Genomic DNA, 61,291 nt, shown 5'->3' with positions numbered 1-61,291 from the left:
CTTCCCCGTTGTACGGACAGTGGACCGGACCGGAAGTAGATCCCCACTAATAGAGGAGATGATTTCAAATCATAGCTTTTTATGTATAGGCGATGTATGATAGGCATGTAATTATTTGTAATTAATTATTTCCATGTACGTACATGCCCTGTACAATTCTATATATTCAATGAAATTCACCTCACATAATAGTTGAGGAATTCAGCTACATTTCCCTCTATCTTTGACGCACATATACATAGCACGATCATTTCGATTTTTTCCCTTTTAATTTCTATTAAAAGACTTGTTTTGAGAGGTACATGATGACCATCAGATGAACCTGCAGGTGTGGTCTGTACTGATGCTGTAAACCGGCCCTCCTGGTGCTCCTTAAGGAACCGGTAAGTAGGAGTTACTATATTTAAATATTCTAGGTTAAATGTCCAAACATCATTAAATGCCCTTTTTTTTTTAAGCTCTGGTTACAAATGAGGCATATAAGTCCTGTATAAGAAGTATGACTCTAAATAAATAAGTACGAGTAGTCTTATAAGTGAAAATCGAATCATATGGAACCTTTGATTTTCCTATGCGAAGGCACGTACTACTGCACTATACCTCTCCATTCTTATCATTGGATGTCTTATAAAAATTAAAAGAATAATAATCACTTCAATAAAGACAAAACACATAATTTGTTCCCTGAAAGGTACAAATTTGATAAGACATCCCTAAAAGATTTTGGTTATATGAATTAGCAACGCCATTTGAAACGTTTGGACAAGTTAGTCCCTTCGTCCAAGTTTTGATATAGTCCTTGTCGCAAAATGATGATGTGGCTCATTATATGCTGATTCGGCACGTTAAGTCCTACATTGGACCCAAAAGTATGTCGTTTTGGTTCTTTTTTCTTAAAAAAGATAAATAATATAATTTCTTTTAGCAAGTGTACTGGAGAAAAATGGGGAAGAGGACAGAATGCTCCCCCCGGCCAGCCATCTTCGCCACAGGGGAGGTTGTCGGAGGCTTCTGGTGAATCTGATGAAGGCTTTGGCGATCTTCCCCAAGAATCCCTACTACTACACCATAAATTCAATCAAGCTCACAATTAACAGAGCCTCACCTCGCTCGGAAGACAAGAACAACTCTCCCATTCGGTGGTGCCACTGCCATCTTCAGTTCTGCTTCCATTTGTTGATGGTGATTGATAGGAAGTTCAAATAGGCACCTCTTGGACTCGTCTAGGGGTGAAGATTCTTCACGCAGTCCTGATCTCGAGCTAGATATTGAACTCCTCCGTATTCTTAAGGCCCTTGCAGTTCATGTTCCTGCACTCTTGGCTCGTACACATCACGAGATCCCATGTAGCCAAAGCAGCAAAGAACACAATAGACGTTCAACCCCATGGATTCATAAATCATTGATTTCTCCTACTTGAACAAAACATAGAAGGATCAAGGAAAGCTTTTTCGATTTGTTCTCGACAAATAACCCAAAACCCCTATACAAATTTATAAACCCCTCAAGCACTAATTAATGTCAATAGGATCATTAATCGGCAATTAAGAACAACAATTTCCAAGACCGGAATTACAAGAATCAATAGAGAAAGAGAGAGGGAGCTAGGGGGATCGGAGCCGCCATTTCTGGCAATTAGAAGAGATAGAGGGGGGGGTGGGTGTGGGGAGGCCAGATCTGAGCCCCCCTTTCTGACGACCTCCTTCCCTGGACGAAGTCACCGAAGGCCCTTGAAACGTCCCTTGCCTTGGGGGAGGTCGCCAACAATGGGGCTCCAATCTCCCTTCCTCTCTCTATCAGCTGGGGCAAATATGCCCCTCTAGAAAGACAAGCACCAGCTTTTATTTTTTTTTTAGAAAAAAAAGAGAGTTCGAAGAAATTAAGGACGAAATGATATCGTTTTTGAATTTCTTATGCCAGCGTGGGACTTCATGTGTCAAATCAGCAGATAACGGGATGCCTCAGCATTTTCCGTCAAGGACTAGATGAAAACTTTATCAGAAAGACTAATTTATCCAAACATTTCGGAAGGCGAGACTAATTTGTCTAATATAAATCATTCAGGGACTAATTTCTGTGGAGATGTATCTTTCATGGACCAAATTGTCAGTTTTATCCTTCAATATATGAAGTAGCCAGCCCCCGAATATTTAATATATATATGTAATAAAACCTTGAAATCTCCTCTCTAGATCTGATGATATATACATGAGTTCCCATTTCTCCTTGAGTTCTTGTTTTCTGTCTGTGAGTTCTCTTCCTTCAACCCTGTCATATATATAATATTTTTTTTTCTGTCATATAAACACTCTAGTGACATTGCTCACAAATAAATTTCCAGGGGAACATACTGAAGTTTCTGAAATGGCAGCTATCACTTTCAACCTGCAGCAGGAAGTCGATCAGGTCAATTAACGTGGCACTTCTCTCTTCTATCATTTACATAGGCTTATCCCGTTCATGTCGAGGCATTGATCACTTTCACAAATTGTTAATATTGTTCTTCACACCTTGCGATGTAAGGCTCGAAAAACTTCCGGGCTTCCGATCCTGTTTGATGTGTTTATGTCAAAAATGTATGGCAGGTACGCTTCGAAGAGATTAACTCATTGGGTGCACGAGTGGTGACTCTGAACAGACCAACAAAACTCAACCCCGTCAACTATGAAATGGTATTTTCTTTCTTGCAACATTAACTTATTACTTTCGAAAAGTAATAAGTTAAGCACAGATAGAAAAGTGACTTGAGTGTCATTTATTTTTTCGAACAGGTTTCAAAAATACTGACGACTGTGGAAAGATACGAGTACGATCCAGAGGTCAGCTGTATTATTTTGAAGGTTAAAATTACAAGAAATTATATTTCTTCCTCTTTCTTTGCAAGAGTTTGAACACATCAACGACTAATGTACGACATAATTCTTATGCAATTATGCATAATACATAACAATTTCTATGCGATTACGCATAATACATGACATATTCAACATATTCAGATCTAAAAAAAAAATTTCGTCAAGTTTGTTTGTGGAGTATTGTTGTGAGATTAATTAAATTTGCAGGCAAACGGAAAAGCATTTTCTGCCGGTGGAGATGTTATCAGTGTCATTTGCTCTTCCTTAGCAGGCAATCTCTCTCTCTCTCTCTCTGTCTACTTTTTCTTTTGGAAGACAATATTCTTAATAAAATGTCGGAGATGGTCTGACAATGGTGGGATTATTTTATATTCATGTTGATGATGGAAAATTTGCTTCTTTTTTCTTATGGAAATGGAATATTAAAAAAATATAGGGCATTGGAGCTATCCTATGCAATTTTACAGGAAGATGCTGATGGCGAGCTACCTCGTTGCTACTTTCAAGAAACCTGTGGTGAGTTTTTATTTCCAGTAATTTGAATATATTTTGTGGGACTCTATCTTAGTACAACAACATGATTTCATTAATTAATACAAGAAAATTCATTATACGTGTTGTCAGATCTCATGTCATGTATAGATAATTAATGAAGATATGATTCGAGTGGAAGATTAGAGGGACCATGGTTAAAGTTATAGGAATAACAGGATTATATGATATCAACAACCGAAAAAAAAAATTTCATATATGTATATGTGATATTGTATACATTAATTGTGAAACCTTCTTATTTTGGAGGTATCATTGATCCATGGACTTGTGATGGGTGGAGGAGCTGGACTATCAATGCAGACTATGTTTCGAGTCGTGACGGAAAAGACTGTAATTTTGACTCTCTTAATATCCCGAACTTTCTCATTATCTTTCAATGATTACGTACTATAATAAGAATTACAGTTTACTATGCAAAAGACCATATGTATATGTTCATGCATCTCTTGTACACTTAGAGATCACATGATATATCCAGGTATTTGCGATGCCGGAAGCATCAATAGGACTATTCCCAGATGTTGGGGCTTCTTATTACCTTTCCCGTCTGCCTGGCTTCTTCGGTATAATCTGATCTTAAATCTAGCTTTCCGTTTTAGTTGGAACTCCTCTTTTCTGGACAGACGAAGTGTTTAATTTCTTTTAAATGAGAAATAGTTTAAATTCGTTGACCAAAAAAAAAAATCCAAAGTGATGATGATGATGATGAGGATGATGATTTCAATATTTGTGTGACATACAGGAGAATATTTAGCATTGACTGGAGCAAGGGTTGATGGCCCTGAAATGGTCGCATGTGGTCTGGCTTCTCATTTCGTCCCCTCCAAGGTAGGGGAGACAATTCGTATCGTGTCGTATTTATACGTGTCGTGTCTAAACGAATTCGTGTAATCGAAGTCATAACCCGTACACGACATGATTAATAAACGGGTCAGGTATGTACACGACACGGTTATATCCGTGTCAACCCGTACACGACACGTTTAAACCCGTTTATTGAAATGTGTCCTAATAGGTACACGTATACACGACACGATTATAACCGGTATCTGGACACGTTAACACGCCATGTTTATCTGATCAACCCGTTTATCCGAACACGTTTACACAATCTGTTTATCCGGACACGTTTACCCGTACTCGTTTACACTATCAAAATAAGTAAACTGGAGTTAGTAGTTAAGAACAACGTAATGTTTATAGCCTCCAACAACAATCAGGAAACCAACAAATATAGGAAACACAATATTAGAGGTGCCAGCAGAAATTCCAACACAATATTGATCTTCAATCTTCAACAGAAAGCATAATAGGTGCCTAAGCATACAGAGATAGACAGAACAACTGAACAAGCATCAAAGTCGGAGGAAGGGGAGTGCTTTGCGATCTGCAGAGAAGGGGATACCCAATGTCGAGGTCGCACGGTCAAGTCAGGGTGGAGGTCGACCTAACGTCGTCTTCGTCTGAGGTCGAACTTGTCGAAGAGAGGGCTCGAGGTCGAGGGCTCAACGGTAGAGGGCTCGAGGGTCGTGGGATGGCAGTCGCGATCGCGGGGTTGTGGTCGCGGGGCCAAGGTCGCTGGGTCGAGTCGAGGTCGAGGTCGTGCGGTCGAGGTTTCGTCTGGGTACTGTCGACCGGAACGGCGGAAGGATTCAGGTGGAGGCTTGCTCTGAGAGGACGGTCGAGGTCGTCTTCGACTCTAGTGGATGCTAGATCTGGATCGAGTGGAAGCAGGAAGCCGAAAGATGAAGACTGAAGACTGAAGATGAATCTGGAAATTTTGAATCCGGTGATGGTGAAAACTGAAGATGAATCTGATCTTCTGAAGCAGGATTAGGAAGACCGAATTGAAGACTCCTAGTTCTGAACGCCGCGGCTGGCTGAAGCAGTGTCTGCAAGTCTGCAACTGGAAGTTTTGAAGAGAAAGAGCGAAAGAGGAAATTTCGAAATTAGGTTAGGGTTACTGTAAGGACATTTTGGTAAATTCAGTTAGATAAACGGGTTAACAGGTTACACGATTAAATAACACGATTGAACACGTCTAAATAAACAGGTTTAATCGTGTATAATCGAGTTATGCGGGTTCAACCCGTTTAGACACGATTATTAACAGTGTCTAAACGGATTCAACCCGTTTAGACCGATTATTAAAAAACCCCAACCCATATCCGTTTAACTCCGTGTCGTATCCGTGTCGTGTAATCGTGTCGTGTCAAATATTGCCGGCCCTACTCCAAGGTATTAAGTTTCCATTAATGTCTTTTAATCCGATCTCAATGTTTTTATTTGGACATAGTAATTTTATATATATTTTTTTTCATAATTCACCTTTTCTTATATTATCAATATTGTCAATTTTTATTCTCAAATCTCAAATTATTTATTCTTCTCATTTAAATGTGAATTTTCTTCTCACGCAAAGCATTCTTTTTTTTCCTTTTTTTCTTTTTTCTTTTTTGTTTTGGCTGAATGCAGAGCATTCATTTGCTGGAAAAGGCAATATGCGAGCAGGTTTTATCTTCCTCTACTGCATCAAATATTTTAGCGATCATACAGAGGTTTTCACAAACACCAAAGCTAAAACAAGATAGCGTGTTTAAAAGGTAAGAATCTTTGTAAATGTGAAAATTTTCTATTATTTTATCCACCAAAATATTTTCTATTATTATACGTTATAGACTTTATACGTGTAACTTTTAATTTTTCACCGCCGAGAAAAATCAATTAGTTGCTTAATCAGTTGGCTAATTTGTTTGGAAATTTGTAGATTGGAGACAATCATCAACAAATGTTTCTCAAGAAACACGGTAGAAGAGATTCTATCATCATTGGTAACATTCCGGCATATAAGTTCCTTTTTCTTCATCCTTTTTCTTTTAGACTTATGAGTCTCGTTTCGTAAAGATTTTGAAATTTTGGGAAATTAACTCATTTATGCGAATTATATTAATTTTTTTCCCAGGAAAATGAGGTTACAATTGGAGCAGAAAAGTGGATAAAGGACGCTTATAGGTCCATGAAATCTGCTTCCCCGACTAGCCTCAAAGTAACATTAAAATCGGTGAGAGTAATATTGCATATATCGTCAGTAAAATCCTAATAAAAACAAAATAAATAAAGTTGAAATAAACTTCTATATATATCTAATCAGATAAGGGAAGGCAGGAGGCAAAACCTTGAACAATGTCTGTTCAGGGAATTCTTCATTTTCGGTCACATGGTTCGTGGGACAATAAATAGGGATTTCTATGAGGTATGAGTTTAGTAGAAACTGTTTATTATTTCATCATTTTCTGATCGTTAGTATGGCAAACTCGTATGTGGACCTTCTGAAAGGCTGAGAACAATTATGATAGTAACATATGACATGACCTCTCTATTTCCAGGGCTCGAGAGCACTATTATTTGATAAAGACAAGAAACCGAAGGTATGTTGTTGATCGTATATCGACATATTACGTTTCACTTCAAATTACTACGAATAGCTAGAAGTACGAGCACCAACAAGTTTTTTTATGTGCTTCCTGAAATGCCATTATTTTCTTGGACAAAGAAATTCTTCTTAACAACTAAAAAGAAATTCAATTATTATTTGCAGTGGAATCCCCCGAGTCTGGAGCTGGTTACTGAGGAGATCGTGAACAAGTTCTTTGAGGATATTGATGACCCAGATTTAGGTCCTCTGCTGCTCCCACGTAGGTCTCATGATCTGATCACAGCCAAGCTCTAAGAAGATGCAACAGCCTTGATTGTATTGCAGCTATAACTAGTAGTCCAGTAATCTTAATTACTGTGCAAGCTCGAAGACACAATTCGGGTCTTTTCTGCATTTGCCGTAGCAGCTCAAGTAATTTCAAATCTTCAAGGAGTGCAACGCGATGATAGTATCAATTTCTCCGCAACATTTCAAGGATCTACCAATGTACTGTCTTCTTTCCTTGTCTGTGTATCGAGTCCCACCAGCAAATCCTATACCACATTCAACATTGCGACGGTGTGAGTCACTAGAATAGAATCACCATATGAGCGACTTTTGAAATGGTTTCTAATATATATTGACAAGTCTGTATCGAACATTCAGAACCCCTGGTTATTCTTCCCAACACAACCAAAATCGACCAATTTCGCATGAGAACTTCAACTCAAACACGAGCAATCAGTCAAAGCATTGTTTCAATTTCGCGGCAGTGGTTGTCGCGAAAGTGGATTTTGCGTTATTACGCAATAGAATCGCGGCTGTCGCAGACAGAATTTTTCGAGACGATGAAAAGAAAACTCCAATGCATGTAGAACTTGTTATACATGGCCAATTTGGGTAAATGCAGGTCTCTTTAAGTAAAATTCCCAAAATAATACATACACTAATTAAATTACAAACGATCTAAATCATAATATTCCCTTCTTCCTCGTCCTCAGTGGCGAGACTCCCTCTCCTTTATTTTCCTGTATGATAACCAGCTTGTTTAATAATAGTAAGTAAACTAATTTAATCAGTTACAGTACTAATTTTACTAGCGGAAGGTTCACCAACCAAATTTCCTCTCCCTCAAACTCTATTGTTATCTGAGTTTTGAAAGGGTAAGAGGACTCCTTGTATGAGCTTTCAACCAAAAACTCGTTAGATAGATAGAGGCAGACTATTACAAGTCCTTTTCCTTGACTCATAAATTAATTTTTATGTATAGTACATGGAATCTCTGTACAGGAGAAAGCTTTTTCTTCTCTAATTTGAAGTGTGCAAATAGATTAATTATAAGAGCATATCACTTTGAATTTTTTTTTTATTATTCCTGTCGTCTCTTCGTCTATTGTTTAATTTTTTTTTATAAAGTATGTGATTTAATCATTTTGCATTTTCGTTGCCCTGCCCCACGACTGAAATTTAATGTACGTACTTAACATAACAGCGAGCATGAATTGACTAATTACGATATTGTATTGAAGATTAAGCTGAAAACTACTAGACTTTGCAAGCTGCCATATAAATTATGTTTAACTACCTTTCTTTTGTCCTAGCCATTATTATTAAAAGACTCAGTGAGGGAAGTCTTTCAATAGATTTTCTCAATCACGGTCGTGTATGCACTTGATTTGCCGCAGGCAGACGAAAAATTTTGTTATTGCCCAAACAAAATCGGTGGTTAGCATTCAATTCATATGAAAGTTTGTTCGAGAAATGACAGAAAGGTCGTCAGATTCTGATTTAAGCAAATATAGGTCTTGTTGGGCCTGTTAATAAAATGCCTCGGATTGAATAAATCTGCATCATCATGTATAAAAAAAAAAATTCTGTAAGGTAAAACGCTGTATTTGAGTCAATGAGTTCAGTGAATTTTACAAATACGGCCTTTGTATGGTCATATCATATATGTTTCTCATTAGCCCTATAGTCCCTCATATATGGTTAAAGACATGCAACAAATCTTTGTCCTCGCAAAATGTAATTTGCTAAAATTTCCAATCAACAATATGTTTCCCAAAGTTCACTGTTTGATAATTTGTGCGAGAAAATGGAATTTTATGGATTAATGTCCCTATATGATACATCCAAAAATTTCTTTAAGTTATATAAATCAATGACACTTTTTTACTGTTCATTTTATTCCTCGTCATGGGTATAATACATACTAAACATGATAATATTTAAAATTATTCTTAGCATATTCTTAGTCCACTTAACATAACACAGACAACAAATTAATGATTCAACGTGCGGATGGCCATGTCAGTTGGAGACATTCGAAGTGGTCCCATTACCATGTATTGTATCAACAACATATTCAAGGACGAACGAGAATTACAATATAAGAAAACAAAATTAAGGAACTATATTTTGGAATTCTCAAAAGGGATAGAGTGCAGTGGTGCCTCGTCCTCGCTGATAACCAAAAAATTTCAAGTTCAATACTCAGTAAGACTATCCGTGTCTTTTTTTTATCAATTAAGATTTATATTTTATTGTACTAAACCCATTAGCCTTCCTTGTAACCTAAAAAAAAATAGTCGACAATAGTTAATTATATTTGTCCATTTTTCAGTAATGAACAACTGAACCTAATAAAGGCAAATCCCATCACAGTTTAGAAGAATCTACTGAACAATCGCATTTCCTGGTTACACCGAATTAACTATAATAAAAGAAAATTAGGTCGTTTAGTTGGAAATTATTTCTCCATCGTCGAACAAGATTAATTATAATAAACAGCATCGCTTCCAAGGTTTTTTTTTTAATATTCCTATATGCGTTTTTCCGTGAAATACGAAGTATATAATATATCCAGCCTACTCATTGTGAGTAATCTCAGTTCTAATGTTGGCTTGGTTTTGATTACGAGATTTATTTAGTGAGTTTTTTCCTCTTGTCCTGTAGGGAAACCCCACAGATTAACAGGGTAGTTTGCTAATTGTACTACATCTCATTATTTATTTCTCTCTCCCCATCTTTTTTTTTTCTGGAGTCTCTCTCTCCCTATCTCTTGTTTAATATTCCTATAAAGTATATATAATCTTATAAATTTGGCTTTTTTTCTTGCTGTACCCCCAAATAAAACAAAGTCCTTTTTATTAGGGGTACACAACAAACAAACATGAACTAACGATTTACTTTACTGTAATGAGGATTGAAATTGAAGACTTGTAAATAGGTATCCACTTACCTAATGATTAAGTGCTTTATTGACTTAAGTCTATTAAGTTAAGTGATTTTCTTTTGCATTTATCAAACGACTTAAATCACATTAAGTGCTGAAAAATTAATTAATTTCAGCACTTAATTTAGATCATCAAACAAGCCCTTAGTGCGAGGGTAGCCTTTATTTATAGATTTCTTCAATCCTGATCATATTTGCGGTGACAGCAGTCACTTGATGTGCCGCAAGCGGACGAAGATTATGTTTCTCCTGGAGGATCTCCACTATTTCTTGATCTTGTAATTTGATTAAGCACTTGTATCATTCTTTAAGTAATGATAAAATTCATTCAAGCAAACAAAAAAGTAATGATAAAATTCTTAGTACTATAAAGGGAAAAAAAAAAAAAGGGCCCTTATGGTGTTCGGTGAAGATCGCGCAAGTAGAAATTAGATCTTATGAGCTCTTCAACTATTCTTGAGTGAGTTGCTTATTCTAGACATTAGTAAATGTCTCAATAGTTAAAAAAGAAAGGGGACTTTATCTACAATGTAGAAGCTCGGATTCTACCGTCAACATGCTGAGAGGACGTGTGATTTTCACAAAGAAAAAAAATTGAATCAATTCACCGAAAAGAAAATTGAATCAATAAAATATGTGGCCAACCCCTTCAAAGGAAATGTTCTACATAATATATATATTTATATATATATGCGCCAACTGGGTTCCCCATATCTTCTTGTTTCCTCTCTGTGAGCTCTTTTCCTTCAATTTCCCCATATCATTATACTGCTTCTTTCTTTTCCTTTTCTTAGAAATTTGTACAGAAATGAAATTCGATGATACAAAATTAAGGCTTACAAAAAATTCTTCTGGGGAATATGCTGAAGTTTCTCCAATGGAAGCTATTACTTTCTCCCCACCGCACGAAGTCTACCAGTCAATCAACGTTGCGTTTCTCTCCGCTCATCATGTCATAATATTTACTTTGAGTACGTGTTGGGGGTTAACTAGGCTGCTTCTTAGGGTTTTAGGGTTTTAGGGCACAAACAACTGAGGAAGGAGGGATAAATCATGCTGAAGTCAAAACATATAAAATGTTTTTCATTCATTCATTACATATAAAATTACAAAACGGGGGATTAAGAACAACTAAGGTCAGATAGTCATCACCATGATCACTAGAGAGGGGAGGAGGGCTGCTACTCAAACTAAGAATTGAAGTCAAAATCATCACCATCATCACTAGAGGCGGGGGTGCTCTCGTCAGACATTCGACCATAGTCGATGGGAGAATCTTCATCAATAGAGGTGGTGATGCTCTCGTCAGACAATCAGGCTGAGGAATGGGAGATATACAATAGTCTTCATCACTAGAGTAGGAATTTGTTGACGAGGAGGAAGTAGAAGAATCATCAGACCCTTCTTCATCTTCTTCTTTCTCATCCTCTTCTTGTTTCTCTTCCTCTTTCTCTTCATCTTCTTCTTTCTCTTCCTCCTCTTCTCTCTCTTTCTCATTCTCTTCCTCTTCTCTCTCATCTTCTCTTTTTCTCTTCCTCTTCTTCTTTCTCTTCCTCTTCTCTGTCATCTTCCTCCAGTACATCAAGATTCCTCTCTTCATCTTTCAGGACAGTATGAATCATGGGGAGAAAGTACACCATTTATACAAAAAATGCAATCATTACTTGATTTTGGGAGAAGGAAGGTGGTGCATGAAAACAAGCATGCATGCATTCATTGGCGGGTGACTCTTTGTTTCCCGGTGAGGTCTGAAATAGTTTGCCAATTCAAGATGACTCATGGCTTTCGTTTACCTCTGTCCATGCCATAAATAGGTTTGAACAAGTATGAACATGGAACAATATGGAGACTTTTTGATGCTCATAGGCAAGCCACTTGTACGAACTTGGAATGTGCTCTCGTTGGGGCCCGTATGCGCTCGACCAAATCGCGCGGCTTGGGAGTATCCACCTTCTCGGGGGATACGTGACGGACACGAGTGAGAATGAGTCGCCACTACTTGTTTATGACCCGAAGGTCGAGGACCAGTAAGTCGCCCGGGTCTAGGGGTAAGGATACACCTAGTTTTGCTAAGGCATTGGTCAGTGCAGAACCAGAAAGTCTGAGTTCGGGGGTTCACATTATGTGCGGACCTATATCCCGCACGCCATTTCGGTACTCTAACTTGCTAGGTTTGCTGTTTTATTTACCCCGTGAATTAGGTTGCACTCAGCTTACACGTTTTGACACCGACAATTCGGTGAATTAAACGATGTGGGTTGAAAAGCCGAGAGAAAAGTAGGCCTGTGTGTTGGGGAATTGGTTCACTATCCTCGCGTTACAGTTTATCAAACCATGGTGGTTGAGTTCCTGTGTAAACTGAAACCGCGAGATCCTGAGTTTACTCTCATCTAGGCAAGCATTGGCCCAACTCGATTAGTTCGGCTCTCGGACCGTGCACTCACCAATTGGGATTCTTACAGAATGAATGTACAAAGTAAATTACTCACAACGCTATCAAAATAATACAACAAATTACAAATGCTTGAATCCCAGTCGGTTTGCGTTCGGTTATTATTCCACTCAAACTCGCCGTGAGTTTAAGGAAAAAAATCGAAAACTGAAATTCAATTACGGTCTCAGTGAATGAGGCGTTGGACCCTGTGATCGATGATCGGGGCATTGGACCCGAGTGCAATGCGTCCTATGAGTCGGGCTCGACCCGCATGGACAAGCATGAGCAAAAAAGTAACAAACAATGTGAAGATTACAGACAAGGTGTTTGTTATTGCCAAGTTTACGTGAGTTAACAAATTATTAACCGGGGTAGTTTGGCATGCAAATGTCCTACGCTAAATAGACAAAAGTGTGTAAAGTATTTTGCATTCAGCTTTGTTTCAAGGACTTGACAGACATGATGTCTGTAGTCAAGTGTTTTATGTGTGGATTGCTTTTAAAGTGGTTTTGTATTGCGACACTGTAATGCTTACAGATTATTACAAACAAGTCTTTTTGCCTAAAAAAAGCCTAGAACCTAATGCCCTAACCCACTATTGCCTGTGTATGTTTAAGTAAAATGCATGTTTATCATGTAATTGTGTTTTGATCTAGAATACCCGACTAAATACCCGAAATTAAGCTAAAATGATAAAAACTCATCAGTTAGATAAGAAAAGGCTGTGCAGATGAACCTGCGCTTGAACAGGTAACTCGTTCTTATCCTGATTTCGTCGTGTGTCTTTCAAACTAACCCTAGGGGTGTTGCTAAATTGCAAAATGATAATTTTGCCCTTGACTTGAAAAATGTTTTCAAAAAAGGGAAACAATGCGATGCGGGCCACCTTGGCCTGTAGCTGGTGTCGACCAATTCCCTGGATCTTCCAGGATTGTGCAAGAACCCCAAAAAAACCAAATAACCGATCGATCAAATTGGAAGTGATCTAAAAAAATCTTCTGTATTCTAACCTAAGTTACCTGAAATCAGGTAGAAACTCAAGTCCAGATATACAAGTCCTTTTCTAGCCGTCTGTGCTACATCGGACCACGCGTTTCGGGTTTTGAAATAGACAAATTTTGAAAAGGGCACTAATGTCACTTGACAACTTGTCGACGCGAGTTATCAGTTAATGGCCAATTCATGCAAGATTATTAATGCCAAGTGGATTTAATCGTGTGAATGTCCCGATTAACCTGTTGGTGGGATTACGGCTTAGAAATTATTGCTGAATGCAGTAAATATGAGAGTTACAGACAATCAGATAGATCATAAATTGATCCACTGAATGGAGTCTGAATATCCAAAAAGCATAATTTCATGAAAACGATTCATGACATGGCAACCTGACAGGTCCAGAAAGATCGAGGATAATTTGGTCAAAATGACCAAAATACCCTCGGAACCCAAATGGCCTCGGAAGAGTCATTGGTACATGAATCCATGCATTTTGTTTGGAAAATAACATTTTAAAAGGAATTCTAATGGGGGATTTGCGATGATATTGAAAATGCAATTACACAAAATCCGAGAAATAAACTTAGCTTGGGCTAAGGAAACTACATGTGACCCAAAATGGCTCAAGAGGCTCTCGGCCTCTTTCCCTAGAGGAAGGCCGAGCGGTCTCGTGATCCAAGTCGGGTTTCATGGAGTTTCCTTGTCCTGTTTTCGGTCGTTTCTCGCATGTTCCAACACCAAACACGATAAATAGCACGTATTTGACAAAGTCAGCATCGCTATGATTACAATAACACATTTAAACAAGCAAACATGCACAAACACGTTATTTATGGAATCAATAAAACGATACCTACTTCATGGATGCAGGAAAACATATATATATATATATATATATATAAAACTCGGGAACCAACTTGAATCGGGACAAGAAGACCACCCCTAGCCCGAAAGACCAAAATAGCATTCAGTCACCTCACTTGGAGGTAAACCCGAGAGCTCTTTTGATTTTTCCGAATCGGAATGATCTTCTTGACTGTGATTCAAACATTTCTTGACATGCTAGCACATCATACAATGATAAACATGCTAACATGAAAATGCATAAAAACGTAAGCTTGCTAATAAATCTAACTTAATACACATTATTCATCCATAAACATGCAAAAAATGTAAAAGCCCTAGCTCCTTTAAGTCGGGAATGTTATACCTAGTCTCGGGATATAAGGAAAGAGTCAGAGAAGGGTTGGAGAGTCGGCTGACTCGGCTAGACTCTCGAACAGGTGCCCGGGTGAGCAAGCAGAGGCGTTCAGCGTGTTGGAGTGCGCGGTTGGGAGGCGGACATGCACTGGCATGCACGCTGGCGTGCGTGCTGGGAGGGAGGAGCGCGTGGGCGTGCGTGCGGGATGCGGGCAAGCGCGCGGGACGCAGGCAGGCGTGCGCTGAAGCGTCAGACGAAGCGTGGGCGTCTGAGCGCACGTGCACTCCACTAGGCACCAGAGAGCACGAAATGGACCTGAAATGATGAGCTAACAACTTCAAATCAAAAATCTAAGTTCAGAACTGAACTCCAAGGATCCAAAATATGTGGGCTATGGATTTTGGTCGAGTTTGGAATTAAGTCGGATTAGTGATCACCAGGAACTCGAGTGGTTTCCTACTTAAGTTTGACCGGTTTTGGGCTTGTTGCTAGGGAGTTACGGTTGCTATGCTTGCTGCTGGTTGCTAGGGAGTTTGAGAGCATTTCCTAGAGGGAGAAAGCTAGAGAGATGGCAAGAAGCAAAAGTGATTAGCTTAATGACCTTTATGCAATATATAGGGAAATGTTAAGTGCAATTAAGGAAAACAAAGTGCAATTAGCCTCTTGATTAGCAAAATTCGGTTGGATTAGGGGAGGATGAGGATGAATCTCCTCCATGCAATCTTGATGAAGAAGAGCCAAAAGCATTAATGGAGATGGAGTGTGATCTTGAAACACTTTGATATTTTTGGGCTAGAGAAGGAAGAGAGCAGGAGAGGGGCGGTTGGGCAAGTTGCGGCTGCCCAAGGCTGACCATGGGCCCCACGGGTCTTGAGTGAGAGTCAGGAGGAAGTTCGGGTCTCGATTGATATCGCGTTCAAGACTCGTGACTCAAATGAGCGTCGAATTGTCAATGTGCACGTGAAAACAATTCAAACGAGCCCAAAATTGCCCATTTTGCATAGAAGAATGCTCGTGTGGTTTTAGGACTCGAAAGCTGGTTTTGCTCATTTCAGGTTATCAAAGCAAAGTTAGCCGTTTCTAAATGCATATCTTGCATCCGCGTTCTGCACTGGTCATTTCGACATGCATTGTCAGTTGGACTGAATAGTTGACCCTTAAACCGGTATTGCAAATGTGAAGCCGGAGACGTCCTAGGAGTCCGTAGCCGAATTTCTCAGATTGCTTTCTGAGTTACTTGGGCGAGCCAGAGATCACTGCAATCTCTGTTCGTTGAGAACAGACCCTAAAGGATGAAAAAAATACATCTGAGACCATAAAAGCATTGTTATTGAGGTCTAGATGAATCGTGCAGTTCAGTCTGAGGATTTCACACTGAGTCTTGGGATAAGTAGCACTGGGTTGGCCAATCATCCGGCGTCAAGTTTCTGTCAAAAGGACCTCTAGTAATGAATTTCCGTTAAAAAAGACCTTTTCTGCTCCTCGGAGGTCACTCGGGAAACTGAAAGGGATTCTGCGGTCCGATTTGGTCAATTGCGCCTATCTACTGTAGTTTTCGAGGCAATGCGTGGCTAACTTCGTTTGCCGATATTTTGTCAGACCAGTCTCCAGTTATGCTTTTCCGTTGAAAGGTATGTTTCTTCTGTCACTCGGTAGTCATTCGAGGAGTCTGTGTGACTTCCAAGAAGCAATCTGAAGTGATGCTCATAATTTGTAGCATTGTGGGATATGACAGGTGTCTGACATCGAGCATTAGCTTTTGTCTGATGAATCGGCGTTTTTGGACTTCCATTGAAAGTTGTCTGTATTCAGAAAATTACTCTGTATAGAACAAATGATCTGCGAAATGTGATTGAAGACACTTTTCATCTATTTGGCACCACGAGGGATTTTTGAAGCCCAATATTGACTATTTTCTGATGGTCGAGTGAACCATCAAAAAATAGTGTTGTCGTTGTTGTATTCTAGAAATGCCGGTTTAGGCAATGTTTAGGCACTTTGTCTGCTCTGTATGTCGCTGATGACCAAGAGATTTCTTTTGTCATGTGCTTAAGTCCTCTACTTGTTTCTGTTGACTTGAGATTGAATAGTGATTTGCTGCTCTGTCAAGCCTTCTTATGTACCAACACTCAAGTCGTGGCCTGAATTGCTGTTGATGCCGTTGTTTGAACTGGTGAACCAAAACGGGGTGCTGACACCACCAATATTTCATTTCATTACAAATGGATAGAAACTCCACATAGCATATACAGATGGAACAAAATGGAGTTGCATATACAAATGGACAGAAACTCCACATAGCAACTCATCGAACATAGTAACTCAATGGTTTACTCAATGCTACAGACATAGCAACTTAATGGATAAAGCCACTGCATATTTGAGACCGATTTGGTAGTTTACTCGACACTATATCTAAGCTATATATCGGCAACAATGATCCTCACAACCAACAAAGCCACTACAATGGCCGAAATCAACAACAACTGACTCAGCTTCCTCAATTCATTGTCAGCTTCTTCAATTCATTCTCACACAACGCAATCCTACTCCTTAGCAACATCACCATCTTCTGATCTTGCGACATCGTTGAACTACTCTCCAGTTGGTCTTCCCACCGGAAGTACCTACAAGTTTGTGCTTGATCCTTCCATAAAGGACACCTACAAAATGGTGGATCGGGATTTGCAGTGGTATTGGAGATCATCCGATGAGCTCTTCATTTGCAATAACAAAGGAATGGCCAAGCTCTGGAAGTGGTGAAACTGCAATTGGACTGGCAACTCATTCTGGGTTTGCGATCTTCTCCAACCTACTTCTTTTGCAACAGTTAGACTCCTTTATCCAACCTCGAATTTCTTCGTTCTTCTGCAATGGAGTGGCAACAATAACATAAGAATTCAAAATTAGGATTTCTGGTGACTTAGGGTTTCCAATTTGGGGAGATAGATGGCTGAAATGAAGCATTTTGGGGGGAGTGAAAGAGAGAAAATTCAAAATGGGAGGAAAAAGGGACGGAAGGACTATTTTGATGTTCGTTTCATTTGCCGTCAAAAGCTAACGGCGATTGACGAAGGGATTGATTTGATGTTTCTTGAGGACCAAAATGATGTTAATAGGACTAAATTGATGTTACTTAAGACTAACATGATGTTACTAGAACCAAATTGATGTTACTAAGGACTAACTTGATGTTACATGGACTAAATTGATGTTCTTGGGGACCAAAGTGATGTTGATTTTAAGCTCAAGACCCAAGTGATGCAACTTACATAAGTCAGGGACTAAATTGATAGTCTACTCATCTGGCAATAGTTATTGGCAAAGCAATGCATGAAATTTTTTTTTTTTCATTGCAAGTGAGGCCATGGCCTAATAACTGCCAAGCCAAGGGAAAATGAAGACGCACGGACACACAAGTGATCCCTGGACACACGAGTTGGACACACAGAATTGAAAATAGAATCTCTCTTCAAGTTTGAGCAAAAATCATTGCATGAATGAACTCCCTCCTCACGCAGATATTAATTTTCAGAATTGTGTATTACTAAATCATCAACAAAGCAATCATTATTTTGGTACTGATATATGTCTAGTTTCAATAATGATTCTTTTCTGATTCGTGCTTCACGTTTGTGGTCCTCAGCAGCTAAATTTGACGAAAATCGCAGGCTTTCGCTATCCCTGTACTTTTTTTTTTTAATGTGATCTTTTTTTTCCTTTTTCTTTTTATAATTTTCCTTTCTGATCATTAACTGCTGCTTCATCTATATCTATTGTATTGTTCAATTGTTTCACTAAGTCCGTTATCATCGTATTCTTCATTATTATTAGTTTAATTTTGACTACGTCCATCAAATTGCCCTCTTCTTCACAATTTACTAACTATGCTTATTGTAATTTATGTATTTGTTTTTTATTCAATTATTTTTTATTCACTATCGTTGTTTGATCCCTTGTTATTTATTTATTTTTTATGAATGGTCCCTTCGTACTTATATATGTTTTCTTTGTGATCACTTAACTTTTTTTCATTCTTCTCTAAGAAAATATATATCAGAAATATTGAATCATCCTGAAAAATTGTGCCTAATAATTCTCCTGATACTTACATACATTAAATTATATTGAATATTGTGTAAATTATCACTCATTTTCAGTAGAATTTTTCAATTCATTATCAAAAGGATATAGCAATACTGTATATAGCCTGTATGTTTCTGTTAATTGCACACATCCACAACCATTCTTCTTCTTCTTCTTCTTCTTCTTCTTCTTCTTCTTCTTCAGGGATGAATCTAGAAATTCAGCCCAACGCAGTGATATTCAAGGAGAGGTAAGGGAATAGTACAATCATAAAGTTAAAGTGGACGAAATAGGGTAAAATAATGAGAAAAATAATAAATTCGATAAAATATAATAGAAATTCCACTGTAAATGAACTATATTGTTTGAAATGTTTATGGATTTAATTGAAATAAACAAAATAATTTTATTTGAAATATGATAGAGTCCGGCCTCTAATCCTCTCCTTGTGCAGGTCCGTTCTGACACATTTATATGGATTTACAAAGTAACTGTTTGTAACCATTTTCTGTAGAAGTTGGGCCATAAATGCTGAGCGGGCCTTTCAATGAGCTTCTATCCTTTTGGGTTTGATCCAACATTCTTTTCCAAGGCCCCTATTGGGAGGTCTATCAAAATGCATTTTATTATGGAGTAATTCTTTGACAAAAGTATATGAGATCTAAAATTAAATTCATAACAATCAATTGAATTGAATTCTAGCAAAAATTTTGTTGATTTTGGCCCGATTTAAGATCCAATGCAAATCTTGCATTTTTTCGTCTCTGATTCTTGTATCTTTTGGAGTCCAAACAACGTAATTCAACTTCCCCAGTGAATTGAATTTTGGCATTAAAGAGGCTTCCATACGGAGTGTGAGTATTTACATCCAACATCGAGAATTCTCATAAGAAATAATAAAAGTGCTGAAAGGGGATTAATAAATTGACCATTTTCGTATGAATTCTGATATCTGGAAGCCTAACGGATTTCTAATAATCTAATTTAAGCAAGCTCAGCCTATTAAGAGGTTGACTCTCCAATCATGAATTTTTTCCATTCACAAGATTTGAACATATATCTTTCTTGAGGGAACAAATATTGAATAGCTTGAATCAACCCATGTTAGTTTTAAATTGACTTTGTAATAGACAAGCCAGTGCATAAGATGGTGACGACTGTGTGTCTAGCAAAAGATAAAATATGCAAAAAAGGTAGACAAAGTCAAGACCCTTAAACAAGGCATGAGCATGTCCCATATTACAACATCGGACAGGACAAGAAAAATGGGAAAACTGATCATTTCCTTAAGAACCAAGAAGGGGTTACCGGGTACTTTGCCGATAATTAAACGAATATATCCGAATCGAAGGGGAAGAAAGGTGATATGAGTTCAACCGGATTACATGTGACCGTGGAGAAAGCAGTATAGAGGCGTCATAAATTAATCTGAGAGAACCAAAACCGAAACTTGGGTTAACCCAAGGTTTTAAATTGCTGCTTGAACAAGAAGTAGAGATGTTCCCGTATTGCACCGTCCGCATATATTGGAGTGGACAGACAAGGCCGAAGGGGAACATATTTACTGCGGAAGCTCCACCGCCGACTGATGCCTAGTCTGAAGTAGTGGTAGGTAGGACTGCGGCTATAAAATATGATCGAGGATACAACATTTCAAGAGCACGAACCGGTGGAATAGTCGATCGATGAAATAACCATTGATGACACCGGGAGCTATTGGGCTTCTGATCTCCAAACAAAGCCCTCTCTGCTTCGGCCCATGAATCAAAACACTTTCTCCATGGGCCAACCCATAAGTTGCAAGAAGGAAAATTTTAATTGCGGTTTGCCCCCTCGTAGTTTATCAAAAGCCTCATGATCTTCCTTAGAAGTTCGAGTTCTCTTCTAACGGATTCCCTTGCTAACTTGTAAAGCACCTTCATCAATAAATGCCATCCAAGTTTCGATGGCATTTGGATCTCGTATGAACAACCCAGATGACCTCGAAAAATGCGCAATTTGAGAATTTGACTGCAATTTCAATCAATTCATATTTGTGCGACGGTGAATTATTGAGACTTGAGATATATACTCGATTGGTGAGAAATCCAATCGAGATTTGCTCAGTCTCCTATCCCATTATATTTGAAGTGAGAATTAAATTGTGTGACACGAGCTTTTGTGAATTCCTCGACTCGATCGCTCCCTCAAATCTTGAGATGAAATCACAAAATGTTGGATAAGTTTTAATGTAACTGTACATAATTTTTTGGAGTAATGTTAGGTATATCTTTTACTTATGACTTATCCAATGAAAAGTCAAAAGGGATACTTATCCTAATATATATATATATATATATATACTATTACAAAAAGAGAAGTCAAGTTTTCGTTTAACTTTCACTTTTCATAAAATGTCCTTTCTAGAATTCTATTAAAAAATTATAGTCGTTGAATTAAAGGTCGATATAATAAATTGATTATTCCATAACAATTAACTATTTCACCTTTTTTTTTCTCTCTTTTTAATTTTCCTCATTTATTTATTCTCTCTCCTCTCTTTCTCTCTTCTCTCATGGTGAAAGCAACAATTCCATTTCTCCATAAATAAAAAAATTCCAATTCTCCACTTCCCCAACCCTTTCTCTTTCCCCTCTCCCTCTCTCTTATCTCTTTCTCTTAAACATTCCCTTCACTTTCTTTTTTTTGATAGATAACGTTCCCTCCACCTTTTTCCTCTTCCAACATTTTCTTTTAGTAATTTTATTATTTAATTAAATTAATAAAAATCTCCTTTTAACCTTTAAAAATACCGCACATAGAATTTTCATATCGAACTTACGTTGAAAATCCTGCAGGTAGCGCATCATTTTCTTTTAATTAAATTCTATGCGTAGCACGGGTTTCCATCTAGTATATATATAAAGAAAAATCCTAAGGGGTGTTAATGAGACATTCCGAAACTACGTGGGTCAAACTGAAACTAAAGAGGATTGCAGGGGAAGGAACCGACAGGAGCAAGTACGCCTTTCACTTCATGGCCCCGTCCTCGGGCTTCCCCAATTTCTCGTCCATACCATTTTCATCTGTTCCCACAAAATTAACGGAAAAAACTACCTCGAATTTCCGAGGAATGCTTGATCTGCTGCTGCCCTTTCGATCTGTTGGACCGCCGAAGCGTAAGATTTCCTATCAATGATTCGATTTGGGTTGTGTTTTGCTGCAGATCTTCGAGCTCATGCTCTCAATTCTTCTAATTTCTCTCAATTTCCCCCCTTTCTCCCCCCTCATTTTTGTTTGGTCATTCCGAATTCTTGAGTCTGCACGAAAAGGTTCTTGCTTGTTGTATTGTAAGCATGGAAGCTGAGGAATTGGCGTTCAGTTTAGAGTGCACGACCACTGTTTGTTAATTTGTCAATGCGAGTGCTGCTTGTTATGAATTTACGTCATGAATCCTAAAAAGTATGGGTTTCTATGAAGAAACTTCTTGCACCCGTGATTCATTGTTTTTTCACTACGCGAAGCCATCTTATTTCTAATCCAACGAAGATTATGGTATCAGAAGAGCAGACACCGAACCCCTTTGGTTTTGGATGCATTTTAACCGTGCTGATGTTCGCTACGTTTCATCATTATGTATAAACTTGACATGTTATCTTCATCTGGTTCTCGGTTTCCCTCAGTTTTGATTCTAGGTAGTTGCTTCTACATACAAACGAGAATAACAAAGTGAAGGAATCTGCGAATTGCTGTTCCTGGTTTGGCCATCTTCAGAAGTAAGTGAGATTTCGGGTTCGGACCCAAGGATGAATGCAAACTCTTCTCCTACTCGGCCCAGATGGAAAAAGGTTGCATATGGAGGAATGCAACCTGGGTATGATGACAATTACACCGACGAGTCTTTTCTCGAAGACATGGTCATGAATGCTAATGTTGTGAAGCGAGACATGATAAAGGTGATGCGGGATTCGATCTCAATCTCTCAGTATCTAAGTATTGTTGCTTTGGTAGGAGTTGTATGGACTTATACTCTGAAGTCGACTCTTGATGAGAATTCGCTTCTGCTTATCGATGCTACCCTTCTTGTCTCGGGGTTCCTTGTCCTCCTCCTAACCGAAGAAATGCTCTCCCTCAACCTCCTATTCCATTACTTCCTTAACATAGCCTTCTTTATGACGGGGTTATACGTTCTTGCTCCAATATACAAGACCCTCACAAGGTCCATAAGCTCCGACTCCATCTGTTCTGTGACCGTTGTGCTGCTAATAGTCCATCTCTTCTTGCACGACTACTCCCGATCAGCAGTGAACGCTCCAGGGACATGGAAGAACCCGACCTTGACCAACTGCATCTCTTTGAATGCCTCCATCGTGGCCTCGGTCTTCATTGCTTCTCGCCTCCCTTCGTGGAGAAATGTCTTTGCTATCATGCTCTTCTCATTGCTGGTCTTCCTCTTCGCTCCGTTGGTCACATACTGCATCAGAAAGTACTCTTTCCGACTGCACATCCTCTTCTCATTCATGCTGATGGTTGTGAGTTTGGCTTTAGTGTATAGGTTGCATAGGTTGCTTTTCATTATGTTCCTGGTACTGCTGGTTTTTGTTACAATCTTGTGCCCGTATTGGCTTATAAGGATACAGGAGTACAAGTTCGAGATTAATGGACCTTGGGATGAGGCTAAACTTTGTTTTGACATTACAGACTGACTGAGGGGGAAGAGACTAGATTGTGAAATTCCTGTTCATGTTTTTGGATACCGGTAAGATATGTAAATCTACAGGTTGTTCTTATTGCTGTTACCTGAATGAGAAGCAATTAACAGAAAGTTGGTTAGAGTTTATCCGTTCAACAGAGCTTTATTTTGCTTGAGCAGTTACAACTTCGAAGGTAATTCACGATTCATGAATGTCAGACGGTGTAGATGCTGCTTTATCTGCAGCTCGGTGCGGTTATGGCACAAATGGACTGAAAATCTTAATCTAATTGAAACCGAAAAGCAAAAGGATTCTGTTTTAGCGATCGACTTGAGAAGTGTTTGATTATTGTAAAGCAAATACAGGGGCGAAGAAGGCAACATGGGAACACCGATTCACCGAACATCAGAGTCAGGCATATTGCAATTTAGAGGCTTCATATGCATTTCTGATTTGATAAAAATTTGGGTGAGTTTTTGTTCTTTTTATTTACTTTTTTTTTCTCCCTTTTGGTATGCGATCAATTGGTGTCTAGACTAGCTTGCGGTGCATCTCGACTAGTCCAACTCCCAGATGAACTAAAGGCAAACCATCCACACCCAAACCATTCACAGAATTTCTCCTGCAAATCAATTTCCTCCTGGAATACCATTTGCAGTACATGAATATGGAAGCAAATCGAAATAGATTTCCTAATTAGGAAAGGAATTTATGACTATGGATTTGAATATGTTCTCGGGGGGACAGACTGCTCTCAACTTCGGGGTAAGGTCAGCCTAGATCAAACCCATTCAGTCTAGGCGTTGATTCAACCAAGCCATGATAAGAACGACCAGGGCGAACAGATACTACACTTGATCTTAGCCAAAAGGCCGAGAAAGGTATTAGAAGCGTGAACTATGAAGTTATCAAGATTATCAATCAGGCCAGATCTTCCACGATGAGAGCAAATGCTGACACAATGCTATGGAATGCTTTGACTTGGAAGTTTAGCACCTTCAAGCTATGGCAGGATCTCCGACCAAGGAAGATAAAGGTCCCATGGCATAAACTTCTGTGGTTCCAAGGCCATTTCCCTCGTGCTTCGTTCATCTCTTGGCTAGCCATCTTTGATAGGCTGGCCATGAAAGAACGATTGTCAAACTTGAGTTGTCTCAATTGATTTGATCTATATAACTTTTGTAGTGCAGCTGTAGAATCACGTAATTATCTCTTTTTCGCTTGTAATTTCTCTAAACAGATCTGAAACTTATTGTTATCGAAGTTATTCATCTCCAGAAATGGTGGTGACTGGGAGCACGAATTCCAACTTGTTGCTTCTTGGAAAGGGAATTCTCTTAGTGCTATAATCCTCAAGTTAAGCTGGACTCGCTATATTTATAGAATTTGGAAAGAGAGGAGTGTGTGAATCTTTGAGGAGAATGCACAAAAGCCTGAGGATATAGTCCAACAGATTTTGCTGACTTGAAAGGAAGGCTTATGACGATTTCCTTGTTGATGTTGAAGCTTCTTCACTGCCCTTATAGATCAGCTTTTCAATTTTGATATGTATATGGCTCTGTAGTTTCTGTCCTTGTACATATGTGGTAGGTAGGATTTTTTTTTTTAATTTTATTTTGCTCTAATGAGCATTTCCTTGGATAAATGTAACGTGAACCTTGAAGAACAATGAGGCCGCGCAAACCATTCCAAAATCATAGTCGTTATAATTGCCGCTAATGTCCAATGGCGGTCGGTAGCGGACGGTTTTATGATGGTAACTCCCATATGTTCCTGGAAACTTCTTATGCAGTGGCACGCAAATCTTGATTTGACCCGGGGTACTAAATTCCATTAGCAAATCAACTATCCAAATCTCCGTGTAGATCCAACAAGAACTCGACATTAACGTTCAAACAACCGCAATTAACGTCCTTGTTTTCTGCTAATCCCATGAGAATTGCTTGAGCTCGGTTGGTTTACTGTTTTGTTTAAGCTAAGCAATGCTCCCCGTGTGAAATTGAAGGGTCAACTTCTCCAGTCTCCATATCCTCACCTGCAACAACAGCCCACCGTTACCTTCGAGAAGGGAAAGCCCAAAAGCAGACAAGGATTCCCTGTCGCTTTCGTCAATACCCACAATCCCTTTTTGTCATTTCTCTTTTAAATCACCAAACTTTCATCACCTTCTTTAATTTCCACTAACTGCTGCCGGGCTTCTCATCCCGATAATGGCGGTCTCGGCCTTCAAATCTGCCACCAGGAGGGGCGGCGCCGCCAACTCGTCATCGTCTGCCGGGAGGGAGCCGCCGCCGGAGAAGAAGCCCGGGCTTCCCAGGAGGTCCAGGAGCGTCAGTGCCTTCTCCAGGAGCAGCAAGGTCTCGGATTTCTCGAACAAGCGGGACAACCCTCTGTTCTGCAGTGGTGACTCCTCCCCGCCGGAGGGCAATGGGGCATCCGCTGTGCCCAAGAAGCTGAATGCAGACGGCGACTGGAGCAAAGTCGAGCTGAATCGGGTCGGTGGGTCGAAACCGGGAGGCGGGAATCGCGGGGTTGGCAGTCTTGGTGATGATAGGAGGGGGAGGTCGACTTCGAGGAGTTCGGGGAAGCCATCGGAGACTGGCCGGAGCGTGTCGAGGGGTCGGGTCCGCTCGGTGTCTCAGAGGCCGGTCTCGAGGGGACATTTCGTGAGCTCCGAGGTTGGTTCGTTTTCTTCTTTTCTGGCCCTTGATTTTCTCAATGATTTGTTTTGATAAATTCGGGTGAAAAGAAAATACTTGCTTGATTTGTTTTGATCAGCAATATGCAACTTGCTATTGAGGTTTTGTTGTCTTGTAAAAGAAATATGTATGGGATCTCAAATTCCGGAGGTTCTTAGGCAATTAATCAACTATCAAAGCTTAAATTTTGGTTTTTGCACTTACTATTATGGAAAAGGGTGACCGTTCCGTTCATTGACATGTGCAGAGTGAAGTTGAGCAGGAAACCAGTCCCATGAGGAACTACAGAAACAGGACCGGCTTAGATTTAATGAGAAGCAGTATAGAAAGTGTTGATCCGGGCCAAGTGAAAGCTCTTCGAACGTGGTCTAGTCAACATCCACCTGTCGAGCCATCTACTGATTCTGCAAGTCGGGTATGGGCTCAGCTAGTTCATGGAACATTGGTTTTTCTGGATGTATGCATCTCTGACTCATTGAAATTGGTCCATCGTGTTTGTCTGCTTTTAGTCTCGTCTGGAATTTCCAAAGTGGGAAGATGGACACTCAGCAGGTTCTTTCTCCGAAGTGGAAGAGAAGACTATAAAAGCAGTCTGCGAACAAATGAAGGTTGAAATTTTCCTGTTCTGTTATTTCCGTCTTTGCTTTCATATATTCTTATGCTATCACAGGAGTATTTTTGCTAGTCAACTCCATTATTAATTGTTTGATTTCTAATATTCGGCAGTCAGTACAAGAGCAGCACTTGGGAGAGCAGCCCACAAATACAAGTATATACGAAACTGTCAGATCTGAAGTGAGGCAAGCAATCTCTGACATTCAAAGTGATCTAGAAAGTGTAAGGATTTTCCTTTTCAGCAGATTGCTCACTTATATGTTGCTTGCTAGTTGTTATGTTGGTCTGATGAAGTTTGAGGTTAAATTTCAATTCATGAAGCTGCTGAAAATCGTTATCTTTGGATTATAAAGACACAATACATTCATATTCTTCACTATATTTGGATTAAGGGAAGTCTATTTTGCATTTTCATGAAAATGCCATCTAGTGATGGTTATAATTATATTGTTGTTCCTGCTGAATGACTGTTGGGGAATCGAGTAGTTTATCAAGTTTCTCCTTATTTCATTTGAACTTTCAGATGGGAAGGTTCTTGTATTGCACTTACACCTATAAGTTGTATTTGAGAATGATCTTAAGATGAGTTAAAAATTGAATCTACATAAGATTTGTCTGTACTCTGGCAATTCTCTTCTTGTTAGAATATTCTCATGTATTTTGCATTATGGACAGCTTCCTTTTCTTATGATTTTCAGTCTATTAGAAAGAATAATCCCACTGCTATTGCAAGCTCAGACATTGTGGATATCCCTCCTGATCTAGTAAATCCTGGTGCTGTTGAGCTTGTTATGGATATCAGAAGTGAATATGCCAAAAAGCTTGAGCAGGTAGCCTTCCTTTGTTCCAAGATCTTTGTCGTACGGACTTTATGTTTCATGCTTTAGCTTTTTAAATCGAATCAACGATTCGTGTTTCGATAGTTTAAAAAATTGGGAATTACAAATGCTTTGAACTTTTGCTTGTTGCTTGGGGTTGGCCTCTGGGATCCAATTCTTAGCTCGTTCCACAAGTGAAGTTATTACTTGGATGGGGATGAAGGTCAAACGTGAAGTTTCTTTTGGGTCTAACCTATTTTTGTGAGTCTTGTTAGGTCTAACCTAATTGCGAGTGCCATCATAGAAGCTAAAAGCAGCTCCATAGAACGGATCCTAAGTGCGGTGTCTCCCCTCTTCTTTTGCCTCAAACAGAGAGAAAAGTTGCTCTGTAGTTTTGCCTCCCTTCAGTTCTTTTGCCTTAAATATATGCTAGCAAAATTTAGCGTTTTCAGTTACTCATTTGCAAGTTCAGTTTGGTTTGAAAATTCTACTGAATGTTGGCATGAGGTTCCGTGATTTACTGTGACTTGTAGTCCCAGGAACGAGCTAGAAAATTACGAGCAGATCTTGCTGTTGAGGAGCATCGAGGGGAAGAACTGAGCAGAATCCTGAAGGAAATTCTTCCTGACCCTAAGGCATCTAATTCCCAAAAGCCCCGTCCTGCAAGAAAAGTAAGCCCTTTTAACATTTGAGTCTATTGTTTTGCGTGATACAGAAAGATCATATCAAATACCCAACCAGGAGATTCAGAAGGACAATTTTTGCTCTGTCCTGATTTATCTGGTGATGTCTCTCTAGTAATTGTCGTTGTGATATGTAATCAGGCGAGCATTGAACGAAGAAAGATATCAAAACGCTTGACAGAAGAGGCCATGGCATACTTCGATGAGTGCGTTTCCCTGTCAACTTTTGATAGCTCAGACTTCTCATCACCAGAGGACCCACCGCTTAGACTTGTCGGAGATAACAAACCCGTTGTCAGTGAGAATGAATCAGTGCTCGGAGCTGATTCAACTATGACAGCGACGTGTGATGTTAATCATCGCTTTAACAGTAGCCAGGTCTGTCTCCTTGGACTAACTAATTTTTAGGTCAAACATAGTACGTGGTGTGTCAACTTTGGGCTTTTCTTTATTTTTCACTGTGCTTCAGTTTTGTCTAATAAAGTCTGCCAACTTAAGAATATATAAATTCATCTCTTCAGAAAACGTTATCTCAGTTTCCAGCATTGTCAAGGGCTCTCTGGCGTGATGTATGCAGAAAATCTTCGAGTCAGGAACCTAGCCATCTACCACAATCTTCATGGCCTCAATCAAGGGTCCCCCTCTGTAAATCAAAAGCTGAAGGATCCTTGATCAATGTTTTATTGAGTATTGAGGCTTTTTACCTTGACAGAGAGTTTCATGGCCATGAAGGTTGCCGGCAGTGGCTATATTGCTTTAATGGAAGCAGCTGACTCAAAGAGTTCTAACGTAGGGATAAATTTTAGATATTTATTCTAAGATGAGCAGCTCGTAAAATTTAAGTAGAGGTCTAAAAAAGAAAATACCCAACAGAGAACAGATTTTTACATAAAAATTTTGATCATTGGTTCAGTTAATAATCATAGGTTGGCTTTTACATGATTAGTGGATGTGTAAATGTTCCGAAGAGTATCAGTTCTGAAAGTTAGGAGATTTTTCCTAGTTTATCGATTCTTTTCTTCTTTAAAAATGCAGTTATGGAGGAAGGACAAAGATAATACGTTAAGTTGCTGTTATCGACTTCTTAGCTGAATATCGTAGAGTCCAAATTTGCAGGATTTACACCAGAATGCTCAGTTCAAGTCAAGCTGCGAGCATTCAAGTCTAAGAATGGCTGCTTCTGATTACATGAACTCGGATCCTGCCAGCTCAAGCAGCACCACTGCAGAAGGTCGGAAGTGCCAGTTTTCGTTTTCTGGGAGGCCAAACTCGTACTCCAATCTTCAACAGGACATTAGAAAGTACATTAAAACCCTAGAGACTGATCCCATAAATGATGATCATATACCCAGGAGTTCAAGGAAGAGCCAATACGAGGTCGATGGATATGACATACAGGCTTCCATGCAGGGCCTTCTGTTTGACAAAGTTATACATAAGAGCCAAGTCGAGTCGGGAAGCTTACTTCTTTGTGGTGGAGGTTTTTCTTCGATCCAGTTCTCTCCATTCGGTTCCATTATCTGAAAAATTTTGCCGGGTTACTTCAGAGGATGTATATAGGAAATTTACTGAACACAGATGCTTTCATAGCTATATACAAAAATAGGGAAACACGAAATACGACAAGCTACGCTTATGTTTATATGGTTGTATTTATTTGTAATGAGCCTGCTATGAAAAGCCCTACTTTGTGCATTAAGAGCATTATGGGCAAATTTACAGTGTATAGATCAACTAAATCTCTGTGCCTAAAAAAAAAAAAAAGCCACACAGACGCACTCTACGTCTCTCTGTCTCCACATGGCCCCCTCTACTCTTACCCATTAGAAAAGTGGCCCCCTTATTTTGTAACTTGGAAATAAACACCTTGTAGTTCCAGGATTTGAAAAGATAGCCCCTCTACTTACCGGTAAATCTAGCTTCTATGATGAAATGCGCACGTGCTATACAAATATGTTTTTCAACCGGGAAACAATGCGGTAAGTTTCGTTGTTGAAAGATGGAAGCACTTAGGGCATTAGTTTGATCGGCCAAAGTGCATTGGATGATGCGTTTTGCTCCTTAACTTCAAAACTCAATGCAATTATAAGTAAATTCTATATATTCAAAATCACAAATTAGAAATAGCATGCCCTGCATGTGAAAAATCAACGACAAAATGACATTTTTATAGTTCTATGAGAGAAAAAATCTATACTTCCTTTCACCGAAGGGGTAGCCCCGTACCTCTCCTGGTAAAGAGGTCGCCGACAAGAAGCCTCAGCCGAGCTCCCTCTCAACTCATTCTCTCAATGAGGAGAGAGAGAGAGAAGAAGAGCTGAGGGATGTGTGCTGCCCCGTCGGCAACCTCCCCCAGGTGAGGTCACCAGTGGGGGCTTGCCACCCTAGCTCCCCTTCAAGCTCTCTCACTCTGTTGGAGAGTTGAGAGAGTTGAGGGAGAGTTCGGGTGAGGGCTCCACCTATCATGATTAGGCCTCTATACTTACGGTGAACTCATTGATGGAAGAGGTTGTCGATAGAAGCCCCCACGAAAAATCCTCTCCCAGTTTAGTTGAAAATAAAAAAAAGTCTTTTTTTGAAAAAAATTGTTCAATATATATGAATGGTTTGAGGCACACTACCTAACTCATCTCGCACGGATGTCTTTTATTGATTTTTTTTTTACCTTGGTAATCCACGTAAAAAACCACATTAGATTCTGCCACTTTAACTTCATGCCGAGCCATTTTGATAGACGGAGCTAAAGTTCAGGGTCCATGCTGATGGCAAAATGCTTTTGAGGACCAAGGTGGTGATCGATTTAAACTTCGAGGACCATTTCAATAGCTTACTCTTAGTTTTTTTGTGGATTTATTACAAAAAGATCCTTGTGTCTTCCACAATTACGAATAAATCCTTGTATCTAGATGTAGATATGAGATTCATCCCGACCTTTTATTTACTACCAAAAAATACATGTATGTATATTATCTAAGTTGTAGCACGTAGAGCGCACCATCTAAAAGTTGACCATATGTTGAAGGCGTGACGCGGCAAGCTGATTCAAAAAACACATTGTAAGTATATTTCATGGATAAAATTGTATTGGATATCAATAGGCCTAAATTCAAATAAATTAATGTCGGACCAAATTCCTTCTATGAAAGGAAAAGTTTATTTCAACAACTCACTCAGATTTCCTTTTCCTCAATCTGTCATCAATTATTGCAAGTAATAATTATATAATTTTTTCAAAAGAAGCAAGTTTTTAATGTAACAGCGAAGACACTGTTACAGTAGACACGTACCGGCTTTCAATTGGTTCTGTTGCACATCTTATTACTTTCTTTACAAAATAGGCTATCAAGTCGTGTGCCAAAACCAACCCCATCACATCTCTCCTTTCCCATCCTAATGAACTTAAACCCACAACAAAAGAGTAAATGACATATAAACTTCCCAAAACTTAAGAGAGGACACTCTCCTCCCAATTGGTGGCATGGCTACTCCGCAATGCAAGTATTAAATACTCTCTATTTTGTGACCCTAGGTTTGAATCTTATCCCCGAACACCGGCCGAGCATCCGACCTACCAATCGAAGAAGTTGTCTAGCTAGCACTTCATCGAGTCTATACATATATAGTATCAACACGATTCGGCATATACTGTGAAAATTCAAGGTCGTGGAACCGATGCCTGAAAGGAGAAAATCATCAATGAAAGGGCCTAAGGTTTCATTATCATCCTCTTCTTCTGATTCTCCATATTTTGGATCTGATAGTATTGGTCATAGTGATCAATCGGACAAACCCAAGAAGAAGATCTCTAGGGCAGACGAAAAATCTGATAAAATCCACCAAAATGCTGATAGCAGTGGAATAAATGGGAAGAGAAGCTCTGTTTTCAGAGGAGTCACCAGGTTTCTTCAGTCTTTAATCTCTCATTTGTTTTGTTTTAGTGAATTAACTCATCAGTCTGGCGATTCTTAATTCGGAATAATGAAAATTATTTATGCGGCTAACATGCGATAAATAATAAATTCATCTCATCATCTAACGAGATTTATATTTAAAAAAGCCGATTGTGGTTATATAGAAATTTGTTAATGCAACATTAAAACGTAGATCTGAAACCTGTAACACACGTCTCCTTTTTTTATTTTTTTTTCTCTCTCTCTTTCGGGTAGAGCGTATCTCCGATTTAAATATATAATACGTAGTGCCGCATCAAATAAGGTTAACCGTTTAGAATAATTGATCGGCATATTATCTTTATCTTTCTCAATAATCCCTCATCATCACATCATCTTCGATGAAAATCATGATATTTAATGTGAAATAATTGATTTTTAAAATAAAATTTATGATCAATTCAGGCATAGATGGACCGGGAAGTTTGAGGCTCACCTGTGGGACAAGAAGAGTTCACGGAAAAATATCGAGGCCAAGAAAGGACGACAGGGTAATTTCGTATTATCCATTTGATAATATACACACACATATGTATATACAAGTAATTCGTCAAATTTTCAACTATTATGAGTGTCACTGTTATGGTTGTGACTTTGTTCCTGTGTCCATTGTGATGATCTCCTGACCGATTTGCCACATTCGTGCACATTTCGTCTGCCTCGCTATGTAGTGTATTTAGGTAAGTCACATCTTAATTAAGTCCCCCACAGTATAATTTTAATATAAAGTTATTTGTTATACATGATGTAAAAAAAAAAACTCATTTTCCTCTTTTTGAATTTGTTAAATAGTTTCATAATTCATTTTGGCCAAAGGAATAATTCAGAAGACACAATTTTTTTTTGTTGAAAAATCAAAATAGAAACATGCATTATTTCTGGCTAATGATATGTTTAAGTATAAATAGGGGCATATGATACCGAGGAGGCAGCTGCTCGAATCTATGACCTCGCTGCTCTTAAGCTTTGGGGCCTCGACACACCTCTGAATTTCCCAGTAAATAAATTTTCGATTTTTTTTTTGCTTTTATATTTTTTACTCGTCGTTTTCCAATTGTCATGACAAATATCTCATTTCTAAATAATTCAGAGAGATGAGTACAGAAAAGAGATTGAAGAGATGCAAAATACAACAAAGGAAGAGTACATAGCTACTCTGCGCAGGCGTAGCAAGGGATTCTCCCGAGGCTCTTCGAAGTACCGTGGTGTGGCAAGGTAACTAAAAGGCAATGAGGTGTTTGCAGTGATATATTTTATCTGTAACATGACATGATCGACCGTATCTCACTTACCTTTATTTGTTGAACATTCATATTTAAGTGATCTCCCGCTCATGTGAGCTGATTGGTATACTAGCATTAGCATTGTGACTTGAGAGAATAACAATATAATTACCTTTTACGTCATTTTTTAATGTTAAGATCGTTCTGAATATTTGGGTCCTATTTATATGATTAAGTACAGTTCTTTGGTATAACTCGTAGGCATCATTACAATGGACGTTGGGAGGCAAGAATCAGAAAAGATAATGTGGACAAGTACTTGTACCTGGGCACATATGGTAAATTACCGCTCTTTATCTTCTTGCTCTAAAATTTTACTTAAATAAATCTCGATTTTGAGAAATATTTCTATAAGTAAATAGAGTTAATTAGTGCCGCATACAATTTAACTTAAATAGAAACTCTATAATCGTTGGTTGGTTGGTCATAAATACTATCGACAGAATTCTGTATGTTCATAGTTCTACCAACTTAGTAGAGAAAACTTTTGGTTAGGATCGCATAGTAAGAAAAGAATTCATGCATATAGAACACACTTTATGTCAACATAACCTATTCGACTTGTTTTTATCATTTTATGATTCGATGTCAATCATCTACTAGATGGTTGATCAAGCTTTGAAAATATACGAAAATTCATTTATCGATAGATACTTTACAAGGAATGATTGGACCATAGAATTTTCCTAAACTTTGCGTTATCTTTTCGCCGCCATTTAATTTTTGGTAATTTAATTCCTTTTTGTTGAATATTGGATGGAAGAAACACAAGAGGAGGCCGCGGAGGCTTATGATTTGGCAGCATTACAGCTGAAAGGACCCAATGCAGTGACCAACTTTGACAAAAGCCTATACACTGGCCGCCTCAAGAACAATGAATTACTGGGCTTCCATCAGCCCCAGCTAGGAGAAGTAGATGCAGGACAGCCATCACCGCCACAACCCCAAAGCGGCATCCATGGCCAGGAAGCAGCTGCAGCCAATCCCCGGTATGTTCAGCCACTGCTGCTGCCGCCACCCTTTGAACAAATGGCTGTGGCAGAGGACATACTAATACAGCTGTCTCCGCCGCTGGCATCATCATTTCCACAAGAAGTAGCCATAGCAGGCTCACTTCTTCAACTCATTGGTGGCGAACCACCGCTCCTCTCAACCCCACCGGAATGCCAACTGTTCCAAGCGTGCAACATGGATCATGTACTATCATGCCATTCGGAAATGTCCCTAGAGGCGATGCCGCAGATTCCACCACTTCAGTCCTATTGCTTAGGCCAAGTATTGACCTCAACCGGATTCCAGCCCATTGATGAAACGACCCTGATGCTGCAGACACAGCTACAGCAGAACCACCCGCATCAGGGACCGGGCACCTCCTGCGAACAAATTGACCAAAGTCCTTCACCAGCACTGGGCTTTAATATTGCGGACAAAAGCTGGTTGGATAGCTTTCTTCTTCCAAACCAGAACTTCTGCACCGAGTATGTCGTGCTCGCCAATTTCCCATGTCTGGATCCGCAGTCCATCGGCATTAGTTCACCTGCAGGGTATGATGACGATTACTACCCATTATCAGACCTTTTCAAGGACAGCAGGTTAGAGGAGAACAGCATCGACTGGATATTCGAATCGAATGAGAATCAGAACCGGACTAGTTTTCCGACCAGGAACGACGGAGACAGTGGTTATGACGAGAAGATGGCTGTGTTGCCCAAAGATGATGCTTCTTCTCCAAGCGGCTGTGCTTTTTGTGATGACGTCCTAAATTTTCATGAAACAGAGGAATAAAGTTTATGTCTACCAACGTTTAGAGTTTCAAAAGTTAGGGCTTGATTTCAGACATTTCCGAATATCAAACAATACCGATGCATGTAGAAGCTGGAGGACAATCAGCAGTACAATAACAATGTCAATTATGTGACCCGGCAGTTTCCCATTGAAGTAAATTTCGTGTATAAATAATCTTCTATGCTGCTATTATTCGTTTTACTTTTTCTATACTGATCAAACTCCAACTGCCCTTTTGGAAAATTTGAGTTAATTAAATTCTGTTGGAGATAAATGCATCAGAGCTGTTTTTTGTCTTTTTTGTTAGTCAAATGTCAGTATCGTTTGTTTTTCCTTAGTGGCTATTTTTAAGGAATCAGTTAGCTTGTATTCAGGTGCTTAGTTTTAGCACGATAGGTGCAGCTATTTTCCAGCTTTATGTTTTAAGTGTTAATTGTTTTTCTTTGTGTTTTTGTACTAAAGTTTTCAGATGAATCAGTTGCAGACAGTTTTTGCTTTCTCTTAAATTAACACTCTCTTTCTCTTCCAAATTGAGTTTTTGCTAGTTTACTGTGAGGATCAAACAGAGAGTTCATTTTCTGTTCTTAGCACAAAATACTGACAGTGCTTAGTACAAGAGGTTTAACAGTGGTATCAGAGCCCATGGTTATAATCCTGGGCATGTAAGGCCGCCTTAGTGCGGTGTAGTGCGTGTAAGGCGGCCTTAGTGCGGTGCAGTGCGTGTATGCACGGGTCTGTATGACCCGTAGGCTCGAGTATAAGCGTAGCGTGCGCCTCAAGCAGACACCCGTTGTGTCCGATGTCGGGACTTCGAAGTGAGGGCCGGTGTGATTAAGTAGTGTGTATACACAAGTGGTCCCGTCGATTGGTTTAGATCACATGACCCGTGTAAGACGACACGATACCACGTGAGGGCGGGATGTTGGAGAAAAAGTGGTGATGTGAGAGGACACAATGTCTCACATCGGTTGAAAAGAAAAAAATGGGAAGTTTATAAAAGACAAAGGCCCAGTAACCTATTGGCTTAAGCTTTTGGGTTGCATATGGGTTCGAGTACGAATTAGGCCCATTTTAATTTAAAAATTTATCCAACTGGTATCAGAGCTGTAATTGATCTTAAGGCCAGAAGGAGATGGAATCAGGCTCAAGTAGCTTCCCTAATATGGCGCCACCTGTGTTTGATGGAGAAAATTATCAAGTATGGGCATGAAGATGGCTGCTTACATGGAAGGGTGCGATTTATGGGAAGCAGTGGAGAATGACTATGAGGTGGCTCCACTTCCTGAGAACCCGACCATGAATCAGATCAAATACCATAAAGAGAGGACAACCAGGAAGGCCAAGGCAAAGTCCTGTCTTTTTGCAGCTGTCTCCCCAACAATCTTCACAAGGATAATGAGGCATGGATCAGCTAAAGCTATTTGGGATTTTCTTAAGTCTGAGTATGAAGGAGATGAGAGGGTGAGAGGAATGAAAGTGCTGAATCTCTTGAGAGAGTTTGAGAGGCAGCAAATGGATGATGCAAAAACTGTGAATGAATATGCAAATAGGCTTATTGAGATTGTTGATAAGATAAGGGTGCTTGGGACAGATATAAAGGATGATAGAATTGTGCAGAAAATATTGATTTCTCTGCCTGAAAAATTTGAGGCTACCATAGCTTCTCTAGAGAACACAAAGGATCTGTCAGAAATAAAATTGGCAGAATTGCTCAGTGCATTACAGGCACAAGAGCAAAGGAGGATGATAAGGAGAGGAGAGCCCATAGAAGGGGCATTGCAAGCCAAGTTGCAGTTGAATGCTGCAGGCAAAGGGAAGAAATGGAGTCAAAGAAAAGGAGACGGTGAAGGCTTCAAGTCAGTAGCAAGATCAGAAGGCTCCAGTACTCAAGATCAAAGCAAGAAGGGAAAGCAGACCACTTGCAAGCATTGTGGGAAAACCAATCATCCCCACCACAGATGCTGGAGAAGGCCAGATGTAAAATGTAGAAAATGTCATAAAATGGGCCATATTGACAGGTTCTGCAAGGAGAAGAGCACACAGCAACAAAATGAAGCTCAAGCAGCACAAGAAGTTGAGCACTTATTTGTTGCATCCTGCTATGCCTCAAGTACTAGAGGTAGTGGTTGGCTCCTGGATAGTGGTTGCACAAACCACATGACCAATGAAAGAAGCCTGTTCAAGGAGTTTGATGGCTCATTTTCTACAAAAGTGAGGATTGGAAATGCAGACAGTTTTTGCTTTCTCTTAAATTAACACTCTCTCTCTCTCTTCCAAATTGAGTTTTTTGCTGGTTTACTATGAGGATCAAACAGAGAGTTCATTTTCTGTTCTTAGCACAAAATATTGACAGTGCTCAGTACAAGAGGTTTAACAGTGGTATCAGAGCATAATTTAAAAGTTAGTGAACAGTTAGCTACAAGTTGAAACCCGTTTAGTTTGCCAAACTCCAATGTACTTAAGTACTGATCTTTCTTTCCGGTGTATGTATTATGGTATCTGGAAGTCTTAACAGATCCCGACTATTCCAATTCAAACTAGGTCAGCCCATTAAGAGTAAAACTCTCCCAATCAAAGATTTTCTTCATTCAATTTCCAATGACGGCCGATAGGAGAAAATTTCCAATGAGAAGGCCAAAGGTTTCATTATCATCTTCTTCTCCAGATCCATCTTCTGATTCTCCATATGTTGGATCTGATAGTATTGGTCATGATGATCAATCTGCCAAGCCCGAGTAGAAAATCTCTAGGGCAGATGAAAAGTATAGGAAATCCAGGAAAAAGTTGATACTATTGGAATATTAACAGGGAAAGGAAGCATTATTTACAGAGAAGTAACTAGGAAGCATTAGTCTTCACTCTCCATTCTGTCTCTCCCTCTCTCACTCTCTCTCTCTCTCTGCAAATCAAAGACCAGAAACCCGCCCTTTTGCCTCCGTCGCCATTGGGAAGCCGGTACATCGAATTTAAAGGTAGTCATTTGAATAAATGGTAGTCATTCTGCTGTCCATGCATCGAATTTAAAGGTTCAGAGAGTTCTGTTTTTGCAATCTCACTTACATGGGGTTATGACTAACTTGAACACCTTATACGGGTCCATACGCATCTTCCTGAGAAGTTCCAATGGAATCGCTTGATCGATTTGAGAGGCCATAGCTATAGACAAATGGTCGCGATCTGTGTACAGCTGAAATACAGAAAGCATTAGACAGAACTCTTTAATCGATCCTTAATAACTTCCCTCATTCAATAAATAATACCTCTAATATTTCGGATGGGACTACAAAATTCGAAAATTCTTAAATATTGGACTATCCATTGTATATTTGTTTCCCCAAGAGAAAAAATGGGGAAAGAGTCGCTGCTCTTCTTAAATTCCTGAAAGCGTGCTGAATGGAAATCCCCCAGTCTCTTGCTCAGCTGTATCCCGAATTGCTCTCTAAGAAGAAAGGACGGCAGAGCGGAGCAAATATTAGGTCTCATCCATTGTGGATGAGTGACCATTCAATCGAGATAGCTCTAAGCGGGAAAGCTGTCTCACTCCAGATCCTCGCATAAAATCACTTACAGCAAAGTGTTACACGTTTATTGTGGATGGTGAGTAAAACTCAAAGACTTTTCTCTTTTTTGTTTTTTTGTTTTTTTGTTTTTGCCCTTTTTAACAAGACCATTCTATCTCAGTGAGAATGATCATAACCAAGTCTATATGGATCGGTTTTTCAATTTTCTTTTGGGTTACAAAGGAGGTATAAGGGCCTTATACGGGAAAATGACGATAATCTAATCAAAAATCTCTTGGTTCTTAGACGAGGCGTCTGTCACTATGCCACATCTCCTTTTTCAAAATGGATTTTCTTTTTTTACTTTTTCGGTTTGCATATATAACCCAATCGTGGATTTCTCCATTAACAATACTCAAATTCAAAATTTTACTTAAAAAAAAAAGTGTCGTATGCCATCTTAACCAACCTAGATTCGTATTAATTAATTGAGGAGGAGAAATCGTTGCAGCTAGAGACTCTGGTAAATCAAAAACTCTTCTCTCTGTGTATCATTTCCAAAAATTACAATAGTAATGGAAGTAAACATGACCACTGACGAGGTCGCCAAAGGCCTCCACACCTTCACTTACCTCATCGGTGAGGGCTCTCTCTCCCCGCTCAATTGAAAAATTAGGATAAAAAACTTTTTTAAAATAATTAAGATATATCTAAAAAATATCGTTTTGATTATATTTATTTTTTCTTAATTTTTTGACGCGTTAGTTCACTTGAAATGCCACATCATATTACTGTCACTCCAACTTAACGTCGTACCATTTTGATAGATGGAACTATAGTTCAGGGACCATTTTGATGGCAAAATCTTTTTGAGGACCAAAGTGTCGACCTACTTAAACTTTGAGGACCATTTTAATAGTTTACTCCTAGTTTTTTGTGGTTTAATTACAGAAAGATCCTTGTATCTTTCACAATTACGAAAAAGTCCTATGTAGTTGTAGATATTAGATTTAGTCCGACCTTTTATTTTGCTACCGGAAAATACATGTATGTATTATTTAAGTTGTAGCAGGTCAAGTGCACCATCTAAAAGTCGACGATATGCTGAAGGCGTGATGTGGTGAGCTAACACGACTATCGCATTTTATGTATATTTCGTGGATAAGATTGTATTGGACTTCCCTTGACCTAAATTCAAATAAATTATTTCCGGGTGCGTTCCTTCTCCACAAGGGAAAATTGATTTCAAAAACTCACTCTGATTTCCTTTTCCTCAATCTATCATCAATTATCCCAAGTAATAACCACATAATATTTTCAAAAGAAGCAAACGTTTTTTAATATAATAACAAGGAAACTGTTACAGTAGATATGTGTAAGCTTTTAATAGGTCTTGTATCGCATCTTGTTTCCCTCTTTAGAAAATAGGCTATTAACTTGTGTGCAAAAACCAACCCCATCCCATATTTTTTTCCCATCCTTATGAATTTAAACCTTAAAAGAGAGAGAGAGAGTAAGTGAGATAAAAACTTCCAAAATTTTAAGAGGGGACACTCTCCTTCCAATTGGGCTCGATCTTATTCTTTTTGGGATATTATAGGGGATACCATACCTTGATATTATAACCGTTGATTATCTTTTAATACATTTGGGTCTTGACCCCGTATACTTATCCCATAAAATAAATTATTTTATTTTATTTTTTTAACCCTAGGTTTCAGTTTTAATCCCAAACTCCGGTACTCAAATATCCAAATTACCAATCGAAGAAGTTGTTCATCTAGCGCTTTCTCAAGTCTATACATGTATCACATCGTCGCGATGTGATGTATACTGTGTGAAAGTTTAAGCGGTCACACATCCAACGCCTGTTAGAAGGCCTAAGGTTTCATTATCACACTCTTCTTCTGATCCATCCTCTGATTCTCCATGTGTTGGATGTGATAGTATTGGTCAGGGTAATCAATTGGAAAAGCCCAAGAATAAAATCTCTAGGGCAAAGGGAAAATCAGATAAAATCCAAGAAAATATTGATACCGGTTAAATAAATGGGAAGAGAAGATCCCTTGGGGAGTAATCGGAATTGTTCAATCTTCACTCTCTCATTTGTGGGGTTTTAGTGAATTAATTCACTAGTTTTGGGATTCTCATTTTGGATATTAGGAAATAAATTATTTTTGTGGCTAATGTGCAATAAATAATTTACAAGTAAAACATATTTTGCGTGAAAAACGTACAATATAAACATTATTTTGACTAATGATATGTTTATGTATAAATAGGGGCATATATGGAGGAGGCAATTGCTCGAATCTATGAACTCGCTGCTCTTAAGCTCTGGGGTCTCGACACCCCTTGATTTTCCCAGTAAGTAAATTCTCGATTTTTGCTTTTTTATGTTTATTTCTTTCTATTGTATTCTAGTTGTCCTGATTAATATCTCATTTCTGAATAATTCAGATAGATGGGTACGAAAAAGAGATTGAAGAGTTGCTAAATACAACAAAGGAAGAGTTGATCATAACTCTGCGCAGGTGCAGCAAAGGATTTACCCGAGGCTATTTGAAGCACCATGGGGTGGCAAGCTATTTAAAAGGCAGTAAGGTGTTTGAAGCTATGTTTTATCTGTATAACATGACGTGATTGACCATATATCACTCACCCTCTCATGAGTTGGTCGGTCCTATATTAGCATTGCAACTTGCAAGAATATCAATGTAATTTTTTTTTCTACATCTTTTTTTTATATTATTTTTTGTCTTAGGATCTTTACGAATTTTTGTATCCTCTTAGTCTCATCAAGTTCTTGTTATTACTTCGTAGGCATCACTACAATGGACGTTGGAAGGCACAAATTAGAAAAGACGATGTGGACAAATATTTGTACCTTGTCACATAGAGTTCTCTTCTTGGTTCAAATGTTTACTAATTAAATCTCGAGTTTAAGAAGTATTTCTAAAGTAAAAAAGCAAGTGCCATGTTACAAATTACAATCAACTTCTATAGAAATTCATAATTTTTTGTAGGTCATAAATACTTTCGACAGAATTCAAATTATCATCATTTTATCAACTAAATAAAGAAAACTTTTTGTTCGGATAGCATCATCATAACAAGAGAAATTCAATCCAGAACTCCAACTAGTTTTTTATTAATTTTTTGACGCCGTTAATCCACGTAAAAGATCACATCATATCTCCGATACTCCAATTTACGCTAGACCTTTTGATAGATAGAATTGTAGTTTAGGGACCATATTGATGCAAAATCTTTTTGAGGACCAAAGTGGTGGCCGATTTAAACTTCGAGGACCATTTTAATAGCTTTATATTATTTTGTGGATTAATTACAAAAAGATCCATGTATCTTCCACATTTACTAAAAAGTCCTTGTATCGAGAGGTAGATATTAGATTTAGTCTAACCCTTTAATGTGCTTCAAAAAAATACAAGTATGTATTATTTACGTTGTAGCAGATCAAGTGCACCCTCTAAAATTCGACGATTTGCTGAAGGCGTGATGTGGCAAGCTGATACAACAATCACATTGTATGTGTATTTCATGAATAAAATTGTATATTTGACATCAACGGACCTAAATTCAAATAAACTATGGCTGGTTTACAAGTGTAGCTGCTGAAATAAAAGCGTTGGAAGTATAATTTCTAAAAAATAAGTGCTGAATTTAGAATAAGCAAAAACGATTTGGAGGTACCAATTGCAAATTGATGAAAGTAAAAAAAAAACAAAAGTAATTATTAATACTTGAAACAGAATAAGCAAAAACAGATTTCATAAGTACCTATTAACATGCTTGAGAAAATCACATTTGCAATCGCAATTTCAACCCAAATCATGGTTTTAAAAACTCTCACCAAACACCAAAACTGCTTAAAAGTATAAGTAAAAGTGATTATGGAATCTCCCACCGCACTCCTAAACAAACTCTAATTCGAACAAGGGAAAGCTGATTTCAAAAACTCATTCAGAATTCTAGTTCCTCAATGTGTCATCAATTACTGAAAATAACAATTATATAATTTTTTCAAATGAAGCAAGGGTTTTAATGTAACAACGAGGAAACTATTGCAGCAGACACGTTTTGGCTTTTAATTGGTTATATTTTGCATCTTACTACTTTCTTTACAAAATAGTCTATCAATTTGTGTGCAAAAACCAACCCCATCCAATCTGTTCTTTTCAATCCTAATGAACTTAAACCCACGAAAAAAGAAGAAGAAGAGTAAATGACATATAAACCTCTAAAAACTTAACAGAGGACACTTTCCTTTCAATTGGTAGCGTGACTGCTTCTGATCAATAAAAGCGTAAATATTCTTCATTTTGTGTTCCTGGTTTTGAATTTTATCCCCGAACTCCAACCTAGTATCCGACCTACCAATCGAAGAAGTTGTCTAGCTAGCACTTTATCGAGTCTATACATATATCGTATCAATGCAATTCAATGTCTACACTTTGAAAGTTTAAGGTTGCAAATCTGACGCCTGATAGGAGAAAATTTTCAATGAGGAGGCCAAAGGTTTCTCCATCATCTTCTTCTTCTGATCCATCTTCTATTTCTGCACGTGTTGGATCTGATATTATTGGTCATACTGATCAATTGGCCGAGTTAAATCCAAGAAAATGCTGATACTAGTGGAATATTAACTAAGAAGATAAGCTTTGTTAACAGAGGAGTAATTGTGTTTATTTATTCTTCCTCTCAATTTGTTCATTTTTAATTCATTAGTTTTGCGATACCAAAATAAATTATTTATGCGGCAAATATGCAATAAATAATAAATCAGCCTCTCTTCTAACAAGATTAATATTGTGAAATAGTCGGTTGTAATTATTTAAAAATTTGTTAATGCGGTATTAAGGTGTAGATCTGAAACCCTATAACACGTGTCTCCTTTCTGTAATGCAGAATGTATGTCCCCAATCTAAATTTATCATAAATTGTATTACATCAAATATGGGTTAACCATTTAGAACAATTCGCTCATCATCACATCATCTTTGATGAAAATCGTGATTAAAAATGCGAAATAATATAATCTTATTTTATTCTTATTTTTTATGTTCCTTCTTTGTTTTGTTTTATTTTTTTATAAGGGGACCCAGTAATTTAGTGAAATTATTTATTTATTAATTCAGGCATAGATCGACGGGGAAATTTGAGGCTCACCTGTGGGACAAGAATTCACTGGAAAAATATCGAGCCCAAAAAAGGACGACAAGGTAAGATATAAACACAAGCACATATAAGAAGAAACTATTAATTAGATATAGTGTGTGTATATATATATATATAAGTAATTCATCAAATTTTAAAATTTTATGAGCGTTAATTTTGTGATCGTGACTTTCTTTTCTTGTCCATTTTGGCAAATATTAGTTAATTAAATTTGAGTTAGCTACAAAGTTGAAACCCGTTTAGTTTGCCAAACTTCTGGCTAGTTTACTTAATTACTGATCATTTTTGGTGATTAAAGAACTTGATTATAATAATCATCTTCACATTATGTGATTTATTTTGGCTTCAGCCCGTCTCTCGTCCAAAAAAAATGATGGTATCACACGCTATTTTTTATCGATTTATTTTGCTATAAGTTTTAGTTTTTTTCCTCTAATCATGTCGATACATCTTAATCATTCAGGATTATATGCAAATATTGTGAGGCAAATTTGTAACTTAAAAGCAATGAAAGAAATCGACAAATACATTACCCAAAAAAAAGAAAAAAGAAATCGACAAGTAGGAAAACATGAACACAAGAATTACAAGAATTACAGGAATTATGATTTAATTATTTAGAAAATGATTACAACATACTTACAATTTTTGAAGGATATAAAAAAATATGAAAAGAAAATTTCATAAAGATTTCTTGAATTTTTCATAATATAAAATGGCCAAAAAACAAAGAAAAAAATGAACTTTTCAGTGCTTACCATTGTATCAGGAAACCCAGTGAGCCCCGACTAATCTAGTTTGAGTCGGATCGGTCTACTAAGGGTAAAACTCTTCATGCACATGTATTTTCGTCATTTAAAAAACTTGAACTTGATGCCCTATTTAAAGGGAATAAACGTCGAATCACTTAAACTAATTCATGTTGGTAAGGAAAAAACAAAAAGAAATCAAAGACAAAAGAACGATTACTAACTCTAATTCCATAATGTTTAGTAATAAAATCATCTCCTGCGTTTTGTTTTTGGTAAGATGATTTCTTTTTCGGTAGGATTCTCCCACAAATTTTGGTTGCATCGGACTAGTTGGTAATAAGTTGACAAATTAGAATGTGAAGACATTAAATTCTTAATATCCAAGTGGACCAATCAAACTTTGTGATCTAATAATGTCAGCAGTGTTGTTCCATGTTTGTAAGAAATGTCCAAAATATAATTTCCCGATTTTCTACATAGATATTGCACGTAGCAAGAAAATATAATTTGAGAAGAAGCGTTTGAAAATTCAGTCATTGCGTTCCATACGAAATGTTTTCGTACATTTCATATAGGGATCCCGACAGAATATTTAGCTTCTGGACCGAAGAATTGCCCAATATAATCTAGTCTTCTTTGATTTAAATAAATTCCAATAATACAAAAAATAGAAACCTGTTGATGTCTAAATTAATCTCGACAAGATTTAAGGCAACTATGTCTAGAATTGGAACAAATGAGCTGGATCTCGCATGTCACATATGTCCTATTTATATTTATATTTTCCATGGCCAAAGTCTCCTATATATAGGGACAAAATAAGCCAATCTAGTCCATAGAAAAATTTGATAGAAAAGAGGGCAGAGAGATGGCCATGGAGATTAGGATTTTGTTCATAGTCGGCACAATATTTTCAGTGTTTCTCCCATTGGCTTTAGCAGAGCCAGGAAATGCTACTTTCTACACCCCTCATACACGTAAGTACTCTTTTTTATTTTATGATATTTTTTTGCTGGATACGTCAGTACTCTATTCAATATATAAATGTTATGCTTTAAATTATTGGGATTTTTATCCCAAATGACTCATGGTTTACGCGTTTTGTCAAATTTATCCCATACTTTTTTTATCAGTTATATCACATGGTTTACATTTTGTTTCAAATCTATCACACCATTATATTTCCGTCAACCTCTAACGGTTTTGCTACAGTAACCCTTTTATTCGGGATAGATTTGAGAAAAAATTAAAATCATGAGATAATTTTGAGGAAATAATTAAAATTATATAATAGATTTGGGACAAAATTGAAACCATGGGATAGATTTGGAGCCTACTAACGTTTCATTAACGAACAACAAAAACGGTGGGATAGATTTCGAACAAAATGTAAACCATGAGATATATCTGACAAAAAAAAGGATAGATTTGACAAAACGCTTAAATCATGGGCCATTTGGGGAAAAATCCCAAAATTATTGCATCTGTTAAACATGATTAGTGACTCTTCATGAGAAAATTGATACGTGCCGTGAAGTTACAAAGCTCTCGTACGCGTATCATTTGTATGTTCTTTTTGATCTAGTTAAGTTGTCGAAGAATATATATAGGAGGGCAACTCGGGTTGGCAATAATATTTGGACTTTTATCCTCTTAATTTTGATGGGTCTAGCATTATGTATATGTGTACATACGAGTCTAAATATATGCATGCCAAAGCCCGACAAAAATTACAAGATACACATATAGGCCTAGCCGGCAGGCATGACTTAATGAATGCATTGTTTAAGTTACTTCCTTGTCATTATGGAAGTATGGCACGATCCTTTTGTTTAATAATTTCTACTTGGTTTTTTGCTTGGCAGGAGCAGCTTCGGATTGTCCAGGGCTCAAACAAGGGCCAATGGTAGCGGCTGCAAGCGACGCCGTATGGAATAAAGGGAAAACTGTGGCAAAACATTCAAGGTGACATGCATCGGACCACCAAGCACCGGCCAGAAATTCCCGTGCAGAGGCTCTGTCGATGTCACCATCGTGGATCGGTGCCCTTCCCCTTGCCAGAGCACCTTCCAGCTCTCGAAGCCAGCCTTCTACAAGATTGTCGATCCCGAGCTGCAGCTAATTGCCATCGACTACAAACCGTAAGATCGACCTCTCATGCTCGATCAACACCTTTCATGATTTTTTTTTTAATGTTATTCTTTCCCTATCTGATTTTCTTTTAAATTTAATTTTCAGGATTTGAAGCGGAGAGGCTCGATGCAGTGTGATGATTGAATCCTGCTGATGCTAGTGATAGTCAGTGATTCATTGTCAACTAATGAATACAAAATAGCAGCAATTGTTTCCGTTGCATCTTTATTTCTCATTTTCTGTGGGCTGGTTAGGCCCGGGCAGTTGTTGCTCTTTCGAATCTAGAATCTTTTTGTTCCTAGGTAAGGTAAGTGCCACCACAATACACCCCTCTATCAAGCAAATGGTTTTTCTTTTTAACCCTTTTTTTTTTTTGGGAGGGGTGTGTTGGGTAGGAAAGGTGATTCCGCGTCCTCTGGTATCCGGAATTTAATGGGCCTCTACTAAGAGATAAAGTTCTCCCTCTCATAAAATTTGTTTCTATCCACAGAACTCGAATCACATACTTTGTTTAATTGAAAGAGGTATTGAACGACCTGAACAAACTCTATTAGCAGTGGATCGGTATTTTAAGTGGGGAGAAAAAATTGCTGCAGCAGTCCAGCTAGAGACTCAGGTAACTGAAAAACTGTTCTCTGTATATCATTTCCAAAAATTACAACAGTAATGGAAGAAAACGTGACCACCGATCTCTCAATTGAAGAACATATTAAGAGGAAGCGGCCAAGGCGTTGTCCTCCATGTAACATTCGGTGCATATGAACAATTTTATCGCCGGTCCAACCTCAGATGCTTAAAATGCATGTCTATGTTGAATGTGCTTGGGTGGAGGAGCGGTGCCTGTCGTATCTCTTGTTCAGGTTGGGCATGGGAGGAATGCCCTGTTCATTTCTGAACACATTGCTGGGGTCGATCAGCGTCTTCGCCCTCACCAACCTCTCGTAGTTCCCCAAGAAGTACTTCTCCCCCCACTGCCTCGCTATGTCCACGTCATCGCAATCCTTGCAATCCTCGTCGAGATTGACTTTCAACCCCATCACTCCGAGGTCGAGGTCAATGTAGTTGATGTAGGCGGCCCTTGGGCCCTCTGAGACGTGGGGAGCCATCGAGGCGTAGAACTCTCTGATCCACTCGATGTACTGCTCACTGTTGCAGTCGTCCTCCTCGTGCCATTCCACGAGGTACTGAATCGTGAACAGGTTGCCTTTCCGGTGGGGGAACGCGATGAAGTCGTTGCTTATGTTGTCCATCATGCCTCCATAGGGGTCTAATATGACGTACCCCTTGGGCTCCCTGTCGAGTATGTTGAGAGCTGAGTTGATGCCGCTCATGGGGATTGGGGAGCGGATGTAGTCTGACTTGGCCTTGAAATACAGCTTATCCTTTGAGAACCTGCTCTTGAGGTCAGAAACCGAACTTCCATCGCCTAGGCCTGAGAAGAACAGGATCGACTCGATCCAGCTCATCTCATGGCAATCCTCTTCTGTCAGGCCCAACTCAGGGAATGCCCGGTTCATGATCGAAACGGCTCGCCTTCTTGGACCCAGGAAGAATCCCTTGAAGGTGGCCGATATCTGCGGGGCTTCCCTAGCCTCATGCAGGTTGGCACCGACAAAAACCGATAAGTAGAAGTCATCACCTAAGCTGGGAGCTACGTACTGCCACTTCTTCACCAGTTCCGGTATGAACTTGCCTCTCCCAGTTCGGTTGTCCGTCCTTCCCATCCTGGAGATGATGAAACTTGTCACTGTCTTTGGCACCGGCAAGAGCTTGATCTTCCATGCATAAACAATCCCCCAAATGCCGCCTCCACCTCCTCGGATGGCCCAGAAGACGTCCTCTCCCATAGTCCTCCGGTCAAACAACTGCCCGCTTGAGTCTACCAGGAGCGCATCCTCCACATTATCAGCGGCCAGGCCATATTTCCGGGACAGCAAGCCGAACCCACCTCCACTAATGTGCCCACCGACACCGACAGTGGGGCAGGACCCAGCAGAGAACCCGTGATGCGGGCTAGCTTCAGCGATGGCCGAGTAAACCTCGCCAAGGGTGGCCCCGCCTTCAACCCATGCCATCTCAGCCTGCATGTCCACCTCGACCTTGTTGAGGTTCATCATGTCAATGATGACGAACGGAGCTCCATCAGCAGCGACCGAGGAAGTCCCCTCATAGCTATGCCCACCGCACCTCACTCTGATCTCCCACTGGCCATCCCTGCAGCAGCCCACAGCGCTCACCAGCTGTTCCAGGCTCTCCGGCAGGATTATGACTGCAGGCTTCGGGACCGACGACCCCGAGAAACGGAGGTTATGGATAGAGAAATTGAGCAGGCTGTAGTACAGCGTGGACGGATTGTCATCCCCTTTACCACTACCAGAATGCCCCGTGTCATTAGACAGCGCAGTGAAGTTGCCGACGCCATGCCCGGCCAAGCACGAGCTGAGTTGCTGTACGCTGGATGAGCTGGTGCCGCTGCATGTTAGAGAAGAGCAAAGGAAAATGATGATGAGGAAGAGTCGGTTGTGTCTGTTGCTGCTCATTTTGTTCAATATTGGTGATATGGTTTGAGTTAGGGACTGAGGAGTGTTTGGATATATTATAATTCAACGGGGGAAGAATCATATGGCTGCGATTAGGACAAATGAATAGAGTCCGCTTTGAAATCGTCCGCCCTGCACCCACCCTCCGACTATATATGCTTCAACAGGAATCAATACGTGGCCGGCAGTTTTCTTATTTCATGTAAATTTATGTGTGTGTGGACAATTACACATAGAAATATATAAGGGGGTGGTGCCAAGAGAAGAGCAGTGACGAAATGCAATGCAATTTGGCATAGTTTTGAGGCTGCTTGCGCATGGATAAGTTAAGGGGAAAGGACTCGAAAACCCTTATTCAAATTTGATTTTTTTTTTAAAAAAAGAGAATTAATAACATGATTGATTTAAATAGTCCGGCGATCGTTTTCCTTAAATAAAGTGTTAGATTTTTTTTCTCCAAAACGAAGTCTCATATTTGAGTCTTGTGAATGAAAAAAATCAATAATTTAAGAGAATTTTATTCCTTAATAGACCGGCCCTGCTCGAACTGATTTTCGTGACCCATTGATATTCGAACATCAGAGCTGAGAAAAAGGAAAATAGAGATTACTTGCATGAAGGGAATTGAATTGTTGCCCACATGATATTGTGCGTAATTGGCATATCACGTCGCACTATGTCATCAGACACATAAGAAAATTTATTTTTATCAACAGTAATTTTTTTAGGATATTGCTAAAAATTAAGATGAATTGAGATCTCTATTAGCTTGTAACATTATCACGTGATAACTTATTACAAATAAGACTTTCTCCGCAGATAGAGAGAAATTATGCATGAAAACTAATAATTTAATTAAGGGTAAATTACACGGAAAAATATAAGTTTTCACTTTTGTCTCGATTTTTGCGCGAATTATCACTTTTCACATAAAAAATCTCAACATTTCTATTGTGTCTCAAATTTGAAATGCCGTAACAGAGCCGTTACATTTTATGTTAAATTGTCCATGTGTACCGTAACGGATCTTATAGGTGCACATCACGCCACCAAAAGCTATCCCCCCAAATCATAGCTGAAACCTCATTTCTTCTCTCTCTCGCACAAGAACCCTAGTTTCCACTAGATCCCCCAATTCTTCCTCTCTATGCCCTCACCAAACCCTAGCTTCTGCAATATACCTGGCTCATCATCTTCTTTGATCATGTTTGAGGGAAGAATTTCTTCCAAATCATTTTCAGCCATATGCTTTTACGCATTTTTGAGGAGAAGGTGGCAGTTTTCAATCACTGGTGAAGCCTTCACCGTTGTCCTCGCCATGGAAGCACATGAAGAAAGAGTTGATGTTAGGGTTCTCGTGTGAGTTAGAGAAGAAACGGGGGAACTAGTTTCGAGTTGGATTTCAAAAATCCATCACCCTCAGGTCAGGTTTGATTTGGGTCAAATCGTTTGACCCGAGTTGAAGGAATAGAGGCCTGATGTGGCGGCCACATGTGCAGCTCGTGGGTTCGTTACCATTCACGTCGGAAATATGATGAAAATGTGATGATTTTGTTATAGCATGTCAAATTTGAGACACAATAGGAACGTTGGGATTTTTATGTCAAAATTGAAAATTCATGCCAAAATTGAGATAAAAATGAAAACTTATACTTTTTGTGTAATTTACCCTTTAATTAATTATCTTAATCTTTTTATGGAAATATAGGCGAAAACTCATAAAGTATATCAAAAATTCGATCAATACCAAGATGAGATATCGATGTCCAACACACCATTTATTAATATATATAACAAGGAGAAATCATCAGCATTTTAGAGGATGCTTAGGCATATTGCACACACACGGGAAAAAGAAAAGGTCAATAGGGATTATGTTGGGGAAGGGTGCCGATTTGAGTAATTTAGATCGAGAAACGAGAAGAAATAACACCGGGATATATATGGTAAAATCCTCAAGGAAAGAGAAACATTCATTGATAAAGCAGGGAGATTTCATGGTCTCAACTGCTCACTTCGTCTGCCTACCCTCACGAGCTATTCCATCGTAGAGATTTCAACCTCCATTCAGATTTACTCTGAATAATCTCCACGCCAAACTGAGTTACCGAAGCTTTCGATCCAAGCTCCACCTTCGTCCCAAGCTTCTCCGCATGTCCTAAGCATGTGCTTTCGATCTGCTTGACCAAAGTATGAACATCAAAAGCCAAATTACTAATAAGGAATTTCGAGCCCTTACCAGGCACGTGTAACCTATGTTCTCCCACCTTATCAGTCTCGAGCAAGTCACTACCATTCCCAGATAATTCCAAGTACTCTTCAAGAGTTAGGCGCTCACCTGTAGTCGTTGAAGCTTTTCCTTACAGAACATCCAGGCCCTTCGACAATAGTCCATTCATCACCAGGAAAGTGCCCTTCAAGTTTCTTACGACTACCTTGGCACCTGTACTTATAGCCAAGCTTGTCAAGTATACCCAACAAGATTAGACTTTTTTTTAATCCCAGGACATGCCTAGCACTAGTCAATCGCATCTCACCACCATTAAACCATATGATTCGCACTTCACCCATCCTGACAACATCAAACATGTCACTATTAGTTATACGGACTTTTCCACCTTCTATGGATCGATAAGTAGAAAATAATGATCTATCATGGCAAACATGGAAAGTGCATCCCGAATCAAGAATCCACGTAATACCTGACATGTCAGATGTAGTGAGAATCTTAGCACTTGCATTCCCATCAGTTGCTACTGTCAAAATATCTCCTCCCTCGCAACTTTCCTCAGTTACCACAACATTTCCCAAGAGTTCGCCTTACTTGTCTCTTCGTCTTGGACAAGCCCTCTTGAGATGGCTTTCATTGTTGCCTGCTTGCCTCTTCACCTTGGATAGTCCCTCTTGAGATGGCCTTCCTCGTTATAGTTCTAGAAAATCAGTTTCCTCGCTCTTGACTTGCTCCTACCACAAGATCCCTTCGCACCAAATCTACCCCTCGCTCCTAGACCTTCACCATTGCCCTCATGGTACTCCATCACCTTCTTTTGCAACTCTTTATAGTTCAACGCCGCCTTAACGTCTTCCAAGGTGATGCATGTTCTACCATATAGCATGGTATCCATAAAATTCTCAATGCCTCCAAAAGAGATCACAGCAATAATAGAGGTTGATCCCCGTCTTCAATCTTGACGTCAACATTTGCGAGATCCATCATGATATGATTAAAGAGGTTCACTTGATCACCTACGAAGGTCCCCCAGACTCATCTTCAACTGGTACAATCGCTACTTCAAGTACAACCCATTCGTGAGGGACTTCTACAAATATAGCAATTCGAGTTTCGCCCATACTTTCAATGTCGAGTCCTGATCGCATACCGCCCGTAGAACTTTATTCGACATGCTCAACTGGATGGCGCTTAGAGCCTTGACCTAACCATCTTTCTTTGTTCTAGTGATAGGGTTGCAAGCACCTTCTTTTCTCGTTTTAGTACTCCCTCAAGTTTGAGGTACCTCAAACTTTGCTTCACACTTCTTTACTCGCTCCTAGACCTTGCTTTGATACTAGTTTGTTGGGAAAGCATGCCGATTCGAGGAATTTAGATCAAGAAGAGAGAAGAAATAATACTAGGATATATGTGGTAAAACCCTCAAGGCGAAAGAAACGTTCATGAACAAAGCAGGGAGATTCCACTAGATCGATATACTGGAGATTACAAGGTTATCAGAATCGTGATTTTACCTAGAATCGGTCGAGGGTCGTAGAATCGTGAATCGTAAAATTCTACTTGTAATTAAAAAAACAGTATATATATATATATATGTATCATACTTTCCATTCTATGAAATAAAGCAGTCTTCATAAATCGTTATAACATCTCATGACTCGATATTAGCTACTTACTAGTACCGAAACAAGAATATCAGCAAAAACGGGATTTACATCGCAAGTAAGTCAAGAATACACAGGAAGAACAAGCCCGACTAGATCTCATCTCAAAATGAATCACAGCTTTGAATCGAATGTTAATCAGATCGCTGACGCTTCAAAGTATACTAAATCGAGATCCCAAACCAAACTAACCATAAAGGAATGGAATCCCTGGACAGAACAAGCTCAGACTAATCAAAAGCCACACATAACTAAAATCCTACGGATTTACCGAAAGGAGCATCCCCAGAGCTCAGAGCTGGAACTCCGCCGTACAGACTCGGGAAGAGGCAATGGGAGTAAGAGCTCGAGGACTACAAAGTAGTGAAGTACCTAAAGATGCCGGCGGAGCTGAGCCGGCACCGTTGGGTAATAGTAGATTATTGGAATTCAGAAAGCTGGAGGTCGAAAACAATCAAGTCGGACCTCTGCTTGTCGAAGCCTCGAAGGATTTAGGGCAAATTCGTCAAAGCTTTGAAGGTACTCGGAAGAAATGGGGAAAAGCTGACAACTGACTGAAAGAAAGAAGAACTAGGAAAAGCCGACTGGAAGGAAGAAGAAGAAAAGAAGGGGGGAGGAAAAAAAAAGAAAAAAGGAAAAGCCGACTGGAAGGAAGAAGAATAAGGGGGGAGGAAAAAAAATCAGAAAAGCCGACTGGAAGGAAGAATAAGAAGATGGGGGGAGGGGAAAAAAAAGGTTGGGCTCAGGAATGGGCTCGAGATTACAATCGTGTTTCTCCGCCCTTGTTACAAGAGCCAACGCGAGAAGAGCCCCATAATCCTCTCGATTCTCACCACTCTCTCACTCTACAAACCCTAGAGATTTCAAGAGAGTAAACCCGAGAATTCCCCAAGAAGATTACCCGTGATTCTCACACGCATGTTGTTTTGCCCAAGACTCCCCTCTCATATATATAGATACAAGAATATACCGATAAAATTTTAGAATATCCCAAAAATGTCTCCTCTAAATATGTTCTAAGACTACACGGAATCGCCCCAAAAAAGGGAAATAAGAATTGCTGACCAACTTGCATTGCTGCAACAAAATTGAAAGTTGCAGCAAACCCTCCCATTGCTGTGGAAAACTTTATAATTGCTACAGCAAATCTCTTATACTGAGCACAACTCAGCTTCGGCCCCTTTCCTCTTTTCGGTTGATTTCGTCATTATTTCCTGTTCTTCGGGTTCTCCATTAAATACAAGACATATTGCAACAGATTGTACTATTTGTGTAGGGATTGTCTTGACGTATGTGGACCAATGTGAGACAATGTATATCACATGTACATGTTCGAAGTGTCTCTGAATAATCTTAATGTTTATATTGAGTATAGCTTGTCAACCTTAGGAGGGCTGGCCTGGTGTCCTGCGATGAGCGGGCTCCAGGGTGTAGCATGGAACCTTGAATCTAAGCTCGTGTGACATTTAACAAAAAGTCATTGGAAATCTACAAGCATGTAAGTTCTAACTTCTAAGAGCACCACTCTTCCCAAAATTACACCATTTACAATTATCAAAACCGTACATATTATACACTTTGATAGTTCACACTTCTTTCTTTAGGGCGGAGGAATGACCAGCACTACGTCGGAGCTGAAGCACTACGTGTTGAGCTGAAGCGTGTAATTGACACTCCTATGGTTTAAAAGATCTTAAACACAAAAGAGGAACTCATCAAATAAGGGGTGTTGCCCAATTTGAGTCTCTAACATAAAAGGCTTTGCAGGCTTGGTGGTTGTTTGTGTGGTATTCTCCACACTTCCAGCCCATATTCAAATTCCCTAGGAATTTGCAAGACTACTCTCATAAATCCTCTAAATGGAGCATGGATGATCTGTCTTTAATTTGTCCAAAAAAAAACATCAGTTTTGACAAAAAAAATTGACCCTATCTAGGTGAGAAAAGAGAAAAAAGAAGAAAAGAACAAGGATTATAGGAAAAAGAGATAAATAGAGATGGAGAGAGTTGTAGATAGAGAATGATTGAAGGGGAAAATAAAATGTGTGTGATAAGTTATGTTGAGGTCATCAGCATTTATGGTCTACCATGTGCTGACATAGCCCAATTTGGCATACTTCTTGTTAATGAAGCATCTCTTTCTCCCTTTCATATTTACTATCCAAGTCAAAGTCTTGTTTGACAACTCCTAATCCTATATATCGGATCCTATTGCACTTAATTCACACTCTAACTGAGCATATTGCCCGACTCCGGAATGAGAGTCGGGCCTTGGAATGTTTTCCACTCTTATTCGACAAGTATATAATGCGACCATACTAGAGGGTCGGGCTTTGGCACATTCTTTCTTCCTGATCATAGATGAAGTATAGCAGTTGGTGGTTTCTATATCACGCTTTAAACGAAAGAACACCTTCTCGGTTGATGGAACGGTATCAAAATCCGATTAGACATATAGGACCAATAACAAACATATAGATGATTATCTTGCTTGATTGAATTTGGAGGGAGCAACCTCGACGTCCTCCCTCATTAGATCGCAATTACCACGAGAATCACTAAAGAATTCAAGAACGAAAACTTAATGCATATATACAATAAAATGAGAAAAAGGTGTGAAGTATAACGATGTACATCTCATGTAGATCCAAGAAGTTATTAAAAAAGGAGTGTATACACTCACCTATGAACTAAAGATTTCAGGTTCTATTATCTTACTAGTAGAACCAAACAAGCCTTTTATTTTTATTTTTGATTACGAAGGAGACTCGTGGACTTTTACTCAACTTTTTAATTTTTTACCAAGCACATGATGAGTCTTGCTTCTAATAAAAAAAGAAAATTCACGCAATAGTCTACACAAGTTACACAACTAACAACAATATTTTTAGCCATTTATGGACATACTTGTTTGGAGGTTTATTGACTAGGATACATTCGAAAGGGTTTTCTTTATTGCACCGGCGGGCCTGATAATTTTATCTACTTATTTAATTCATGCCACAAAAAATTTCATTAGTTTATAATAAAAGCTCATCTTACCAAAAACAATTAAAATAAAAAAGGCATCTCCAGTCTCCTAAGGATGTTAACTATCAATATATCGATCAAGCACCCTATAATGTTGTCACGACTCGAAACATATAGCAGAGTTTTCTCTCTATTCCTTAATATCCATTGTCATTTACGCAACTCATATATGTATAATCTGTTTCCATAACTCCCAACACATTAAACCAACCCAGCAAGCTCTATACAAACATATAACTACCTAACTAATTCTTATATATGCATAAAACAATCAAGAGAGTACTCAGTCGCAACAATCTCGCAACACAACTAAACGAAAGTTTCAGGTCGTAACATAACTATAACATTTTAGAACTTACTACCTAATTTATGGGTGGGCTTACTTGCCAAAAATCCTTCGCGCTGATCCCCGTTATCCAAAAGTCCTCATGTGCGGCTAGTCTAGCTTCTAGCTCATCTAGAAAAATGTATGCAGGGGGTGAACTGCATCTCAGTGAGTACTATATTCCAACGTAAAATGAACTAATATGTTAACATCACAATTCACCACAATCAATCATCTATCTATTTATGTACATATTCCACCAGATATAGAATCCAATACCAAGATCATACTTTCACACAACTCATATGGCAACCAAATCCAAACAATAATAATATAGCCATGGGGTCGCATTGTCTTGCGACAAGTTCTGACGGTACCGTGACCCCGCACACCTCAAAGAAATTATCTGTTCATTCACATATCATATCTCATCAGCGAGGGCCGCCCATTAACCTCTGGCGGTAAGAGTTGACCTTCATTTATATTCCGCCGGTCCAGCGGCCGATCATGCCCCTACTTATATTCCGCCGAGTCCAGCGGCCGATCATGCCCCTATTTGTATTCCGCCGGGTCCAGCGGCTGATCACGTCCCTATTTATATTCCGCCGGGTTCGGCGGCCGATCAAACCCCTTTTATAATCCGCCGGGTCCAGCGGTCCCATTGCTATAGTCCAACAATCACAATCATACTCAGCATGCACATCAACTATGTTCCGCAATCATTCAGCCATGATCACCTCTATAACCATACATATATATATATATATATTATCATTTTACGATGGAAGAAAGTACTCACGAAGACCCCTGAAATGACAACTTAATGAGTCGAGCCTTCCGGAGGTATAACCTCAGTCTCCCCAGCCCCTATTCAGTTCAAGCACAAAGATTAGATAATATACTAAATAAGAGTGAAATTATGCATCGGTTAAATCACCGTGTTACTTCATCGATATAGCTATAATGTAAGACGTTTATAATTAACAATGCTCCTTCCCTATCTCTTCCGATTCCTACCTAACTCTTTTAATGGGGCACAATGCAATTGGTATAAACATGCATTACTCAAATCACATCTACTTGCCTCATATATACATATAGGCTATTCATTTCAGATAACACATTGAAGGTACTTGGGGCAAGCATAACAAGATATAGAAATAACACTTCAAGTGGCCCCGAGGCTAATGATAGAGGAATCATAAACAACAAAGGCTAGATTTCCTCAAGCCTAGAGTCAGCTAATTTCCCTTCTCTAATCCATAGTTAGTTCAAAGAGTGAAATATATGCATATATATACATATGTACACACACACTTGCCTACATCTATATATATATATGTATAGATTTTCAGAAGGGCATAGCTATATGTATTAGAAACCTCCTAACTCAACTAAGAAATTTGCTCCCCTGCCTTACAACCGAATTATTCAGCTCATATGAGTGACTGACTCATTCTAAAACAACATGAGATTAACTCCAAATATATCCACCTCAACTTATATCAGCTAGGAAAACTAACTAAATTACAACAACTAAATTTCCCAAACCTAGACAAGCTGAAATGGATGCAAGAAGAGCCACCAAACTATACCTAATATAGTGAATATGAATGTTTAAATCATAGACAATCAACTTACAATCAATATTTCAAACTTAGCCTCTTCCCTCTCCTTCTTCTCTCGGAATTTCTCAACTCAGCTCACTTATCTCTCTCTCTCTCTCTCTCTCTCTTCTGGTTCATTTTCGTTTTCCCTCAGCTAGGGATAGAGCAAGGGAGGTTATGGCTTAAATAAGGAAGAAAAGAAGAAAAAAAAAGGTGGTCAAAGATGGTCAAAGGCGGTGGGAAGAAAAGGGCTGCTGAAGATGAGACCACTTGGCCCATTCTACACTTATCTCTCTCTGATTTTTACTTTTTCGTTTTTTTCCTATAGATAAAGATCCAGCCACAAATTGTGGTATATTACACACATTTAAAAGATGTAGCAACAATTTATGGTATATTATATACATGTATGTTATGTAACCATGCATGTGCATATGGATATGTATATGTGTCTGCCTATATATGTGTATTTGGTAAAGACCGGTCTCACAATCTCCCCCACTAATAAAAATTTCGTCCCCGAAATTATTTACCTGATGTCGGGAAAAGATATGGATACTTAACCCTCATCGAATCCTCGGGTTCCCAAGTGGCTTCTTCTCTCTAATGACTCTTCCACAACACCTTTACTAATGAAATTCTCTTAGTTCGAAGGACCTGCTCTTTCCTATCTAAGATCTCCACTGGCTCTTCCTCATATGTCAAGTCTTCATTTAGCTCCACCGGTTGATAACTCAAAACATGAGATGGGTCTTGTATATACTTACGCAACATTGACACATGAAACACGTTATGAATACGGGATAGTTCAGGGGGTAGAGCCAACCGGTATGCCACCTTCCCAATGCGCTCTAGAATTTCATATGGCCCAATATATCTGGGACTAAGCTTTCCTTTCTTGCCAAATCTCATAATACCCTTCCATGTTGATACTTTTAAGAAAACTCGATCCCATTGCTGGAACTCGAGGTCCTTTCTTCGTTTGTCTGCATAATTCTTTTGTCGCCATTGAGCAGTCTTTAATCTCTCCCTGATAACCTTGACCTTTCTAGCTGTTAAATCGACTATTTCCGGTCCAGTTAATTGCCTCTCTCCAACTTCATTCCAACACAAAGGTGTTCGACAAGCCCGACCATAAAGCGACTCGTAAGGGGCCATTCCAATACTAGATTGGTAACTGTTATTATAGGCAAATTCCATCAGAGGAAGGTAGTCATCCCAGCTGCCTTGAAATTCGATAATACACGCTCTTAACATATCCTCCAATGTCTGAATGGTCCTTTCGCTCTGCCCATCTGATTCGGGATGAAAAGCAGTGGTCAAATTCAGCTTCGTGCCCAGAGCCGTAACAAAACTATTCTAGTACTTTGAAGTAAAATATGAGCCTCTGTCTGGTACTATAGATACCGGCACACCGTGCAACCTCACAATCTCTTTAATGAACAACTGTGCCAATTGGTCTGCACCAAACGTCGTTTTAACTAGTAGAAAGTGAGCGGATTTAGTCAACCTATCAACGATCACCCATATCGAATCATGCCCCTTTCGTGTTCGTGGAAGTCCCGAGACAAAATCCATGGTGATCTTTTCTCATTTCCATTCAGGTACCGGAAGAGGTTGTAATAACCCGGATGGGTGCTGATGTTTTGCCTTAACCTGTTGACATACTAGACACTTAGCAACAAATTCAGCTATCTCCTTTTTCATGTTATACCACCAATAACTTCTCTTCAAGTTATAATACATCTTAGTGCTCCCGGGGTGCATCGCATATGGTGAGCTGTAGGCCTGTACCATAATCTCTCTCTTTAACTCAACGTCGTCAGGTATACAAATTCGATTCCCGAATATAAGTGTGTCATCCTTTTTCAAAAGAAACTCAAACTTCTTGCCTTCCTTCACTCTGCCTTCCTTTATCTTGTTTTTCATTTCTACCAAAAATGGATCTAATTGTTGCGCTTCTCGAATTCGATCAATTAGCGCTGGTTTCACATCATAAATAGCCATCAATGTTCCAGAACTGGTCGCCTCTAATTTAACTTCTAATGACGTCAACTCATTAATAAGTGTGTCGTGAACACTCCACATACCTGATAATCTTGCTAATGATTTCCGACTTAGTGCATCTGCCACAACATTTGCCTTTCCCGGATGATAGTTGATCGTGCAATCATAATCTTTGATTAGTTCCATCCATCTCCTCTGTCTCAAGTTGAGTTCTTTCTGAGTAAACAAATATTTCAAACTTTTGTGATCTGTATAAATCTCACACTTTGCTCCATATAAATAATGTCTCCAAAGTTTGAGAGCGAATACCACAGCTGCCAATTCAAGATCATGCGTCGGGTAATTCTTCTCATGAGTCCTTAGTTGCCGAGATGCATAAGCCACCACTTTGCCACATTGCATTAATACGCAGCCTAAGCCTTGATGGGATGCATCACTATAGATCACAAATCCCTCATCCGTGGACGGAATAATGAGCACTGGGGCAGTGGTCAGTCTCTTCTTCAACTCCTGGAAACTTTGCTCACACTCATCGGTCCATTCAAACTTCACACTCTTCCGCGTTAATCGAGTCAGGGGAGCAGCAATAAGGGAGAATCCTTCCACAAATCTTCGATAATAACCAGCTAATCCTAGGAAACTCCTCACCTCTGTTACACTTGTAGGACGATTCCAATTCAAGATAGCTTCAATCTTTGTGGGGTCCACTGATACACCATCACCTAAAATCACATGCCCGAGGAATCCCACTCGATCTAACCAAAACTCACATTTGCTAAACTTGGCATAAAGTTTTCTTTCTCTCAAAATCTGCAACACTACTCGGAGATGTTCTTCATGCTCATTCCGGTTCCTCGAGTATACCAGTATATCATCGATGAAAGCCACCACAAACTGATCAAGATATGGCTGGAAGACTCTATTCATTAAATCCATAAAAGCTGCTGGAGCATTTGCTAACCCAAAAGGCATCACAAGGAATTCATAATGTCCATACCGAGTGCGAAAAGCAGTATTGGGCA

General features: G+C 39.0%; 4 protein-coding genes and 2 pseudogenes across 7 annotated transcripts; 4 read left to right on the top strand and 2 right to left on the bottom strand.

Moving 5' to 3' along the window:
* Nucleotides 1-2,168: 2,168 nt before the first annotated feature.
* On the top strand, nucleotides 2,169-7,474 carry LOC116195229 (3-hydroxyisobutyryl-CoA hydrolase 1-like). The gene is made up of 15 exons (XM_031524230.1): nucleotides 2,169-2,247; nucleotides 2,342-2,406; nucleotides 2,586-2,672; nucleotides 2,772-2,840; nucleotides 3,063-3,126; nucleotides 3,292-3,371; nucleotides 3,657-3,740; nucleotides 3,889-3,973; nucleotides 4,153-4,238; nucleotides 5,886-6,013; nucleotides 6,178-6,241; nucleotides 6,373-6,471; nucleotides 6,562-6,663; nucleotides 6,797-6,838; nucleotides 7,009-7,474. Exons 2-15 carry the CDS (start codon nucleotides 2,365-2,367, stop codon nucleotides 7,138-7,140), a joined length of 1,164 nt encoding a protein of 387 aa, XP_031380090.1. The 5' UTR covers nucleotides 2,169-2,247; nucleotides 2,342-2,364; the 3' UTR covers nucleotides 7,141-7,474.
* Nucleotides 7,475-21,759: 14,285 nt separating this feature from the next.
* Nucleotides 21,760-23,605, top strand: LOC116196001 (phosphatidylinositol N-acetylglucosaminyltransferase subunit C). Its single transcript, XM_031525492.1, has 2 exons — nucleotides 21,760-21,935; nucleotides 22,440-23,605. Exon 2 carries the CDS (start codon nucleotides 22,563-22,565, stop codon nucleotides 23,460-23,462), a length of 900 nt encoding a protein of 299 aa, XP_031381352.1. The 5' UTR covers nucleotides 21,760-21,935; nucleotides 22,440-22,562; the 3' UTR covers nucleotides 23,463-23,605.
* A 610-nt stretch (nucleotides 23,606-24,215) lies between these two features.
* On the bottom strand, nucleotides 24,216-24,335 carry LOC116198276 (annotated as a pseudogene).
* A 1,151-nt stretch (nucleotides 24,336-25,486) lies between these two features.
* On the top strand, nucleotides 25,487-29,991 carry LOC116195998. 4 transcript variants are annotated; one of them, XM_031525490.1, is made up of 8 exons: nucleotides 25,487-26,128; nucleotides 26,397-26,564; nucleotides 26,659-26,757; nucleotides 26,876-26,986; nucleotides 27,463-27,594; nucleotides 28,116-28,253; nucleotides 28,407-28,643; nucleotides 28,787-29,271. In XM_031525490.1, the coding sequence occupies exons 1-8, from the start codon at nucleotides 25,661-25,663 to the stop codon at nucleotides 29,036-29,038; spliced, it is 1,605 nt and encodes a 534-aa protein (XP_031381350.1). In that variant the 5' UTR covers nucleotides 25,487-25,660; the 3' UTR covers nucleotides 29,039-29,271. The 4 variants fall into 4 exon arrangements, with proteins under 4 accessions (XP_031381350.1, XP_031381351.1, XP_031381349.1 ...); XM_031525491.1 differs by lacking the exon at nucleotides 28,787-29,271 and adding an exon at nucleotides 29,301-29,407 and having other exon boundaries at nucleotides 25,497-26,128; XM_031525489.1 differs by lacking the exon at nucleotides 28,787-29,271 and adding an exon at nucleotides 29,382-29,991 and having other exon boundaries at nucleotides 25,504-26,128; nucleotides 28,122-28,253.
* A 1,767-nt stretch (nucleotides 29,992-31,758) lies between these two features.
* LOC116195999 lies at nucleotides 31,759-35,430 on the top strand (annotated as a pseudogene).
* Nucleotides 35,431-47,484: 12,054 nt separating this feature from the next.
* On the bottom strand, nucleotides 47,485-49,584 carry LOC116195213 (reticuline oxidase-like). Its single transcript, XM_031524208.1, has one exon. It carries the CDS (start codon nucleotides 49,405-49,407, stop codon nucleotides 47,674-47,676), a length of 1,734 nt encoding a protein of 577 aa, XP_031380068.1. The 5' UTR covers nucleotides 49,408-49,584; the 3' UTR covers nucleotides 47,485-47,673.
* Nucleotides 49,585-61,291: the final 11,707 nt, after the last annotated feature.

This window comes from Punica granatum, chromosome 2 (assembly GCF_007655135.1).
Source record: "Punica granatum isolate Tunisia-2019 chromosome 2, ASM765513v2, whole genome shotgun sequence".
Classification (NCBI taxonomy): domain Eukaryota; kingdom Viridiplantae; phylum Streptophyta; class Magnoliopsida; order Myrtales; family Lythraceae; genus Punica; species Punica granatum.
This window is presented reverse-complemented; position numbering and strand designations above follow the sequence as displayed.

Bases quoted from the DNA above. Each gene is read 5' to 3' on its own strand.
- LOC116195229 (XM_031524230.1), top strand. From the start codon at position 2,365: ATGGCAGCTATCACTTTCAACCTGCAGCAGGAAGTCGATCAG. The intron at 6,014-6,177 runs GTAAGAATCTTT...GGAAATTTGTAG, and splicing joins CAAGATAGCGTGTTTAAAAG to ATTGGAGACAATCATCAACA. The intron at 6,472-6,561 runs GTGAGAGTAATA...ATATCTAATCAG, and splicing joins TCAAAGTAACATTAAAATCG to ATAAGGGAAGGCAGGAGGCA.
- LOC116196001 (XM_031525492.1), top strand. From the start codon at position 22,563: ATGAATGCAAACTCTTCTCCTACTCGGCCCAGATGGAAAAAGGTTGCA.
- LOC116195998 (XM_031525488.1), top strand. From the start codon at position 25,661: ATGGCGGTCTCGGCCTTCAAATCTGCCACCAGGAGGGGCGGCGCCGCC. The intron at 26,129-26,396 runs GTTGGTTCGTTT...TGACATGTGCAG, and splicing joins GACATTTCGTGAGCTCCGAG to AGTGAAGTTGAGCAGGAAAC. The intron at 28,254-28,406 runs GTAAGCCCTTTT...ATATGTAATCAG, and splicing joins AGCCCCGTCCTGCAAGAAAA to GCGAGCATTGAACGAAGAAA.
- LOC116195213 (XM_031524208.1), bottom strand. From the start codon at position 49,407: ATGAGCAGCAACAGACACAACCGACTCTTCCTCATCATCATTTTCCTT.